This window comes from Malaclemys terrapin, chromosome 13, assembly GCF_027887155.1.
Source record: "Malaclemys terrapin pileata isolate rMalTer1 chromosome 13, rMalTer1.hap1, whole genome shotgun sequence".
NCBI lineage: Eukaryota > Metazoa > Chordata > Testudines > Emydidae > Malaclemys > Malaclemys terrapin.
In genome coordinates, this window is record NC_071517.1 from 32,547,642 (window position 1) to 32,608,063 (window position 60,422).

General features: G+C 50.5%; 2 protein-coding genes across 7 annotated transcripts in view; both read right to left on the reverse strand.

The window, feature by feature from the left end:
- The window catches only part of LOC128848254 (zinc finger protein 2-like), a 9,625-nt gene extending 915 nt beyond the window's left edge, over positions 1-8,710 (reverse strand). The window contains exons 1-7 of one of the 4 annotated variants that reach the window (XM_054048133.1): positions 8,621-8,710; positions 7,718-7,768; positions 6,473-7,156; positions 2,667-2,793; positions 1,929-2,045; positions 1,080-1,193; positions 1-451 (exon numbers count right to left, since the gene is read on the reverse strand). The exon at positions 1-451 is cut by the window's left edge and continues 915 nt beyond it. In XM_054048133.1, coding sequence (XP_053904108.1) covers positions 1-451; positions 1,080-1,193; positions 1,929-2,045; positions 2,667-2,793; positions 6,473-7,156; positions 7,718-7,741 — 1,517 coding nt within the window. In that variant the 5' untranslated portion in view covers positions 7,742-7,768; positions 8,621-8,710. Of the gene's footprint in view, positions 452-1,079; positions 1,194-1,928; positions 2,046-2,666; positions 2,794-6,472; positions 7,160-7,717; positions 7,769-8,620 lie in introns of all 4 variants that reach the window. The other 3 variants (XM_054048136.1, XM_054048134.1, XM_054048132.1) reach the window with 3 other exon arrangements.
- A 4,581-nt stretch (positions 8,711-13,291) lies between these two features.
- On the reverse strand, positions 13,292-46,426 carry LOC128848261 (zinc finger protein 692-like). Of its 3 annotated transcripts, none has more exons than XM_054048150.1 (12): positions 46,336-46,426; positions 45,478-45,528; positions 44,228-44,911; positions 41,882-42,008; positions 40,773-40,824; positions 40,268-40,402; positions 33,634-33,762; positions 18,704-18,766; positions 17,708-17,786; positions 16,848-16,962; positions 15,945-16,044; positions 13,292-14,129 (listed from the first exon to the last, which is right to left on the reverse strand). In XM_054048150.1, the coding sequence occupies exons 2-12, from the start codon at positions 45,499-45,501 to the stop codon at positions 13,748-13,750; spliced, it is 1,890 nt and encodes a 629-aa protein (XP_053904125.1). In that variant the 5' UTR covers positions 45,502-45,528; positions 46,336-46,426; the 3' UTR covers positions 13,292-13,747. The 3 variants fall into 3 exon arrangements, with proteins under 3 accessions (XP_053904125.1, XP_053904124.1, XP_053904126.1); XM_054048149.1 differs by having other exon boundaries at positions 44,228-44,914; XM_054048151.1 differs by lacking the exon at positions 44,228-44,911.
- Positions 46,427-60,422: the final 13,996 nt, after the last annotated feature.

The following is a 60,422-nucleotide window of genomic DNA, read 5'->3' on the forward strand; positions in this document are numbered from 1 at the left end:
GTGTGGGAGCGCCGGTGGACGGACAGGTCGCAGCGCCGCAGGAAGCCCCGCCAGCAGTCGGGGCAGGGGAAGGGTTTCTCCAGAGCGTGCAGCCGCTGGTGACGCAGGAGGTGAGCGTGGTCAACAAAGATCTTCCCGCACTCGGGACAGGGCCGCTGCTGCTGCTGCTCCGGCTGGAGGCTCAGCAGGACCTGGATGTATTTGTGGCCCACGCTGCCTCCCCCGGGGGAAGTGGGCTGGGCTCCCTCCTGCCCTTCCAACCCGCCCCAGCTTGCACAGACGTCCTCCTGCTCATGACTCCCTTCGCATTTTATTGATGACATAAGGTGTGGCTCCCCCTGCGTCGGCATCCAGGACACGTTCCCTTCGGATTTCACGGACAGCGTCCTGCGCAGCTCCACTTGTGTGGGACCCTGGTGCTGAGCATTTTCATGGGCTGGACCCTCCCCTGCTGGGACAGAGAGAGAGAATCCAGACAGGAAACCTCAGAGAAGAGTGTGTGTAGGGGGGAAAACAAACTACAGTAACAGCTGGGGACATGGAAAAAAGAATGAAGATCCTGCCCAAACTCTTCCCCAGAGGACAGAGAGGAGGGGACCAGTTCTGCCTCCACCCCATCTGAAGACTAAAGGGCAAAGGAAGCCAGGTGTCAGGAAGGGGTGAGCACAGAGGCACTGTCTTTCTAATTGGCGGCGGAGGGGGGTGCTCCATCCCAGGCCCCACCCCTTCCCTGAGCTCGCTCCTCCCTCCCAGTGCCTCCTGCCCACCCTGAACAGCTGATCCGTGGTGGGCAGAAGGTGCTGGGGGGAGGGGGGAGGGGAAGGAGCTGATCGGCAGGGCCCACCGGTGGGTGCTGAGCACCCATGGAGTTCAGCACCTATGTGTCGGCACTCGGGCGAAGGAAGCTACTGCCAGGTGTCAGTCAGGAATGGGTGGGAAGCCAGTCTGACGGTTGCCGTGACAGCTGAGGATAACCCTGCTCTGGGAGGGAGGAGGTTGAACTAGGGTGGGGGGCACTCAGCAGGCCAGCTGTTTCCTTTCCTTGCCGATGGTATGTGTCAGTAGAGCGGGTTCCTCACCTGCACAGGCGCCCTGCGGGCTCTCCTTCTCCTCAGAGCCATGCAGATTGGGGACCCATGGCTCGCCCTCCCCTTTCAATGGGGAAATCATATCAGGCTTGGAAACCGGAAATCCTGCGCAAGGGAAAGAAACTGAGTGAGATGAGGGAAAGTCGTGGAATATTTCTTACAAAGAGTGTTCCATGATTTTTAACCCCAGTTCATTTTAAAGCAGTAAAATCCCAGGGCCAGCTCCCCAGCTGCTCAAAATCTCTGCACATTCTGCTACAGGTGGAAACTTCTCTCTGCTGGAAACACAGAGCCAGGCACTCATCAGCAAAGCGGTTCCTGTAGTGTATGGAAACCAACTTCGTGTCCTAGAAAGTGGAAAGTCCACCTTGGATCCACTTCTTACTGACGGAGAGGGGCCCGGTGATAGTCACAGGGACGCTGGGACCAGTGGGATTCAGCGCAGGAAGGGATGGGAAGGAGTTGGGGGTATCACCCAATGCAGCAGTTCAAGGGCGTTATGGGTCAGCAAAGCACATTTTGTGGAATGAAGCCATCAATGAGCTTGTGAAACCAAATCCCCACAATCCCTTCCCCAGAGGACACAGACGAGAAGTCCCATCGTGCCTTCACACCCGTCTGAACGCTCAAGGGCAAGGGAGGACAGTGGGGTGGGAGCTAACGTCAGGGTTGGTTGGAAGCCTGGAGTGATATCTGCCATGAGGGTCTGACTCCTACTGGGGACAATTGTGACCTGTGTGGGATGAGGTAGAACTGGGGGGAGCACACGAGGCATTTGGAGGACTCCCAGCTATTCCTTTCATTGTCTGGTGGGCTGTGTTAGTTTAATCAATTCCTCACCTATGCAGGTACCGCTCAGGCTCCCCCTTTCCTCGGAGCCCTGGGGATCTGAGACCCATGGCTCTTCCCCTCGCTCCAGCCAGGAGATCACATCAGGTTTGGGAATGAGAAATCCTGCTGAGGGGGGAAGAACATGGTGGGATGGGGGTGAATGAATGGTCTGTGGAATGTTTGTTACAAAGAAAGTTCCATGACATAACCCGGCCCCTCCCCTACGCTGTGGGGCATTGCATTGGCAGATGGACATGGGAGACCCTTCAGAAGAGTCGGACATGCTTTGCCCCCTGGAGAAGATGCTAGGATCTGCACACGCCAGGTGACCCAGGCACAGCACTAATATCAAACCACTTAGGCCGGATTCCGGGCTGTAGCGGGGAATGAAACTTTCAACACAAAAGACTTCTCTTCAGAAAATGAGATTTGGTTGAAAATTATTTCATTTGCAAAACAGTTTAGCTTTCAATTCCATTTTTAGAAAATATTTTGTAATGGTAATTCTTTTTTGAGAAGAACAGAAATTAAAAAAATAAATCTTTAGTTTAGAAATTGTGGGGAAGTGCCACCTTCTGCCAGAGTTCTACTTTCTCCTGCCTGTCCTTTTCCACCCGAAAAGAGCAGGAGGAAAGTCGAAGAGCGAGAGAAATTAATAGTGAAGTGTTACTCTGAGGGGTTAAGCACTGAACGTGATATTTGTGGAGAGAAAGCTTCTAATACCCAAGGGAACAAGGAATCCCTTACCCAGCGAGGTCACGCTCTTGTAATTCTCCTGCATGACGTCCCCGTAGAGGGCTCTCTGACTGGGGTCCAGCACAGCCCACTCCTCCTCCGTGAAATACACAGCCACCTCCTCGAAGGTCACCGCCCCCTGAAACAACCACAATCCCCACTCAGGACCTGTTCCCCAGCCACAATCCCACCTGCCCCAGACTGTTCTAGTTTCCTGTGTACTTTCAGTAAGGCTTATAATCCCCAAGTTAGAATCTTGTCCCTACTGCTCCCATGTCCTGCTCAATGGCTCACTCACTCCTATGTCTAACATCTCCCCATGCATCATTCAGGCCTCTGGCCATTCCCTCTGCTCATAGGTGCTGACTTCTATTTTTCCCGGTGAGTGCTCTGCCCAAGGCCCCATCCCCACAAGGCTCCGCCCTCACTCTGCCTCTTCCCACAACTCCCCAACCTGCCCTTTGCTTGCTCCTCTCAGTCCTCTTCCCCAAGGCCCCCTGCCCGCCCGCTGCTGGCTCCTCTCCACCCTCCCCTGAGGCCCGCCAGGGATAGCTCAGTGGTTTGAGCGTTGGCCTGCTAAACTCAGGGTTCTGAGTTCAGTCCTTGAGGGGGCCACTTAGGGATCTGGGGCAAAATCAGTACTTGGTCCTGCTAGTGAAGGCAGGGGGCTGGACTCGATGACTTTTCAAGGTCCCTTCCAGTTCTAGGAGATAGGTGTATCTCCATTAATTTAATTTAATTTAAACAGCTGATCAGCAACCAACCCCAGCCCACCCAACAGCTGTGGCCAGTGGGTGCTGAGCACCCCCTATTTTTTTTCCATGAGTGCTTAAGCCCTGGAGCACCCACGGAGTTGGCGTCTATGCCTCTGCTACCTAATGCACCTTCAGTGTCCCAGGATGAGGGTCACTCATTAGTATGTGAAACTGAGGTGGTTCTCACTGGGTTCACAGGGACTGACCCAGCAAATCTATGGAAGCTCCTTAGCTGGAATTCCTCCAATGCAGGCTCCAACGGGTGCGAGATGGAGCCCTCCTGCTCTTTATTCTTACCCAGCCAAATGAAACCTGAACCTTCAGCATCTGGCTCAGTCCACAAGATTAATTTCTCTCTTTGGTTCTTTCCATTCCCTCAGGGGACCATGCCACCCTGTCGTGCTGTTTTATGCATGTTTTGAGAATCTCGCTGCCCCCAAACCCTCCTCCCCCAAGCTCTGGATTAGAGGTGGCCTGAAATATAACAATGAACAGCCGCGTTCTTTGCTTTACAGCAATGACTCTCAACCTTTCCAGACTACTGTGCCCCTTTCAGGAGTCTGACTTGTCCTGCGTATCCCCAAGTTTCACCTCACTTAAAAAAATCAGACATAAAAGTACAAAAGTGTCACAGCCACTATTACAGATAAATTGCTGACATTCTCATTTTTACCATCTAATTATACAATACATTGATTGGGATATAAATATTGTTATTACATTTCCGTGTATAGTTTATATTGCTCTATACCCAAGTCATTGTCTGTATGAAATTTTAGTTTGCACTGACTTCGCTGGTGCTTTTTATGTAGCCTGATGTAAAACTAGGCAAATATCTAGATGAGTTGATGTACCCCCTGGAAGATCTCTGCCTATCCTCAGGGGTACGCGTACTTCTGGTTGAGAACCACTGCTTTACAGTAACTTGAGACCCGAGCGGCAGAGTTCAGATCTAGATCTGAAGAACTGAACTTGCCCAAAGGGGAACAGATTTAGAAAACCCAGCACGTTTCTTTTTAAAGACAACTGGTTCAGTTAGTATTATACAGAAGGTTTGAAGAGGGTAAGTCTATTTGATAGGGGAAAAAAAATCAAAAGAAATGGAAATGTTTCATTTTGTCTGACATTTTCCTTTTTAACCTTTTTTGGGGGTTTGGGGTATTTTTTTGAAAAAAAAAAATCAAAAAATTCTGTTTCATTTATGTGGGAAAATCCCCACTTTTCTGTCAGTTTTAAAAGCTCCTTCCCCAGCTGGAAAAAAGATCAAGGTAATAAAAAGGTGTGTGGGGGGGGAGGAAGCTTCTCAGTGAAACTAAACCAAAATTTTCTTAAACAAGCAAAAAAAGGACCAAAATGAAAAAATTGTTCACAAATGTTTCTGTCTGTCAAAAAAAGGCATTTCACACTGGAAAAAAATAACCAACTGGACACAAAATCTTCCACCAGCTTTCCCCAGGTTATTTGTTCACACCGCAATAAAACTGGAAATAAGGGAGAAATTGAAGTGTGAGGGCAATAAACCATCACTTGAAACCTTTAAACCTGGCATTGGCTACTGTCAGACAGATCGCGATTGGTGGCGGCAATTGGGAAAAAAAAAAAAAAAAAAAAAAAGCCGCGATCGGCGGCGGCGGCAGTTCAGCGGCAGGTCCTTCACTCCTAGACGGAGTGAGGAACCTGCCGCCCCCGAATTGCCGCAGGTGCCGCCCCTCTCCCTTGGCCGCCCCAAGCACCTGCTTGTTAAGCTGGTGCCTGGAGCCGGCCCTGCTGTCAGAAGACAGGATACTGGGCTAGACCTTTGGTCTGACCCAGAGTGGCCGCTCCTATGTTTCAGAGCAGATGTCTCTTTGTAAAAGATGGGCTCTAGTTGAACCCACAAGTTGCTGGGTTCTATGAAGGCCTCCTGGGGTGGGATTCTCTAGTTTGGGTTACGCAGGGGATAAGACTAGAGGATGATCCTAATGGTTCCTTCTGGCCTTAAAATACAGGAGTCTATCTTTGGCGTGCTGGTCATGCCAACATTCTTCCAGCAAGCACCTTCACTCTGTGCTCCACGCTGCCCCTGACTCAGGGGAGGCGCTGCCTGTGAAACTCCACCAAGCCACGACGCTGCTTATCATGCTAGCCGCCATCACCTCCCCATTACACTGTTCTATGCAGCTGTTGCCTCATCTTAAGACTGAGTATTTTGGGGCAGGTGCTGTCTGTTGGTTCTAGGTTTTCACCCTATCCAGCGCAATACGGCGGGAGTCCCTAGGGACTTCAGCAATTCACAAAGTAAATAATAACTATACCACTGCTGCTGACAACGTGCATGCACTTGCCCACGACCCCTCACGCAGGGTGCACAGCGAGACTTACTGGGCTAGGATTTTGCTGGCTCGGCCAAGGACTCAGATGGGACGTTTCCATACGACGACCCTTCCTCTCATCTGTAGGACCTTGTTCAGGCTGAGGCCCGCACAGCAGGAACAGTTGGGAGAGGAGGGCGGTAGAGGCGGAGCCCTCCATGGCCCCACCTCTTCCCCTAAGTCCCCGTCCCCCAGCCAGGCCAGCAGCTGGAGCCCAGCCGGGGAGCTGCGGACCCTCTACCTGCCCGGAGTGGGGGAGCTCAAGAGCAGCCCCTGGCCTGTGTCCCCGCCCAGGGCAGGTGGAGGGCCCACAGTTCCCCACAGCTGCACACATGGCTCTTACCCCAACCCGGTTTTGACCGGGGCCTCGGAGCCGCAGCCTGGCCATGGTAAGAGCCGTGCGGGCAGTTGTGAGGAGCCGCAGACCCTCCACCTGCACTGGGCTCCAGCTGCTGGCCTGGCTAGGGAGCAGGGCCTCGGGGGGGAAGAGGAAGGGCAGGGGTGGGGCCCATGGCGAAAAGTGGATGGGCCATGGCCCCCTGGCTCACCCTATTCCAGCACCCCTGCCCCACAGCAACATATCGGGAGGGTGTGGGGGGGCGATATTTTATCCTTTGATTTCCCATCAGACCCGTCTCTCCCATTATCCCTCTCAGCCCCCTGCCTGGCTCTGCTCCCTCAGCATTTCCCCACCTCGCGTCGTTTCAGCTACCTGAGCAGGCTGGGTCGACTCCCCTTGCCCCAGGCAGGCTTCAGCCAGCACAGCCGCCTCCTCGCTGCTACGGGGCTCCCTCGCCGTCACCCAGGCCCGCACGTCCGCCCGCAGTGCTCCCAGGAACCGCTCCCGCACGATGACATCCACGATCTGCTCCTTGGTGCGCTCCCCGGGCCGCAGCCACAGCCGAGCAGCCCGGCTGAGCCGGGCTAGCATCTCCCGGGGAGCTTCTCCGAGCTGGGCAGCGCCTGAGCGGAACTGCAAGCGATGGGCTTCCTCGCTGGCCTGCTCTGAAACGGCTGCCTTGCCCTCGGCACAGCCCCTGGTGGGGCCTGTCCCCATGGAGCCGCAGGTTTCAGGTGCCTCCCGGGTGAATGAAGGAACCTCGTCCCCATGAGGCCAGTCACGGGACAGCACCGCCTGCTCAAGGCCAGCAGTGTCTGCCCCTTCTCGAGACCGGGCAGGTGTCTGCGCCATCCTCAATTGAGAATCTTCCCTCTCCGAGCATCCCAGCCAGGACTGGGACGGCGTCCGCGGGGACAAGGGCCAGCCAGGGCTCTGCTCCTCAGCCTCGCTCTCCTCCCTCTTGGGATGCTGGATGGGGATCCCACAATGCCCTTCCCCCAAGGCACGGGGTTCGCCCCACATCCCAGCCATGGCGATCTCCCGTTGCATCTGGTCCTGCTGGGAAAACACTGGGGTTAAAAAACTTGGACCAGCTCCACACCAAGTCTGACACTGCAGCCGAGCTGATGGGGCTATCGCCTTATCCAGTCTGGAGGGCTGGGGGGGCGTGCTCGTGGTAGCCTCCGTAGCAAGACTGATAAGCGTAGGGTGGGGAAAAAAATAGTAGGTGCTCAGCATCCACCAGCTGTTTGGAGGCTAGGGGAGGGGCTTGGGCAAGGGCAGAGAGCAGCAGGCCGGGGCCTTGAGGAGTGGGCAGAGTGAGGGTGGGGCCTCTGGGGAGGGGGCGGAGCCAGGGAGGAGCACTCACTAGGAAAAATAAAAGTTAGCACCTATTCTTGCTCACAAGTGGTGGGGGGGAATAACCACAGCACCTATGCTATAGTTTTCTTCCCAGTGGGTCTGTTCCTATAAACCAGGCTCCAGATCATGCAAGTCCTAGCACTGGTCTGCCAGCCCCTGCTGCCCGCTCACCCCCATCTTCTTCACACACCCCCTGCATTTTCTGCCCCTCTCCCTCCAGGAGGAGACCCCATACGTTCCAGAAAAATCCCCTACCTGAGCTGGTTCCACAGCAGCCATTTCCCAATCCGGACGTTATTCTGCAGCCTGTCAGGGTGAGAAGGGAGGTTTCAATTGGGCCTTGGCACCAATTCATGCCCCGATTCCCTCTTGGCTCCTTCCCTGCAGATGCCCTAGACATGGGGCAGTCAATACGCGGATGGCTGGCCAGACCCGGCCGGCCAGACGCTTTTGAAGGGGACCCCAAAATCTTTATGTATTGATTGTTATTGTTGCTATTTTTTTATATGATTCTCTCTGGAGTCTGGACCTTGATGAAGAAATTTGGACCCGGACAAAAAGTAACTGACTCCCCCTGACTCTGTGCCCCACTTTATTACACCACAGACCCAGCCTCTCCCTCCAGGAGTGAGCGCATTTCCACCCACAGTCTGAACCAAACCCGAGGAAGGAGCAGAACCAAAACAGCCGCTCTGGGGGATCCCCCCTGACACTGTCCCCAGGGCAGCGCATCCCCCCAGCAGCGCGGGGACCAGGCAGAGGCAGGAACTGGCTTTTCCTCTCCCTGCTCCTCCCCAGGAAAGTCAATCTGCCCCGGGGGACTGCAGGGAATGGGGCTGGGCAGGGCTGGGAGCCGGGACCTCCCTCCCCACTGATTGCTCCTGCTGCCCCTGCCAGTCTCTATCCCTGTCTCCCTCCCGCCCCCTCCCCTCGGGCTGGGAGACTCGGTCCCTGGCCCGGCCGGGGGCGTTCGCTCTCCCGGAGCTGGCTCGGCTCCTGCAGGCGCTCAGGGGAGCAGAGCCGGGGGGGATCAGGGAGGGCAGCAGCTCTGGGACTCGCAGACCCCGCCCGGGAGCGGAGCTGGGGCGAGGAGGGGCCGTTGGTGCAGAGTCACTTTCCTGCCCGGCCCCAGCCCTTTCCCCGGGTCTCTCCCCTCACCTGCAGGCTCCGGCTCAGGGGCTGGGGTCGGCAGAGTGGGGTTAATGCGGGTCGCTCAGCTCACAATGGAGCTTGCAGCGGCTGCATCTGACCCAGGAAGCTCAACCCCCGGTCTGCTCAGCAGAGAGAGCAGAGCCCTAGGAGCTTCCCCTCCCTGAGCAATACCCAGAGCCCCCTGGTGGGGAAAAGCGAAGGAAGCCTCCCCCCTCCTCACCCCAGCAGTGCGGACAGAAACCTGGCCGGGGGGGGGATCCGGCCAGACAGGGCCGGCTTTAGGAAGTGAGGGGCCCAATTCGAACATTTTCGGCTGGGCCCCGGCAGGGATGACTAACCAAAAAAAAAACAAAAAAAAAAAACAAAAACACAACCCTGTAAAAAAAACCCTTTCGTTTCTTCCATATATTATTTAATTTCCATAACTATATAAATAATAAAAAGATATATTATGTACATTGCTTCATATATGCTGTTGATCGGTTATTAATGAGCTCCGTTTCACATGTGTGGGTCCCTGCCACTCCCTGAGGGTGTGCACATGTGTGGGTCTGAGCTGCTCCCTGCCCCCCTCATTGAAGCAGGTGTGCAGGTTACTGCCCTGGGAACTGCAGGACACCAGTGGACATGGGGCTGGCTGGAGGCAGGACAGGGGATGACTGGAGGTAGGGTCTGGCTGCAGGCAGGGCAAGGGGTGTGTGGGGCTGGCTAGAGACAGGGGTGTGTGGGGTGGCTGGCTGGCTTCAGGCAGGGCTGCAGGGGGGTGCGGCAGGGGTTGGCAGGGCTGGAGACAGAGGAGTGCGGGACTGGCTGGCTTCAGGCAGGGGGGGGCGGCAGGGGTTGGCTGGAGACAGGGCAGGGGGTGCGGGGCTGGAGATAGGGCAGGGGTGCAGCAGGGGCTGGCTGCAGGCAGGGGGTGCAGGGCTGGCTGGAGACAGGGGCTGGCTGCGGGCAGGGCAGGGGGTGTGGGGCTGGTGCGGGCAGGGGGGGTAGGGCACGGGGTGCAGCAGGGGCTGGCTGCAGGCAGGGGCTGCAGGGCTGGCTAGAGACGGGCTGGCTGCGGGCAGGGCAGAGGGTGCGGGACTGGTGCGGGCACGGGGTGCAGCAGAGGCAGCTGGAGCCCCAGCCCTTTAAATAGCCCCCGAGCCCCCCGCTATCCCAGGGCTCTGGGGGCTATTTAATGGGCCCGGGGCTCCCCTGATTCTACCGCCCCAGCCCTTTAAATAGCCGAGGGAGCCCTGGGCAAGTGGCGGGGCTCCGGTCCCAGACTTTTTAAATAGCCCCCAGAGCCCTGCAGCCCTACCCCAGGGCTCCAGCAGTGGGGCTCTGGGGGCAATTTAAAGGGCCTGGGCCCTTTAAATTGCCCCCTGGGGAAGCTGGGCCACCCCAGAACGGCGCACCGGCTCTTGGGCGCGGGGCTCCCTTAGGTGCGGGGCCCGATTCAGGGGAATTGGTTGAATTGGCCTAAAGCCGGCCCTGCGGTCAGAGACTGCCTCGAGTCCCGTCTTCAGCCACAGATGGTTGAGAAGGAACTGAGCTGGGCATAGGACACGTGCGCTCAGGCAGATTCTAACGAGACTGCGAGACAGCAGCTGAGAGCGTGCATCATGGCCAGGCACTGCTACTGAAGATCTCTGATCAATGGCACTGGGATGCACCGTCATCTGGAGTGGAGCACTCACAGGGACAGCACTCGAAGAAGAATGGTTTCCTCTCCATGAAATGAACAGGCCCTGGGTGCTAATGTATGTCTCTCTCTCGGGGGGAAGTGACTGTCCACAGACAGCCCACCCCAAACTCGTCCTCTCCGAGGACTAGAAGACCATGCGTTGAGGAAACACAAGGCAGAGCCTGCCTGAGATCCCCAAGAGATTTGACTCATACTTGTGTTCTGGGTTCCAAGGGGAGTCGCTACCGGGAGGTGGAGGTCGGTGATTGGGATGGCTGGGCCATAGGGGTGACAGGGAGACAGTGAGGGGGAATGGGGAGTTCAGTGTCAAGCCAGAGGAGGGATCTGGACAGTGGGGCTGTACCGAGGGCAGTACTGGGCTCTCAGCTCCCCGCACACCTCTCTGGCCTTGAATGAGAGCCCAGGGGAGATCGGGGTGCATCTGGCTATGACTGAGGGGAGGTGACATTTTACAACGCAGACACCGAAGTCAGATCTTCAACTTTCAGGCTTCATTTTCTGGGAAAATCTTCCCTTCCCTCTGGCTCACATCTCCAGGGACCGGTATCTTGTTGAGAAGAGGGGTCAGAACTTTCCCTGATTCCACATAACGAAAACCTGCTTACTATGCAAGGCAGTAATCCCATTGGGAGTTAGGCGCCTAAACACCTTGGAGGAGCTGGGCTCCATCACTTGAAATCATCTCCCGTGACATAAGTGAAGATGATCCAGGAAGAAAACAAAAGGGCCTTGTGGTTAACAGAAGGCGAGTGGCAAGATCTGGTTTCAATTCCTGACTCGGTCACAGACTCTCTGTATATAAGAACAGCCAGACTGGGTCAGACCAAAGGTCCATCTATCCCAGTATCCTGTCTTCCAACAGTGGCCAATGCCAGGTGCTTCAGAGAGAATACCTGAATGGGCAATCACCAAGTGATCCATCCCCTGTCACCCATTCCCAGCTTCTGGCAAACACAGGCTAGGGACACCATCCCTGCCCATCCTGGCTAATAGCCATTTGCGGGACTTATCCTCCATTACCTTTGTCATAACTATAAAGGGAAGGGTAACAGCTCTCCGGTGTACAGTACTATAAAATCCCTCCTGGCCAGAGACTCCAAAATCCTTTTACCTGTAAAGGGTTAAGAAGCTCAGGTAACCTGGCTGACACCTGACCCAAAGGACCAATAAGGGGACAAGATACTTTCAAATCTTGGTGGGGGAAGGCTTTTGTTTGTGCTCTTTGTTTGGGAAGTTGTTCACTCTTGGGACTGAGAGGGACCAGACATCAATCCAGGTTCTCCAAATCTTTCTGAACAAATCTCTCATATTTCAAACTTGTAAGTAAACAGCCAGACAAGGCGTGTTAGTTTATCTTTGTTTTCTCAACTTGTAAATGTACCTTTTACTAGAGTATTTATCTCTGTTTGCTGTACTTTGAACCTAAGGCTAGAGGGGGATCCTCTGAGCTCTTTAAGTTTGATTACCCTGTAAAGTTATTTTTCCATCCTGATTTTACAGAGAGGATTTTTACCTTTTTCTTTAATTAAAAGCCTTCTTTTTAAGAACCTGATTGATTTTTCCTTGTTTTTAGATCCAAGGGGGTTGGATCTTGATCCACCAGGAGTTGGTGGGAGAAAGGAGGGGGATGGTTAATTTCTCTTTGTTTTAAGATCCAAGGGGTTTGGATCTGTATTCACCAGGGAATTGGTGGAGAGTCTCTCAAGGCTATCCAGGGAAGGGAATTAGCTTTGGGATGGTGGCAGCGGACCAGATCTAAGCTGGTAGTTAAGCTTAGAAGTTTTCAAGCAGGCCCCCACATTTGTACCCTAAAGTTCAAAGTGGGGAAGCAGCCTTGACAACCTTATCTAGTTCTTTTTTGAGCCCTGTTATAGTCTTGGCCTTTACAACATTCTCTGGCAAAGAGTTCCACAGATTGACTGTGTGTTGTGTGAAGAAATACTTCCTTTTGTTTGGTTTAAACCTGCTGCCTATTAATTTCATTTGGTGACCCCTAGTTCTTGTGTTCGGAGAAGTAAATAACACTCTTATTTACTTTCTCCACACCCATCATGATTTTACAGACCTCTATCACGTCCCCTCTTAGTTGTCTCTTTTCCAAGCTGAAAAGTCCCAGTCTTATTAATCTCTCCTCATACGAAATCGGTTCCATACCCCAATCATTTTTGTTGCCCTTTTCTGTACCTTTTCCAATTCCAATATATCTTTTTTGAGAGGGGGAGACCACATCTGCATGCAGTATTCAAGGTGTGGGTGACCATGGATTTATAGATAGGCAATATGATATTTTCTGTCTTATTATCTATCCCTTTCCTAATGCACAATCTTTGAGCAAGTCCCCTGGGGTAAAGTTTTCAAATATGCCTAAGACTCAGACTTCAGACGTATTTAGGCTCCTAACTCGCATGATTTCAATGGAAGTTAGGAGCCTAAATACCTTTGAGAATCTAGGTCTAAGTGACTTAGGAGACATTGATGTTCAGCGGGACCGAGGCCCAGATCGGCACCTAACTCCCATTGAAATCCACAGACTTTAGGAGTCTAAATACCCTTGAAGATCTGGTCCTTAATCTCTCTCTGATATGATCTCCCATGTAAAAAGAGGGGGTCAGAATCCTTATTGTCTGTTTGGTCTATTTACACTGGGAGCTCTTCAGGGTAGAGACTTTCTCACAGTGCATGCATGCAGCTCTCAGCACTATGGGCTCACAATCTCCGTTAGGACGCCAAGGTTCTGCTCAAATACAAAGACCATGACACTGCCAGGCTTTTCCGCAGCTGGACGGGGGGTGGCTGCTGATCCTGCAGTCACAGGAGCTGCACCAACCTGTGGGGATGGTGGTAATTTCACAGGAAAATGGCGGGGAAACAGCAGCAGGAGCTGTGGCCATTGGGATGAAGGCAGGCTCACCTACCCTCAGCCTGCCCCACCAAGGCTGGCAGAACCAGCACCGCCATGAGAGAAGACGCTCTCCCCGCCCCAGCCATTACACAAAATAATTCTTTACTGAAGAATTGTCCAAAACCCTGAAGCTGAGAGTAGCAAAACCGAGGCCTGTTCCTGGGGAGGGTGAACCTCAGCATCTCTCTTCAGAGTCCCCCTGCCCCAGAGAAGGTGAGGCCCTTTGCCTGGTATCACAGTCCTCTTGGCCCACAGAGGGTCTGCGCTCTACTGACTGTGGGGTGGGGAGGCTGCTCATGGCCGCAGGGGTTTGCCTCCCTGTCTCCATACTCTCAGTGCCTGGGCAGGATTTCAGATCTGCCGCTACAGTCTCCCACCATGGTTCAGTCATTATCCCCGCCCTTCTGCTAAGTGCTTTATGCCCCACTCTCAGCAGAGTCCAGCTGGAAGGCAGGATCCTGCTGGGATCATCTCTGCCGACATCCCCCGTGGCTCAGCCCCCAAGCGCTGGTCAGACCCAGATCCTGCTCGGTGTGGCCCGTTACTCGGCAGAGGCTGCGATGGGGGACACCGGCCCTTCCGCCTTCTCCATCTTGCAATGGTTCAGAGCAGGGATCTCCAGCTGCTCAGTGGCAAGTGGGCACGGCACATCTGGGTGGTCCTCGGTTGATGTCTCCTCAGCGAGGGTGGGGAGCGGGGATGGGGTGTCCTGGTGGCCAGGTTCTGGCATTTCCGGCGTGGGCTGGGCTGGGCCGGCAGCCACCGGATGGCTCTTGCTCTTGTGTGCGGTGACGTTGTCCTTCTTCTCAAACTTCTTGCCGCAGATGTCGCAGGAGAACTGGTAGAAGGAATCAGCGTCATGCTTCTTCATGTGCCAGTTGAGGGAGGCCTTCTGACGGCAGGTGAAGCCGCAGATCACACACCTATGGGTGGGGAAGGGGATCAAGAGGAGAGTGTGGAGAAAGCGGGGCAGGGAATCAGAGCGAGAGAAAACTCAGAGAGGGATGCACAGAGGATAGAGGGACACAGGAATTGCCAGGTTGGATCAGACTCAAGGCCCATCTGGCCCATTATCCTGTCTCTGACAGAGCTCAGCACAAGATGCTTCAGAGAAGGTGTAAGAATCTTGCAGTGGCTAATGTGGGCTAATCTGGCCCACAGGTTAGGTCTGGTCCTGGGCTCTAATGGTTAGAGAACTGGCTTAAAACCTAATCTCCCTTCCAAAATTGCTATTGTTCATTATGGTCATTCTCAATATTCTTGTTTCCACATAAATCATAGAATCATAGAATATCAGGTTGGAAGGGACCTCAGGAGGTCATCTAGTCCAACCCCCCGCTCAAAGCAGGACCAATTCCCAATTAAATCATCCCAGCCAGGGCTTTGTCAAGCCTGACCTTAAAAATCTCTAAGGAAGGAGATTCCACCACCTCCCTAGGTAACCCATTCCAGTGCTTCACCACCCTCCTAGTGAAAAAGTTTTTCCTAATATCCAACCTAAATCTCCCCCGCTGCAACTTGAGACCATTACTCCTTGTTCTGTCATCTGCTACCACTGAGAACAGTCTAGATCCATCCTCTTTGGAACCCCCTTTCAGGTAGTTGAATCAAATCCCCCCTCACTCGTCTCTTCTGCAGACTAAACAATCCCAGTTCCCTCAGCCTCTCCTCATAAGTCATGTGCTCCAGACCCCTAATCATTTTTGTTGCCCTCCGCTGGACTCTTTCCAATTTTTCCACATCCTTCTTGTAGTGTGGGGCCCAAAACTGGAAACAGTACTCCTGATGAGGCCTCACCAATGTCAAATAGAGGGGAATGATCACGTCCCTCGATCTGCTGGCAATGCCCCTACTTATACAGCCCACAAAAGCTTATGCCCAAATAAATCTGTTAGTCTTTAAGGTGCCACCGGTCTAAATCTTTGGCCTCAGCAACTTCCTATGGCAATGAGTTCAACAGGCTAATTCAGTACTCCCCCAAACTTTTGAGGATCATGCTCCCCCTTACCTCTGTCTGCACCACCCCCCTATGTCCTCCACAGAGTCTGGGTTGGAGTGGTGCTGTGGCATGGGGAGGGTGGGAAGTGGCATGGGCAACAGAAGGGGGCCGAGGCTGGGGTTGGGGCTGTGAGCAGGGCTGTGGCCAAGGGTCGAGGTTGGGGACAGGTGCGGGAGCAGACCCGCAGCTGAGCTGCGGTTGGGCCAGCACCCGGGCCCGCAAACAGGTGCAGCTCTGCTCCTGGCTTCACTCCCAGCCTTGGCCCTGGGCTGGGAACAGAGCTGCAGCCAGGGGCTCAGGCTGGGGACTGATGCGGGACGGGGAGCAGCGCTGTGTTGAGGCTGGGGATGGGGCCAGGCACGTGGCCTGGAGCTGGGGACGTGGCTCGAGACGGGACCGAAGCAGAGCTGGGGGCAGGAGTTGGAGCTGGCCTGGGCCCTGCTGTGCCTTCCCAGACATTTCTCCATGCCTCCCTAGGGGGGCACACCCCACACTTTGGGGACCTCTGATCTACAAGTATCTAATGGGTGTATACATCAAGAGGGTGAGGGGGAGAGGCCTCGTCTTGGGTGTAGTTAGGAAGAGGGCCCGGGCAGAGCTAGGGACTGCATCCTTCAGAACTGGATCGATGGCACCTAATCAGCCATTTGCACCTTTGGCTTCTCAGTACTGCGATTCTTAGGGACACAGAGGAAGAGACCCTAAGTCACAGAACGAGCCAGCTGGGTTTGCTACTTACTGTATGGGTTTCTCCCCCGTGTGGATGCGTCTGTGGATGATCAAGTTGCTGCTGGTGCGGAAGGGGCGGGCGCAGTACTCACAGATGTAATCCCGTTTGTCTGCAGGGGGAAGAAGAGCGGGTTACTGGCTGCACTGGCTAGCGGGATGTAGGGCAGGGCATTTTACACAGGCGGAAGCAAAGGTAAGGACGAGAGAAGGGCAGTAGGTCCAGGGGTCGAAAAGCAGGGGGGTGGTAGAGCAGATATTAGTAGTGAGTCCAGGGTTGGAATGACAGTGGGACCTGCAGGTTGGGATTGAGGGGCACTGGCAGAACTGTGTGTGTAGGGGGAGCTCAGGACCAGAACAGCAGAGAATTCTGTGGGTCCAGACTGAGATGCATTAGCAGCACTGTGTGGGGCTCCAGAGGCTAGAATAACAGCGCTGATTGCAGGTCATGACTGAGAGGCACCTGCAGAGCTGGGGTTGGGTGGGAGGGAATCCCAGGGCTAGAAGAGTAGTGGGGGCTGTGGATCAGGACTGAGGGACATCAGCAAAGGTGTAAAGGGGGAGGGGGCCCAACCCAGGGCTGCAATACCAGGGGGCCTGTGGGTTGGGATTGAGATGCATTGGCACACCTGTGTGATTGTGGGGCTGGAATTGAGGGGCATTTGGCAGCTGATTGTGTAGGAGCCCAGAATTGGGACTGAAGGGGAGCTGTGGGGCTGGATTGAGGGGCCCTGGCCGAGGGCTGGCACGTGTGTGTGTGTGTGTGTGTGTGAGTGTTTGGGAGCCATGGGCTGGGACTGCGGATCCGTACTGAGGGGCCCTCAGAGAGCTGTGTGAATGTTGAGTTGAGGGGGAGCCCAGAACTGTAGAAGGCAGGTGCTTTTAGGCTTTAGCCCCTGTGCTCAGGCACACTGACCGCTGTGCAGCTTCTCGTGCTCCTTCAGATGTTTCTTGAAGTTGAAGGACTTGCCGCAGCTGGGCTCGGAGCAGGTGAAGGTCTTCTGGTGCACGTGCTGGTATTTCCTGTGGTACTGCCGTTTGGCGGTGGAGGGGAAGCAGAGGGTAGGGTCAGCTGCCGCCCACAGACCATGCAGTCCGTCCTCCCTGGTTCATACCTAACTGTGCGCCCTCCCATAGAACTGGGAGTCAGAGGGAATGCTTGATTTGGCTTTGGGGCTGGACCAGCAGCTTCAAAACAGGGGGCTCCCTGGTGCCACTCGGCTCTCTCTGTGGGATGGCAGAGGGAAGCCATATCTCTAGGGCCCATTCCGCCCCCAGCCTTTCTGTGGAGGCTGCAGCACAGATGGCCGACTGGATCATGTTCCAAAGTCGACTGCAATCAGTGGGAATCTCACCATGGATGTCGATCGGCTCTGGGTCAGGGCCTTAGCCCTGATATAGAATCTTGTCCTGCTGGGAACTGAGGACACACGGACTCATTTCACTGAACAGCCAGTCAGATGGGAGTGACTGGGGCATATGTGACAGCTCCCATTTGGGCCAGGGATTGAAACGGGGATGTCCAGAATTAAAAGCATGAGTAGCTACAGCTTGAACTATGGTAAAACCATCGCAGACTCATATTCTCTGTGGATCAGGCACAGAGAGGGACCTGTAACATACGTTCACCGGTAGGTCAAACTGAACTGATTGTCAAGCCCATAGCTGGGCTGATACCAGGACCATAATGGTATTGGGCCATGTATCCCAATGCATACCAGGCGATGCCTGGGGGCGGGTCAGGTGCCCCTCCCCACAGGTCACCGTGTCACTCACGTTCAGGTACTGGCGGTTGGAGAAGATCTTGCCGCAGCCCTCGAAGTCGCACAGGAGCATCTCGCGCTTGGTTGCCTTCCTGCAGAGAGGAGGGGGTGAGGATCTCGCAGGTTATTGATGGAGCCAGGATGCAGTTCAGCAGCCCCTCGGTTCTCAAACCCTCCCTTGTGAACCTTCCCTCTGTCCTCTCCTCTTCATCTCCCCGCTGCGGAGCCAAGAGCCGTGTCCTCTGCTCTGCAGCCACCTCCCTGGATCTTTCCCTGCTCACCAGCTGCCTTCGTCACCTCTCCTCTGTGGCTTGTGATGTCTGGATAAAGCCCCCTTCAACTCCCTGCCTCACCGGCTCTCCATCTCCTTTCCAACCTCTTTTCTCTCATCTGTGCCCATCTGCTCTGGTCTCTCAGTTAGCTGTGTAAAGTATTGGGGGTGGGATGGTGGACAGATTGGACAAAGCACATCACTGGCAACGGGGAAGGTGTGCGGGTGGGGGCGCTAAGGGGTGGGGCGCACGCCCTGTGGAAGACGCCAACTGATGGGTGTGGTGGGGATGCAAGAAACGCCAGGGAGTATCACTAGGTTGTGAGCATATGCAGGGACAGAGAGGGGTGGTTGCAAGGGGGAATGGACATGAGACCAAATGGCAAGAGGATTGCCCATCACTGGGGCCATTGAAAAGTACGGTAGGTAACAGGCTGTGGGAAGCAGCCCCTGGTGTGTGGCTCTGGGGCTAATGGGGCTTTTCCTCCCCTCTAAGTCCAACTGGAATGGCACTGCCACCCCCACCAAGAGGCCAATCCAGACAGAGAGGGAGATCCCGCCCCTCCCCAAGTACTCCCCTTTGCAGGAGGCACCACCGGTCGCTCAGTGGAGTGGGGAGTCCAGCCGTGGGGAGCAGGGATACAAGGGACTGGTTTGCAGCCCAGCTCTGCTACCATAAGGGCTCTAGGGTAGGGCAGCCAGCAGAGTCATGGCCAGGGTTCCAGACCAGGTTCCTACCTGATTCTCTTGGGGCCGATCTGGGCCACATCCTTGTTGCTTGGCTGTCCCCGCTTCTTGCGTCTGCAAAGGAAGAAACACACTGATTGGGTGGTCCCGGGGGGAGGGAGGGGAGAGGGGAGTGTCTCTACTCCTCCTTTCTCCCCATGTCGTCTCCCTTTCCCCTGGCCTGTGTTTTCCTTTTCTGTACAACCTTCCCCATCTCCATGACAAACATCTCCCTCATCCCCTCACTGCGAGAAGGCATAGGAGATGAAGGCTGCCTGGCCTTCTCTGGGGCAGGGATCTCCAGCTACCAGCCTCTTACAGGAAGGGCTTCTGGTGCCAGGTCTCATGTAGCTGGCAGAATCCAAGGGTGCCCAATAGCCCCTTCTGAGGACTCATGTGGCCTCATTACAGGAAGACAAGGGGTCCCATAAATACATGAGAACATAAGAACAGCCGTACTGGGTCAGACCAAAGGTCCATCTAGCCCAGTATCCTGTCTACCAACAGTGGCCAATGCCAGGTGCCCCAGAGGAGGTGAACCTAACAGGCAATGATCAAGTGATCTCTCTCCTGCCATCCATCTCCTCCCTCTGACAAACATAGGCTAGGGACACCATTCCTTACCCATCCTGGCTAATAGCCATTAATGGACTTAACCATCATGAATTTATCCAGTTCTCTTTTAAACGCTGTTATAGTCCTAGCCTTCCCATCCTCCTCAGGTAAGGAGTTCCACAAGTTGACTGTGCGCTGTATGAAGAAGAACTTTCTTTTATTTGTTTTAAACCTGCTGCCTATTAATTTCATTTGGTGACCCCTAGTTCTTGTATTATGGGAACAAGTAAATAACTTTTCCTTATCCACTTTCTCCACATCACTCATGATTTTATATACCTCTATCGTATCCCCCCTAAGTCTCCTCTTTTCCAAGCTGAAGAGTCCTAACCTCTTTAATCTCTCCTCATATGGGACCTGTTCCAAACCCCTAATCATTTTAGTTGCCCTTTTCAGAATCTTTTCTAGTGCCAGTATATCTTTTTTGCGATGAGGAGACCACATCTGTACGCAGTATTCGGATGTGGACATACCATTGATTTATATAAGGGCAATAATATAGTCTCAGTCTTATTCTCTATCCCCTTTTTAATGATTCCTAACATCCTGTTTGCTTTTTTGACCACCTCTGCACACTGCATGGACATCTTCAGAGAACTATCCACGATGACGCCAAGATCTTTTTCCTGATTTCTTGTAGCTAAATTAGCCCCCATCATATTATATGTATAGTTGGGGTTATTTTTTCCAATGTGCATTACTTTACATTTATCCACATTAAATTTCATTTGCCATTTTGTTGCCCAATCACTTAATTTCGTGAGATCTTTTTGAAGTTCTTCACAGTCTGCTTTGGTCTTAACTATCTTGAGTAGTTTAGTATTATCTGCAAACTTTGCCACCTCACTGTTTACCCCTTTCTCCAGATCATTTATGAATAAGTTGAATAGGACTGGTCAGAGGACTGACCTTTGGGGAACACCACTAGTTACCCCTCTCCATTCTGAGAATTTACCATTAATTCCTACCCTTTGTTCCCTGTCTTTTAACCAGTTCTCAATCCATGAAAGGACATTCCCTTTTATCCCATGACAGCTTAATTTACGTAAGAGCCTTTGGTGAGGGACCTTGTCAAAGGCTTTCTGGAAATCTAAGTACACTATGTCCACTGGATCCCCCTTGTCCACATGTTTGTTGACCCCTTCAAAGAACTCTAACAGATTAGTAAGACACGAATTCCCTTTACAGAAACCATGTTGACTACTGTTCTACAGTTTATGCTCTTCTATGTATCTGACAATTTTATTCTTTACTATTGTTTCAGCTAATTTGCCCGGTACTGACGTTAGACTTACCGGTCTGTAATTGCCGGGATCACTTCTAGAGCCCTTTTTAAATATTGGCATTACATTAGCTATCTTCCAGTCATTGGGTACAGAAGCCGATTTAAAGGACAGGTTACAGTTAGTTAACAGTTCCGCAACTTCACATTTGAGTTCTTTCAGAACTCTTGGGTGAATGCCATCTGGTCCCGGTGACTTGTTAACGTTAAGTTTATCAATTAATTCCAAAACCTCCTCTAGTGACACTTCAATCTGTGACAGTTCTTCAGATTTGTCACCTACAAAAGCCGGCTCAGGTTTGGGAATCTCCCTAACATCCTCAGCCGTGAAGACTGAAGCAAAGAATTCATTTAGTTTCTCCACAATGACATTATCGTCTTTAAGCACTCCTTTTGTATCTCGATTATCCAGGGGCCCCACTGGTTGTTTAGCAGGCTTCCTGCTTCTGATGTACTTAAAAAACATTTTGTTATTACCTTTGGAGTTTTTGGCTAGCTGTTCTTTAAACTCCTTTTTGGCTTTTCTTATTACATTTTTGCACTTAATTTGGCAGTATTTATGCTCCTTTCTATTTGCCTCACTAGGATTTGACTTTCACTTTTTAAAGGAAGTCTTTTTATCTCTCACTGCTTCTTTAACATGCTGGTTAAGCCATGGTGGCTCTTTTTTAGTTCTTTTACCGTGTTTCTTAATTTGGGGTATACATTTCAGTTGGGCCTCTATTATGGTGTCTTTAAAAAGCGCCCATGCAGCTTGCAGGGATTTCACTTTAGTCACTGTACCTTTTAACTTCTGTTTAACTAACCCCCTCATTTTTGTATAGTTCCCGAGTCCTTTTTCTAGCAAGCACCAGATGAGGGTTGGAAATGGACCCAGAGCATTCGGCCAGCTCAATGCCCTCCAGAGAGACACCAGGAGTCTTTCCCCCTTTGTTCACCTCAGACACCCAAGTCCTCCCTATGAGATCAGACTTCCTGCCAAAGCTCCAAATTGCCCCAAATGAGAGCATCCCTGGGCACCCAGGGAAGTCTGGTCAATCCTGCCAAAAAGCCACTGAGGCTGTGGCACTGAGTGACAGGGTTTCATTCCAAGCACCTCTGAATCCAAGAGGGCAGGATAGCTCTGGTCTGCCCCGGATCTCAAGGACCCAAAGCAAACCCTGGTCAAAGGAGAATTCAGGGTGATCACACTAAAATTGCTCTGATATCTTCCTGGACCTCCAAGCCTCACTGACACCCACATGGACACAATGACGCCTCCCAGGCACCAGGAAGAGCTCAAGTTTGGCCCAGCACTACAAATTTCATGTCTTGAAGGTCAGGACGGTGTAGAGGCCAGTGCTCAGATCCTCAAAGATCTTTAAATGCCTAAGGCCCATTGAAATCAATGGGAGATAGGCACCTAAACATCTTTGAGGATCGGGGCCTGAGTGTTTCCATGGACTGCTAGGCCTTAGTTGTAGGCTGGATACACCCTCCCCATCTTTCCAATAAAGAGTACCCCTGCCGAAAGGATACAGGACTCTCTCCAGCTCACCCCCAGGCTGCTGGAGTCACTAGGGTTCAAAAGTTAAAGCTTTACATAGTAGAACCTGAAAGTTACGAACACCTCGGGAACAGAGGTTGTATGCAACTCTGAAATGTTCGTAACTCTGAACAAAACGTTATGGTTCTTTCAAAAGTTTACAAGTGAACATTGACTTAATGCAGCTTTGAAACTTTACTATGGAGAAGAAAAATGCTGCTTTCCATTTATTTTTTAAACAGTTTATGTTTAACACAGTACTGTACTGTATTTCCTTTTTTTTTTGTTGCCTCTACTGCGGCGTGATTGAGTACTTCCAAATGAGGTGACTGGTCAGTTCATAACTCCAGTGTTCATAACTTTGAGGTTCTACTGTAACTATAAAAACACGTTTCAGAGTAGCAGCCATGTTAGTCTGTATCCGCAAAAAGAACAGGGGTACTTGTGGCATCTTAGAGACTAACAAATTTATTGGAGCATAAGCTTTCGTGGGCTACAGGCCACTTCATCAGATGCATAGAATGGAACATATAGTAAGAAGATATATATACACAGAGAGAATATGAAAAGGTGGAAGTTGCCATACCAACTCTAAGAGGCTAATTAATTAAGATGAGCTATTATCAGCAGGAGAAAAAAAACTTTTGTAGTGATAATCAAGAGGGCCCATTTCAGACAGTTGACAAGAAGGTGTGAGGATACTTATCATGGGGAAATAGACTCAATTTGTGTAATGACCCAGCCACTCCTACTCTCTATGAACTTGAATTAATATACAAACTAGATACCATTAACTTGGGCTTGAATAGAGACTGGGAGTGGTTGGGCAGCATTTTTCGTGGCTTACCTTTCTGTAAATTTTCAATGGATACTTTTTTCATCTGTCTGTGTGTATGTATGATGAAATGGATGTTTATTGACATTGAACAATAAAAATCTAATCTTTCCAAGCCTAAATATACAGCAGGTGTGCTAGATACAGCTGAGCTCAATGCCTTCCTGCCCCGTGAGAGGCTCCAAGACTCACCAGATAGCAAGCTAGCAGAGGACAACTTGTACAATGTTACAGTTGTTGGGTCTCTGTGCTTATGTTTCCATATAAGTAACTTCAGTTTGTCTGGCATACAAAAACTATTACACACCGCAAGATCCTACATGTGTGTGTCTAACATGGCAAGGAAAAATAAATTGTACAACACTATATTTTGAAATAGCATGTGTTCATACAGTTAATAGACTACATTGGAAAATAGTTGCACAAGAGGGCAAAGTTAAGGTTACATGTGCATCCTTTAACATTTGCCTGACTTCTGAGCACTTGTGGTCATGGCTTTCTAGAGGAGAGGAGCACAGTCTGCTCTCCTGAATTTCAACTAGAATCTCAAGTGCTCAGTGCTTCATAAATTTAGGCCTTAGTGGTCAGTTTTTCACGAGGACTCAGCAGCTCCCGAGCCCCTGATAAACATTTTGAACAGTTGGCCATAACCGTGCGACCAATACCATTCTCCTAATCGCTTTTTTGGTGTCAAATTTCCCAATTTTTAATTAAAGTAAAAAGATGGACAAAACAATAAGACCGAAGGAGAAAGCATCACTCTACAATTTCAAAGCTCTGATGGCTTGTAATAAAGATGTAAACAGAAAATTTAAGACCTACAATGCAGTGTGGATGTATTTGGTAAGACACTCCCTTAATGTGGTCATCCTAGGGTTCCAAGGCACTACGATAATACAAATAATAATGAAATGATAATAAAACTTGGCTAGGTCAGTAGAACCAAGCTGCTCTCGAATAAGTCCATCGTTTGCATGATAAAAATAAAGAGCATTAAAAACCTTTAGAAAAATCCACTCTGGTCATTAAATAAGAGAGAAAATGATTTTCTTTCTGTACTGTTTGACAGTTATCTTAAATACCTACTCCTCACCGCGCAAAATAACTACAGGTTGACATAATTTATCGTGTGAATAAATACAATTATCCTATGTTACAAACATGATTACATTTTATTATTTACCAACAATAAAAAATCTTTCAACACACTGTATTGCAAAAAGGTATAATACAGTTAAGAAAAAAGTATACAGTCATAATCACATTAATCTAATATTTTTAAACACAGAGAACGTTTGGTCACATACACTTAAGTTTGATCTAATTTAAAATGTTCTGTCTGCATTATCCACCTTCCAATGTAAATCTTGCAGCCGCTTCACTTTTATTGTTGTTGGTCTGTGATGGAATGTCCTGAAAAGAAAAAGAAGTTAGAAAATAGCAAAATTGTCATTTTGGTGAGGAAATAGATGTTAAAAATCACTGACGAGCTGCCATTTCCATTATGTAAGATGTAGGCTATGCAGTTTACTTTGCAAGTGCAAGTTGAGGCTGCTCAACACTTTGCAATACTGTATATTGCACACATGTATTGTCATCAGATTGGGATGACGGTACTTACAGAAGGAGATGAGAGTCGTCTGCGAAGGAACACACACTCCGGTATGTGATGTGCTCTTAATGCTTTCTCTTGCTCCTTTGATTTTTTTTTTCCCGTCTCCATCTCCCTAGCTGCTGGTATCATAATGGCTACAGCAAAAACCACACATCAATGTGTAACTTATTTGATCAAAACCATTACTTCCTTTAAACCTTAAAGGGACACCATCAACAAGTTCAGTCAATCTTTAAAATGAGTGGAAGGTTCAGGTGCTCTACATTTGATTTCAATGGGAGTCTGATATCTATCCAACTTAGTTAGCCACTTTTGAAAATCACACTACACACTTACACACCTTTGAAAATCTGGCCCTAAATGACTATTAACAGAGTGCTCTCAAATGCATAAAGTAAAGAAACTGAAGGAAAAAAAAAGATTTAGAGGGAAATAATCTTTTTAGTTCCAGTGATTTTAGAGATTACTTGTAGGTAGAAAGTTTTCAGACACAAGCATGATTTTTGAGTAGATGGTGTCCCTCTAATGGTAAAATTAAAATGTAAAATTAAAATTAAAATGCAGGGAGAGGAAGGGGGAGCGCAAATTAAATATATAATTTACCATTATTTTCTGCTGTGCTTTGATTAATGCCTCCAGAACTTGTTCTCCACTGGTAGCAAATTGTTACTTAGTTTCAGCAGCCCCTGTAAAACAGACATTAATAGACTTTCAGTATAGAATTGAAGTCATAAAAACATCTAGAAATGAAAAAGGCAGAAGAGCCGTGACTGTGCATGTTAATACTTACTTGGTATGTGTTTGGGTGTATATTTTGGGGTTTCTTTCTCCCATAACCCTCACAAAAAAATATCATCGTGAAGAGATAGTTGAGGATGAAAGGAAATGCTTTTATACCTCCCTATGTAATAAAAACATGAGAAAGTCTGGAAAGACAGAGTTATGTAAGGCCGCAGTTCAAGAAGAGACTTAAGCATATACATCTTTTTAAGCATATGAGTAAGCTCATTGACTTCTATTGGACTATCCATGTGTTTAAGCACAGGCACCATTGTCAGCCCTTGTGATTTTATTGAGTCTCTCATGATATTTGGTGTTTTTCTTAAAGTCCCAGCTCCTGGAGTCAAGTGATCACAGGACAATTTTAGCTTTTATTTAGATAAAATGTAAGTTTCTAGTTCCATACTTCTCCCACCCACATCCAGCAACCCTACAGATTCACTCCCAGGCTCCTTCCCAGTAATCCAGGGGTCTCAAACACGCGGCCCGCGGGGCTATTTCTTGCGGCCCGTCGAGTGGCCCGTGCCCGCCTCGCCCCCCCCCCCCCGGCCTACCTCCAGGCCAGGGGTGGGCAAACTGCACCCGCGGGATTTCCCCCCTCAAGCCCCGCACCAGATGGTTGGCATCACGTCCCTGCGGCCGGGAGGGTGAAGGGGGGGACAGGGAGAAGCAGAGGGCTCTGTCCGTGTGTTGCCCTGGCTTCCTGGCATGCCCCCCCCACAGCTCCCATTGGCCGGGAATGGGGAACCGTGGCCAATGGGAGTTTCGGGGGAGGTACCTGGAGGAGCAACAAGCAGCGTGCAGAGCCCCGCGGCCCCGTCCCCCAGGGGCCACAGAGACATGGTTCCAGCTACTTCCCGGAGCGGAGCCAGAGCTAGGGCTGGCAGCCTGCCCTGACCCCAGCCCCGGTGTGCACTGCTGCCACCCCAGAGCCCGAAGCTCTCCTGCACCCCGCCCCCCAACTCCCTGCCCTGAGCCCCCTGCTGCACCCCAGACCACTTCTGCACCCCAACCCTCTGCACTGAGCCCCTTGCTGTACCCCACACCCCTTCTACACCCCAACTCCCTGCCCTGAGCCCCCAGCTGCATCCCACACCCCTTCTGCACCCCAATCCCCTGCCCTGAGCCCTCTGCTGCACCCACACCCTAATCCCCTGCCCTGAGCCCCCTGCTGCACCCCACACCCCAACTCCCTGCCCTGAGCCCTCTGCTGCATCCCACACCCCTTCTGCACCCCAATCCCCTGCCCTGAGCCCCCTGCTGCACCCCACACCCCAACTCCCTGCCCTGAGCCCTCTGCTGCATCCCACACCCCTTCTGCACCCCAATCCCCTGCCCTGAGCCCCCTGCCTGCACCCCAACCCCCTGCTACACCCCAACTCCCTGCCGAGCCCCCTGCCTGCACCTCAAGCCCCTGCCCTGAACCCCCTGCCACATCCCACACCCCTCCTGCACCCCAACTCCCTGCCCTGAGCCCCCTGCTGCACCCCACACCCCTGCCCTGAACCTCCTGCTGCATTCCACAACCCTTCTGCACCCTGAGCCCCCTGCCTGCATCCCAACCCACTGCTGCACCCCAACTCCCTGCCCTGAGCCCCAGCCACACTCCTCATGCACCCTATGGGGGCAGGGAGGGGGTGGAGTTGGGGTGGGGACTTCGGGGAAGGGGTTGGAATGGGGTCGGGGAAGGGGTGGGAAGAGGCAGGACCTCATGGAAGAGGTGGAGTGGGGGCAGGGCCGGGGGCAGCGAGGGGGTGTGTGTCAGTGATGCGGCTCTCGGGCCAACGAACTAGCCCTCATGGTCATTTGAGTTTGAGATCCCTGCAGTAATCCCTCTCCCTCAGCTCCTCCATTACCCCTGTCATCCTCAAGCCTTTGCACTGCTCCTCAAGGGTGCAGAAAATACATTTCTGTATAGTAGTTTAAATGAATTATTATCAAAGTTCTGTATTAATATGCCCGGTAAAGAATGTATTTGTCAAAAAACATTTCCTGAATCTTTTTGTTGTTGTCTGTATTGTTACAGACGTTCTTGCTGACAGGTATTCTGAAATAAATTACCAAAATAATTGAAACTAGTGTGATTATACTGTATTATTTTGAAAAATAAAATAGGCAAAATTTTAAAATATTGTGCACAGAATATTTAACATTTTAGTGCAAAATTCCCCCAGAATTAACTACTTACACACTGAAGCCCTATTTAGCCATTCACCTCTTCCCTGGTGAGCAGGATACTGCAGTACACTATAGCCACGTTGTACCACTTGGGCAACACAAAGAGACCATGTTCTGGCCCCACATGCCAGAGGGGAAATCCCTTTGTGCCAGTGGAACTCTCTCCAGGCAGAGATGGCTCCTGTGGAACCCTCCCTGCACTCTCTGGTGCTGTGCAGGGAGCTCTGATATAGCAATCTTTCATTGATGTTAGGAATCTTATGCAAGTGGTCTAAATTAGAGCCGTTGAGGAGCTTCTCTAAGGGTATGTCTACACTACGAAATTAGGTCAAATTTATAGAAGTCGGTTGTTTAGAAATCGTTTTTATAAGGTCGATTGTGTGTGTCCCCACACAAAATGCTCTAAGTGCATTAAGTCGGCGGACTGCGTCCACAGTACCGAGGTTAGCATCGACTTCCGGAGCGTTGCACTGTGGGTAGCTATCCCACAGTCTCTGCCGCCCACTGGAATTCTGGGTTGAGATCCCAATGCCTGATGGGGCAAAAACAGTGTTGCGGGTGATTCTGTGTACATGTTGTCAGGCCCCACCCTTCCTCCCTCCCTGCCGTGAAACCAACGGCAGACAATCGTTTCAAGCCTTTTTTCAGCCCAGATGCCATAGCCCTGGGATCATGGAGCCCGCTCAGATCACCACAGCAATTATGAGCACTTTAAACACCACGCGCATTATCTTGGAGAATATGCAGGACCAAAACCTGCCAAGGCAAAACCAGGCGAGGCGGCGACGGCAGCACGGCGACGAGAGTGATCAGGAAATAGAAATGGACGTAGACCTCTCACAAAGTACGGGCCCCAGCAATGTGCAAATCATGGTGTTAATGGGGCAGGTTCATGCCGTGGAATGCCAATTCTGGGCCAGGGAAACAAGCACAGACTGGTGGGACCGCATCGTGTTGCAGGTGTGGGACGATTCCCAGTGGCTGCGAAACTTTCGCATGCATAAGGGCACTTTCATGGAACTTTGTGACTTGCTTTCCCCTGCCCCAAAGCACAAGAATACCAAGATGAGAGCAGCCCTCACAGTTGAGAAGCGAGTGGCGATAACCCTGAGGAAGCTTGCAACGCCAGACAGCTACCGGCCAGTCGGGAATCAATTTGGAGTGGGTAAATCTACTGTGGGGGCTGCTGTGATCCAAGTAGCCAAAGCAATCAAAGACCTGCTGATATCAAGGGTAGTGACTCTGGGAAATGTGCAGGTCATAGTGGTGGCTTTGCTGCAATGGGATTCCCAAACTGTGGTGGGGCAATAGACGAAACCCATATCCCTATCTTGTCACCGGAGCACCAAGCCACCGAGTACATAAACCGCAAGGGGTACTTTTCAATGCTGCTGCAAACACTGGTGGATCACAAGGAACATGAACGTGGGATGGCCAGGAAACGTGCATGATGCTTGCATCTTCAGGAACTCTGGTCTGTTTCAAAAGCTGCAGGAAGGGACTTTCTTCCCAGACCAGAAAATAACCGTTGGGGATGTTGAAATGCCTATCGTTATCCTTGGGGACCCAGCCTACCCCTTAATGCCATGGCTCATGAAGTCGTACACAGGCAGCCTGGACAGTAGTCAGGACCTGTTCAACTATAGACTGAGCAAGTGCCGAATGGTGGTAGAATGTGCATTTGGACGTTTAAAAGTGCGCTGGCGCAGTTTACTGACTCGGATAGACCTCAGCGAAACCAATATTCCCATTGTTATTACTGCTTGCTGTGCGCTCCACAATATCTGTGAGAGTAAGGGGGAGACATTTATGATGGGGTGGGAGGTTGAGGCAAATCGCCTGGCCGCTGATTACGTGCAGCCAGACACTAGGGCGGTTAGAAGAGCACAGCAGGGCACGGTGCGCATCAGAGAATCTTTGAAAACCAGTTTCATGACTGGCCATGCTACGGTGTGAAAGTTCTGTTTGTTTCTCCTTGATGACCCCCTCCACCACCACCATGGTTCACTCTACTTCCCTGTAACCACCCTTCCCTCTGCCCTTCGATCACCGCTTGCAGAGGCAATAAAGTCATTGTTACTTCACATTCATGCATTCTTTATTAATTCATCACACAACTAGGGGGATAACTGCCAAGGTAGCCCAGGAGGGGTGGAGGAGGAGGGAAATGCCGGGTGGGGTGGAGGAGGTGATAAGGACAAGGACACACTGCACTTTAAAACTTTAAAACTTATTGAAGGCCAGCCTTCTGTTGCTTGGGCAATCCTCTGGGGTGGAGTGGCTGGGTGGCCGGAGGCCCCCCCACCGCGTTCTTGGGCGTCTGGGTGAGGATGCTATGGAACTTGGGGAGGAGGTCTGTTGGTTACACAGGGGCTGTAGCGGCAGTCTGTGCTCCTGCTGCTTTTCCTTCAGCTCAACCATATGCTGGAGCATATCAGTTTGATGCTCCAGCAGCCGGAGCATCGACTCTTGCCTTCTGTCAGCATGCTGACGCCACCTGCTCTCTTCAGCCCGCCACCTGCTCTCTTCAGCCCGCCACCTGCTCTCTTCAGCCCGCCACCGGCTCCTCACATTCATATTGTGCTTTTCTGCACTCTGACATTGTCTGCCTCCACGCATTCTGCTGTGCTCTGTCAGTGTGGGAGGACATCTGGAGCTCCGAGAACATGTCATCCCGAGTGCACCTTTTTCGCCTTCTAATCTTCACTAGCATCTGCAAAGGAGAAACATTTGCAGCTGGTGGAGGAGAAGGGAGAGGTGGTAGTTAAAAAGACACATTTTAGAGAACAATGGGTACACTCTTTCACGTTAAATCTTGCTGTTCACATTACACAGCACATGTGCTTTCGTTACAAGGTCACATTTTTCCTCTTATATTGAGGGCCTGCCGGTTTGGTGTGAGAGATCACACACGCAGTGCCAGGCAACAGAATTCGGCTTGCAGGCACCCATGGTAAGCCACAGTCTTTTGGCTTTTTTACCTTCATAACATGTGGGAACGGTTTAAAACAGCAGCGCCCTCATTTCCCATACAAAGCGGCCGTTGGGTTGGCCATTTAAAATGGGTTTGCAATTTAAAAGGAGGGGCTGCGGTTTCCGGGTTAACGTGCAGCACAAACCCAACTAACCCCTTTCCCCTCCCCCCCACACCCAATTCTCTGGGATGATCACGAACAGCAGGGAACATTTCAGTTCATCAGAGCAGGAACGGGCACCTCTGAACGTCCCCTTAATAATATCACCCTATTTCAACCAGGTGACCATGAATAATATCACTCTCCTGAGGATAACAAAGAGAGATAGGGAATGGATGTTGTCTGCATGCCAGCGAACACCGGGACCATACGCTGCCATACTTTGTTATGCAATGATTCCAGACTACGTGCTACTGGCCTGGCGTGGTAAAGTGTCCTACCATGGAGGACGGGATAAGGCAGCCCTCCCCAGAAACCTTTTGCAAAGGCTTTGGGAGTACATTAAGGAGAGCTTTCTGGAGATGTCCCTGGAGGATTTCCGCTCCATCCCCATACACGTTAACAGACTTTTCCAGTAGCTGTACTGGCCATGAATGTCAGGGCAAATTAATCATTAAACACGCTTGCTTTTAAACCATGTGTAATATTTACAAAGGTACACTCACCAGAGGTCCCTTGTGTGCCCTCAGGGTCTGGGAGCACGCCTTGGGTAGGTTCGGGGGTTACTGGTTCCAGGTCCAGGGTGAAAAATGTCTCCTGGCTGTTGGGGAAAACGGTTTCTCCGCTTCCTTGCTGTGAGCTATCTTCCTCATCCTCAAAACCTGCTTCTGTGCTTCGTGATTCTCCATTGATGGAGTCAAAGCACAGGGTTGGGGTAGTGGTGGCTGCACCCCCTAGCATGGCATGCAGTTCTGCGTAGAAGCGGCATGTCTGTGGCTCTGCCCCGAACCTTCCGTTTGCCTCTCTGGTTTTGTGGTAGGCTTGCCTAAGCTCCTTAATTTTCACGCGGCTCTGCTGTGCGTCCCTGTTATGGCCTCTGTCCTTCATAGCCTTTGAGACTTTTTCTAATGTTTTAGCATTTCGTTTACTGCTACAGAGTTCAGCTAGCACTGATTCATCTCCCCATATGATGAGCAGATCCCGTACCTCCTGTTCGGTCCATGCTGGAGCTCTTTTGTGTTCCTGGGACTCCATCATGGTTACCTGTACTGATGAGCTCTGCGTGTTCACCTGGGCTCTCCACCACACTGGGCAAACATGAAATTCAAAATTTCGCAAGCCTTTTTCTGTCTACCTGGCCAGTGCATCTGAGTTGAGAGTGCTGTCCAGAGCGGTCATAACGGAGCACTCTAGGATAGCTCCCAGAGGCCAATACCGTTGAATTGCGTCCCCACTACCCCAAATCCGACCCAGAAAGGCTGGTTTCAGCACTAATCCCCTTGTCGGAGGTGGATTAAAGAAATCGATTTAAAGAGCCCTATAACAGGGCTGGGATGCACCACCTGGCACCTCCTGCTGGTTGTCTCTGGGAATTAGCTCAGTCCAGTGGAGTGCCCTCTCCTGGTGGTATCCCGTCTGTCGTCTCGTCCTTGGTTGGCGTGTGGACCCGCGTCGCTCACCAGCTCGTGGCATCCTTTTCCGGACCACTGCCCTCCGGCAGTGCCCCTCAGTCCATCCACACCCCCTTCCGAGGGGGGACTGATCAGCAGTCTCTATGCTCCAGCCACCGTGGTCAACCACACACCCCAAAGTCTAATCCCTCCTGTCAGGGATCTGGCATGGTCTATAATGGCCGCTCCCTACGGCCAATGGCTGGGTATACTGCAAGTGGGGGACCCAGGCCTGCCCACTACTCTGGGTCCCAACCCAAGGACCCTCTAGTGGCAGCCATCCTGCCCTCCTTCTCTCCCTCCGTCTGTCCACATCCCTGGGCTGTTTCCCCTTCGGCCCCTCGCACCGGCTAGGCCCTTCCCCTCAGGGCCTGCAGCCTGGCAGACACTGGGCTGGAGTTACCTTGCTGCTCCCCCGGGCCTGCCCAGCACTGCACTGTCCCAGGTGCTAATCTCCTTGCTCTGGAGACAGACCTTCCCCTGTCGAAGGCCTGGGACAGATTGCCTGCTCCCTTCCTGGGCAGCCTTCTTACAGGGCTGAACCTGGCCCTGATTGGCTGCCTCGAATCTGGGCCTCGATTGGCTCCCAATAAGCCCTTCCCTGATTGGCTCCCTGTCTGTGCAGGCCCACTGGCCTGCTGCAGCCTAAATTCACTAGGAGTGGGGCAGCCGCCCCACTACAAGCCCTTTAAGTCGAAAAAAAGGGCTTCGTCGTGTGGACGGGTCAAGGCTTAAATCGAGGTAACGTTGCTAAATTTGACCTAAAATCGTAGTGTAGACCAGGCCTAAGTTATGCAGAGAGCAGATGGTGCAGGATCAGGGAGCTGCTACTGGTTCCCTGACAGCTCCCCCTGTACTGAATGGAGCTATGATGTGGGCAAATTTCAGCCCTACTATATTCTCTCTTTCTACCCAGTTCCATCACTGGCTCCATTGCCATTGAAGTCAATGGAAAGAATCTCTATTAATGTCAATGGGCTTTGCTCAGGTCCTCACATGGCTCCCATCATAGCAGCTAAACATCCTCCGTGAGCAGCACTGGTTATGTATACAGAAGCATTCTTCCATCAGCCTGGCTGCATCTAATCAGGGGCTAGGTCAGCATAGCTATGGCTCTTAGGGGTGAGACATTTTTCACACCCCTGAGTGATATAGCCATGTCGATCTACATTTTAAGTGTGGACCAGGCCTGAGACACCCAGTGTGGTGTGGAAGACAGCTCTGTGCTGGGAATTGGCTGCGGTTTGGTCTGGCTGCTATTGCCGGGGGCTGTAGTTACAGAGCACAGGACAGCCCCACGCACGCCCTCGGGCCTCTAGGTTAGCCAGCATTCGAAAGCTTTGGGGTTGGGAAATGCAGTCACTTCTCAGATGGGCCCAGAGCCACTTGGATGATCGAGCTGAGATAGACAAACTGACCTCAACCCCTTCCTTTTCACTCACCCACTTCTCGCCTTCCTTTCTCCTCTCCCTATGTGCTCAGGCTCCCCCTCCTCACCTAGATTGGCCCTCTGTCTTCCCCTCTCACCTGGATTGCACCGCTTTCTCCTCAGAGGGGCTGCCGTTGGCTGGACTCGTCTCAGTAGACAGCTGCGCACTCTTCAGGGGTCTCTTGCGGTTCTTGGTTTGGCTTTGTTCTCTTTTCAGCTCAGAGTCACTGGATGGACGAGATGGACATAAGAACTGGTTACAACCTGTGAGAGGCTCTCTAATGGCAGGTGAAGCTAGACATGGGAAACAGAGGGAAAGCAACTCAATGCCACCCAGGAAGAGGCATACAGACTAAAAGCATCTCTTCCAAGCCAGCGCTAAAGGAATGAATGTATTATTCCATGTTCACATCAAATTAGAGCTGAGAGTTTAGTCACACAACAGTCAGGGTTAGATATGTCAGAGCAGCTTTCCCTCTGCAGAGTATGTTTAACAAATGGGTCTCCCGTTCCCAGTATCAGGACAAAGTCGCAAGGAAGCTTGGGAGGAAGGATGGGATTGTAGCTAAGGCACAAGACTGGGTGGCAGAAAACCTGGGTTCTGTTCCTAGCTCTGAAACTGAGGCCTGGTCTACACTACGAGTTTAGGTCGAATTTAGCAGCGTTAAATCAAATTAAGCATGGACACGTCCACACAACGAAGCCCTTTTTTTCGACTTAAAGCCCTTTAAACCAGTTTCTTTACTCCACCTCCGACGAGGTGATCAGCGCTGAAATCGGCCTTTGTGGGTCGGATTTGGGGTAGTGTGGATGGAATTGGACGTTATTGGCCTCAGGGAGCTATCCCACAGTGCTTCATTGTGACTGCTCTGGACAGCGCTCTCAACTCAGATGCACTGACCAGGTAGACAGGAAAAGCCCTGCGAACTTTTGAATTTTATTTCCTGTTTGCCCAGTGTGGAGAGCACAGGTGACCACGCAGAGCTCATCAGCACAGGTAACCATGATGGAGTTCCAGGATCGCAAAAGAGCTCCAACATGGACCGAACGGGAGGTACAGGATCTGCTCGCCATATGGGGAGACGAATCAGTGCTAGCTGAACTCCGTAGCAGTAAACGAAATGGCAAAATATTAAAAAAAGTCTCAAAGGCCATGAAGGACAGAGGCCATAACAGGGACGCACAGCAGTGCCGCATGAAAATTAAGGAGCTAAGGCAAGCCTACCACAAAACCAGAGAGGCAAACGGAAGGGCCAGGGCAGAGCCGCAAACATTCCACTTCTACACGGAGTTGCATGCCATGCTAGGGGGTGCAGCCACCACTACCCCAACTGTGTGCTTTGACTCCATCAATGGAGAATCACGCAACAGGGAAGCGGATTCGGGGTACGAGGAAGATGATGATGAAGACAATGAAAATAGCTCACAGCAAGGAAGCGGAGAAACCGTTTTCCCCAACAGCCAGGATATGTTTATCACCCTGGACCTGGAACCAGTAATCCCCGAACTCACCCAAGGCGTGCTCCCAGACCCTGAGGGCACACAAGGGACCTCTGGTGAGTGTACCTTTGTAAATATTACACATGGTTTAAAAGCAAGCATGTTTAATGATTAATGATTAATTTGCCCTGGCAATCGTGGCCAGTACAGCTACTGGAAAAGTCTGTTAACGTGTATGGGGATGGAGCGGAAATCGTCCAGGGACATCTCCAGAAAGCTCTCCTTCATGTACTCCCAAAGCCTTTGCAAAGGGTTTCTGGGGAGGGCTGCCTTATCCCGTCCGCCATGGTAGGACACTTTGCCATGCCAGACCAGTAGCACGTAGTCTGGAATCATTGCATAACAAAGCATGGCAACATATGGTCCCGGTGTTTGCTGGCATGCAGACAACATCCATTCTTTATTGCTCTTTGTTATCCTCAGGAGAGTGATATCATTCATGGTCACCTGGTTGAAATGGGGTGATTTTATTAAGGAGACATTCAGAGGTGTCCGTTCCTGCTCGGCTGAACAGAAATGTTCCCCGCTGTTAGCCACGCGGTGGGGGGGAGGGGTGATCATCCCAGATAATTGTGTGGGGGGGGGGGAGGGGGGGGGGCTAGTTGGGTTTGTGCTGCATGTTAACCCGGAAACAGCAGCCCCTCCTTTTACATTGCAAACCCATTTTAAATGGCCAACCCAGCGGGTGCTTGGTATGGGAAATGAGGGCGCTGCTGTTTGAAACCATTCCCACATGTTATGAAGGTTAAAAAAGCCAAAGGACTGTGGCTTACCATGGCTGCCTGCAAGCCAAATTCTGTTGCCTGGCACTGCGTGAGTGATCTCTCACACCAAACCAGCAGGCCCTCAATATAAGAGGAAAAATGCGACCTTGTAACAAAAGCACATGTGCTGTGTAATGTGAACAGCAAAATTTAACGTGAAAGAGTGTACCCATTGTTCTCTAAAATGTGTCTTTTTTAATCACCTCTCCCTTCTTCTCCACCAGCTGCAAATGTTTCTCCTTCACAGAGGCTAGTGAAGATTAGAAGGAGAAAACGGCGGACTCGGGATGACAGCTCCAGATGTCCTCCCACGCTGACAGAGCACAGCAGAATGTGTGGAGGCAGTCAATGTCAGAGTGCAAAAAAGCACAATATAAACGAGAGGAGAGGTGGCGGGCTGAATCGCGTGCTGAAGAGGATAGGTGGCGTCAGCTTGCAGACAGAAGGCAAGAGTCGATGCTCCGGCTGCTGGAGCATCAAACTGAAATGCTCCAGGGTATGGTTGAGCTGCAAGAAAGGCAGCAGGAGCACAGACCGCCACTACAGCCCCTGTGTAACCAACAGCCCTCCTCCCCAAGTTACATTGCCTCCTCACCCAGACGCCCAAGAACGCGGTGGGGGGCCTCCGGCCACCCAGCCACTCCACCCCAGATGATTGCCCAAGCATCAGAAGGCTGGCCTTCAACAAGTGTTAAAGTTTTAAAGTTTTAAACTGCAGTGTGTCCTTTTCCTTCCCTCCTCCCGCACCCATCCCAGGCTACCTTGGCAGTTATCCCCCTAGTTGTGTGATGAATTAATAAAGAATCCATGAATGTGAAGTAACAATGACTTTATTGCCTCTGCAAGCGGTGATCGAAGGGCAGAGGGAAGGGTGGTTACAGGGAAGTAGAGTGAACCGGGAGGAGCGGGGGGGAGGGTTCATCAAGGAGAAACAAACAGAAGTTTCACACTGTAGCTTTGCCAGTCACAAAACTCATTTTCCAAGCTTCTCTGATGCGCACCGTGCCATGCTGTATTCTTCTAACCGCCCTGGTGTCTGGCTGCGCGTAATCAGCGGCCAGGTGATTTGCCTCAACCTCCCACCCCGCCATAAATGTCTCCCCCTTACTCTCACAGATATTGTGGAGCGCACAGCAAGCAGCAATAACAATGGGGATATTCTTTTCGCTGAGGTCTGAGCGAGTCAGTAAGCTGCGCCAGCGCGCTTTTAAATGTCCAAATGCACATTCCACCACCATTCGGCACTTGCTCAGCCTATAGTTGAACAGGTCCTGACTACTGTCCAAGCTGCCTGTGTATGGCTTCATGAGCCATGGCATTAAGGGGTAGGCTGGGTCCCCAAGGATCACGACAGGCATTTCAACATCCCCAACGATTATTTTCTGGTCCGGGAAGAAAGTCCCTTCCTCCAGCTTTCGAAACAGACCAGTGTGCCTGAAGACGCGAGCCTCATGTACCTTTCCCGGCCATCCCACGTTGATGTTGGTGAAACGTCCCTTGTGATCCACCAGGGCTTGCAGCAGCATTGAAAAGTACCCCTTGCGGTTTATGTACTCGGTGGCTTGGTGCTCCGGTGACAAGATAGGGATATGGGTTCCGTCTATCGCCCCACCACAGTTTGGGAATCCCATTGCAGCAAAGCCAACCACTATGACCTGAACGTTTCCCAGAGTCACTACCCTTGATATCAGCAGGTCTTTGATTGCGTTGGCTACTTGGATCATAGCAGCCCCCACAGTAGATTTGCCCACTCCAAATTGATTCCCGACTGACCGGTAGCTGTCTGGCATTGCAAGCTTCCACAGGGCTATCGCCACTTGCCTCTCAACTGTGAGGGCTGCTCTCATCCTGGTATTCTGGCGCTTCAGGGCAGAGGAAAGCGAGTCACTAAGTTCTTATGCATGCGAAAGTTTCGCAGCCACTGGGAATCATCCCACACCTGCAACACGATGCGGTCCCACCAGTCTGTGCTTGTTTCTCGGGCCCAGAATCGGCATTCCACGGCATGAACCTGCCCCATTAACACCATGATTTGCACATTGCTGGGGTCTGTACTTTGTGAGAGGTCTATGTCCATGTCAATTTCCTCATCACTCTCGTCGCCACGCTGCAATCGCTGCAATTGCCTCCTCGCCTGGTTTTGCCTTGGCATGTTCTGGCTCTGCATATACTCCAGGACAGTGCGCGTGGTGTTCATAGTGCTCATAATTGCCGCGGTGATCTGAGCGGGCTCCAGGATCCCAGGCTATGGCGTCTGGGCTGAAAAAAGGCGCGAAACTATTGTCTGATGGAGGGAGGGAGGGGCGAGTGACGACATGGCTTACAGGGAATTAAAATCAACAAAGGTGGCTGTGCATCAGGGAGAAACACAAACAACGGTCACACAGAGTGGTCCCCCCAAAAATTGAACTCAAAACCCTGGATTTAGCAGGCCGTTGATTTCACCGAGGGAGGGGGAAGCAAATGAATACAGAACAAATCTGGTCCATCTATTTTTTACATCTTAGGCTGGCAGCAGACGGTGCAGCATGACTGATAGCCATCGGCATCTTCTGGGTGCTTGGCAGAAGGTGCTGCATTATGACTGCTAGCCATCATCGTCAAGATGGTTCAATAGGACTGCCGGCAGGACTGAGTCTCCAGGAGACAAAACATGTCTGCCCAGGCGCCTCTGACCGAACTCACTGAGGAGTACGACGACGACGGATACCAGTCGTAATACGCCATCCACTGCCAAAAGGCAAGGAGCTACTGCTGTATAGCAATGCAGCCCCACGTCTGCCAGCACCCAGATTGCCGATGACGGTTACCAGTCATACTGCACCGTCTACTACCAAAAGGCAATTAGCTGCTGCTGTGTAGCAATGCAGTACCACGTCTGCCGGAACCCAGATGACATACGGTGACGCTGAGCTGAGCTGAGCGGGCACCATGCGTGCCGTGGTATGTTGTCTGCACAGGTAACCCAGGTAAAAAGGCGCGAATCGATTGTCTGCCGTTGCTCTGATGGAGGGGGAGGGGCCTGACGGCATGTACCCAGAACCCCCCGCGACACTGTTTTTGCATCATCAGGCATTGGGATCTCAACCCAGAATTCCAATCGGCGGCGGAGACTGCGGGAACTGTGGGATAGCTACCCACAGTGCAACGCTCCGGAAGTCGACGCTAGCCTCGGTACTGTGCATGCAGTCTGCCGACTTAATGCACTTAGAACATTTTATGTGGGGACACACACAATCGACTGTATAAAACTGGTTTCTATAAAACCGGCTTCTATAAATTCGACCTAATTTCGTAGTATAGACATATCCTGACTCTCTGTGTGGGTGAAATAAGGGGCCTTTGTCTATCAGATCCCCCTTGTGGCAAGATGGGGAGCTACACCAACTTGGCTCCAGCCCCTGATGCTATCACACCCAACTCTGTGTTTGTCAAGTCCTTGTTACAACCTGACTTTTCCTGTCCAGATCCTCAGCAGTCTCTAGCTCCTTCAGGGTGATGGGGAGTCAGAAGTTCCATGGCTCTAGTAGGAGTTAGTCAGCCCTCGGTCTCCTGCGTTTAGAACCTTCTTCTCCATACATCCCTGGCTGGAGTACGCAGGGGAGCCCAGGCCAGCCCAACTCACCGGGTTCAGCTCAGGGCCCGTTTGGATCAGCCAGAACCAGTCTTTGTCAGCCCCTTGCTGCTACCTCCTGCCTCGTCCCCTCTGTAGGCTTGCCCCGCTTCTCTCTCGTTGGAGCGTTAGCCATTCACCAGCCTGCTAGAGGGCGGTTCTCTAGCAGCTGCCTTTCTTCTCAGGAATTCCCCTTCTAACTGAGGTCCTTAATTTTTTTATCATGCCCAGGTGCTTCCCTGCCTAATTAACTGCCTCTCAGTACCCTTGGGTGAACCTGAGCTGCTTCATTCCCCATTGTGGAGCCCGTAAGAGGTGGGCTGGGCCCCTGAGCCTTCAAAGGGCCATTTACCTTCTGACAGTACAGTGGGCAAATCCCTTCCCCTCCTCTTACCAGTAATGAAAATAAAGTCCAGACCCTGGGGAATTTACAATTCCAGGGCCGGATTCTGATCTCACTCACACAACTGAGAATTAGGAGCATATGCTCTCAGCAGTTGTGTTTATGAGCATCCCAGGGTACCACAGCTGCATGTGAAATCAGAGTGAGGCTTTAATTATGCCAGCAAAGTGTTGGCAACCACAAAGTAGGGAGGGGGTGGGAAAAGGCAGAGATCCAGGAAAAGCTATGGTGAGAGACACCTTGTTCTGTACATGCCCTGTGGGTTCCTGGGTTAATTGTTAATTAACGGCAGGACCATGGAAGGCAAAGGGACAGAAGAGCAGGACTGTGGCATTACGTCAGAAAGAACATACACAGATTGTTCGTAAAGTGCCAGACTTCGGTCCAGCCTGGCAGCCCTTCAGAGAGCTGTGCAGGCAGCTCCCTCCCAGCCCAGCTCTAGCTTCCCTTACCTGTCCAGCGAGGGGTGGTAATTCTCATCTCGCAGGTCACCAGTGTAAGTGACGTCATCTTCCTCGGTGAAGTCTTCTTCCTCATCCTCTTTGGGCTCAGGCACCTCCTCTGGTTTATCCTCCAATCCTGGTGCACTGCAAGAATCAAATGTCAAGAGAGCGGGTTGGAGCCATGGCTCTGAGGGGAAGTCTCTGAGAGCTCTGTGGCTCCTGATCCCACCATCTCTCCTCACAGCCTGATGGCCATCCTGCCTACCTGTCCCTGTCAGTCACTGGCCTCTTTGCTGAAGCTGTTCACAACAGGGCTGATGCGTAATAATAGGGATGGGGCAAGACTGCCCCACTGGGAACTGGCTTGAGAACTCAGCTGTTATTTTCACACCGGAGGTTGTCAGATGGGAGTGACTCTGGGTCATCGCAGTCCTGGGGATACGGGACAGCTCCTCTCTAGTCCCAGGAGCACACGCGCAGGGGATAGGTAAGCAAAAGAGCCACCGTCACTCACCTCTCCGGCTCTATCCCTTCCATGCCAGCGTCTGCCTCTGTAGGGAGGGGAGCTGTAGGGAGAGAAACTAGGTGAAGTCAGTTGAAGGGTGAGATGGAACCATGAAGCTGAGATCTGCAGAGAAGGGACGGGGAAGGAAGGAGCAACTGCAATGGTGGGAGAGACGGTGCAGGGAAGGTTTGGGAGGAGAGAGGAATGCAGAGTGAGAAGGCCCCGAGGAAGGGAACTAAATCCTCATTCAGGGTATAAACCAACCACTAACAGGCCAGAGGAAGGGGGCTAGGAAGAAACTATAAACAAGTTGTTCCATAATTGTCCAATAGGGGTTTTCTTCCCCTCTTATGAAGCACCTGATACTGGTCATGGAGGGATAAAGGGCTAGATGGACTCCCCCTTTCCTCGGAGCCCTGGGGATCCGAGACCCACGGCTCTTCCCCTCATTACAGCCAGGAGATCATTTTGGGTTTGGGAATGAAAAATCCTGCTAAGGGGGAAAGACCATGGTGGGATGGGAGTGAATGAATGGTTCGTGGAATGTTTGTTACAAAGAAAGTTCCATGACTTAATCCGGCCCCTCCCCTAGGCTGTGGGGTGTGGCACTGGCAGATGGACATGGGAGACCCTTTGGAAGAGTTGGACATGCTTCGCCTCCTGGAGAAGACTTTGAGATCTGCACACGCCAGGTGACCCAGGCACAACACTCATATCAAACCACTTAGGCCAGATACCGGGCTGTAGCAGGGAATGAAACTTTAAACACAAAAGACTTCTCTTCGGAAAATGAGATTTGGTTGAAAATTATTTCATTTGCAAAACAGTTTGGCTTTCAATTCCATTTTTAGAAAATATTTTGAAATGGTAATTCTTTTTTGGGAGGAAGAACAGAATTTTTTAAAAAAAAATCTTTAGTTTAGAAATTGTGTGGAATTGCCACCTTCTGCCAGAGTTCTACTTTCTCCTGCCTGTCCTTCTCCACCCGAAAAGAGCGGGAGGGAAGTCAAAGAGCGAGAGAAATTAATAGTGAAGTATTACTTTGAAGGGTTAAGCACTGAACGTGATATTTGTGGACAGAAAGCTTCTAATACCCAAGGGAACAAGGAATCCCTTACCCAGTGAGGTCACGCTCTCGTAATTCTCCTGCATGACGTCCCTGTAGAGGGCTCTCTGACTGGGGTCCAGCACAGCCCACTCCTCCTCCGTGAAATACACAGCCACCTCCTCGAAGGTCACCGGCCCCTGAAACAACCACAATCCCCACTCAGGACTTGTTCCCCAGCCACAATCCCACCTGCCCCAGACTGTTCTAGTTTCCTGTCTACTTTCAGTAAGGCTTATAATACCCATAATCCCCAAGTTAGAATCTCGTCCCTACTGCACCCATGTGCTGTTAAATGGCTCACTCACTCCTAGGTCTAACATCTCCCCATGCATCATTCAGGCTTCTGGCCATTCCCTCTGCTCATAGGCGCTGACTTCTATTTTTCCCGGTGAGTGCTCCGCCCGAGGCCCCATCCCCACAAGGCTCTGCCCTCACTCTGCCTCTTCCTGCCCCCTCCCACAACTCCCCCACCTGCCCTTTGCTCGCTCCTCTCAGCCACCTTCCCCAAGGCCCCCTGCCCGCCCGCTGCTGGCTCCTCTCCACCCTCCCCTGAGGCCGGCCAGCCCTGGGGCCCCGCTAAACAGCTGATTGGCAACCAACCCCGGCCCACCCAACAGCTGTGGCTGGTGGGTGCTGAGCACCCCCTATTTTTTTTCCGTGGGTGATTAAGCGCTGGAGCACCCATGGAGTTGGCGTCTATGCATCTGCTACCTAATGCACCTTCAGTCTCCCAGGATGAGGGTCACTTGTTAGTATGTGAAACTGAGGTGGTTCTCACTGGGTTCACAGGGACTGACCCAGCAAATCTATGGAAGCTCCTTAGCTGGAATTCCTCCAATACAAGCTCCAACAGGTGTGAGATGGCTCAGTCCACAAGGTTAATTTCTCTCTTTGGTTCCTTCCATTCCCTCGGGGGACCATGCCACCCTGTTGTGCTGTTTTATGCATATGTTGCTGGTTTATTTTTGAGAATCTTGGTGCCCCTAACCCCTCCTCCCCCAAGTTCTGGACAAATTGAAGTGTGAGGGCAACAAACCATCACTTGAAACCTTTAAACTTCTCATGGGCCACTGTCGGAAGACAGGATACTGGGCTAGATGGACCTTTGGTCTGACCCAGAGTGGCCGCTCCTATATTCCAGAGCGGATATCTCTTTGTAAAAGATGGGCTCTAGTTGAACCACAAGTTGCTGGGTTCTATGAAGGCCTCCTGGGGTGGGATTCTCTAGCCTGAGTTACGCAGGGGATAAGACTAGAGGATGACCCTAATGGTTCCTTCTGGTCTTAAAATACAGGAGTTATCTTTGGCGTGCTGGTCATGCCAACATTTTCCCAGCAAGCCCCTGCACCCTGTGCTCCATACTGCCTGACTCAGGGGAGGCGCTGCCTGTGAAACTCCACCAAGCCACGACGCTGCTTATTATGCTAGCTGCCATCACCTCCCCATTACGCTGTTCTATGCAGCTGTTGCCTCATCTTAAGACAGTAAGCATTTTGGGGTAGGTGCTGTCTCTTGGTTCTAAGTTTTCACTCTATCCAGCACAATAGGGCGGGGGTCCCTAGCAATTCACAAAGTAAATAATAACTATACCACTGCTGCTGATGTGTATGCACTTGCCCATGACCCCTCATGCAGGGCACACAGCGAGACTTGCTGGGCTAGGATTTTGCTGGCTCGGCCAAGGTCTCAGATGGGACGTTTCCATACGACGACCCTTCCTCTCATCTGTGGGACCTTGTTCAGGCTGAGGCCCGCACAGCTGGGATGGTTGGGAGAGGGGGGCAGGAGAGGCGGGGCCCTCCATGGCCCGACCTCTTCCCCTAAGGCCCCGTCCCTGAGTCAGGCCAGCAGCTGAAGCCCAGCCGGGGAGCTGCAGACCCTCCACCTGCCCAGGGTGGGGGAACTCAAGAGCAGCCCCTGGCCTGTGTCCCCGCCCAGGGCAGGTGGAGGGCCCACAGTTCCCCACAGCTGCACACATGGCTCTTACCCCAACCCGGTTCCGGCCGGGGCCTCGAAGCCGCAGCCTGGCCATGGTAAGAGCCGTGAGGGCAGTTGTGAGGAGCCGCAGACCCTCCACCTGCACTGGACTCCAGCTGCTGGCCTGGCTAGGGAGCAGGGCCTCGGGGGGGAAGAGGAAGGGCAGGGGTGGGGCCCATGGCGAAAAGTGGATGGGCCATGGCCCCCTGGCTCACCCTATTCCAGCACCCCTGCCCCACAGCAACATATCGGGAGGGTGTGGGGGGGCGATATTTTATCCTTTGATTTCCCATCAGACCCGTCTCTCCCATTATCCCTCTCAGCCCCCTGCCTGGCTCTGCTCCCTCAGCATTTCCCCATCTTGTGTCGTATCAGCTACCTGAACAGGCTGGGTCGACTCCCCTTGCCCCAGGCAGGCTTCAGCCAGCACAGCCGCCTCCTCGCTGTTACGGGGCTCCCTCGCCGTCACCCAGGCCCGCACGTCCGCCTGAAGAGCCCCCAGGAACTGCTCCTGCACGACGACGTCCACGATCTGCTCCTTGGTGCGCTCCCCGGGCCGCAGCCAGAGCCAAGCAGCCCGGCTGAGCCGGGCTAGCATCTCCCGGGGAGCTTCTCCGAGCTGGGCAGCGCCTGAGCGGAACTGCAAGCGATGGGCTTCCTCGCTGGCCTGCTCTGAAACGGCTGCCTTGCCCTCGGCACAGCCCCTGGTGGGGCCTGTCCCCATGGAGCCGCAGGTTTCAAGTGCCTCCCGGGTGAATGAAGGAACCTCGTCCCCATGAGGCCAGTCACGGGACGGCACCACCTGCTCAAGGCCAGCAGTGTCTGCCCCTTCTCGAGACCGGGCAGGTGTCTGCGCCGTCCTCAATGGAGAATCTTCCCCCTCCAAGCATCCCAGCCAGGACTGGGACGGCGTCCGCGGGGACAAGGGCCAGCCAGGGCTCTGCTCCTCAGCCTCGCTCTCCTCCCTCTTGGGATGCTGGATGGGTATCCCACAACGCCCTTCCCCCAAGGCAAGGGGTTTGCCCCACATCCCAGCCATGGCAATCTCCCATTGTGCCTGGTCCTGCTGGGAAAATGCTGGGGTTGAAAAAAATTGACCAGCTCCACACCAAGTCTGTCACTGCAGCCGAGCTGATGGGGCTGTTGCCTTAGCGTGGGTGCTGGAAACTCATCACACTTTTATATCCCGAGGTTCAACCCTCACAACCCACCCAGGCGGGGGGTGGTGGGAGAAGGGTTGTGGTAGTCTCCACAGCAAGACTCAGAAGCATGGGTGCCGACCCACAGTGGGCAGAGTGGGGGTGGGGCTTCAGGGGAGGGGACGGAGCCAGGGTGGAGCACTCCCAGGGAAAAATAAAAGTCAGCACCTATGCTTGCTCACAAGCTGGGGAGGGAGGGAGGGAGGGAGGGGGGGGGGGGAAGGGATGGATGAGAATAACCACGGCACCTATGCTATAGTTTTCTTCCCAGTGGGTCTGTTCCTATAAACCCAGGCTCCAGATCATGCAAGTCCCAGCACAGGTCTTCTACCCCCTGCTGCCCGCTCACCCCCATCTTCTTCACACACCCCCTGCGTTTTCTGCCCCTCTCCCTCCAGGAGACCCCATACGTTCCAGAAAAATCCCCTACCTGAGCTGGTTCCACGGCAGCCATTTCCCAATCCGGACGTTATTCTGCAGCCTGTCAGGGCGAGAAGGGAGGTTTCAAAGGGGCCTTGGCACCAATTCATGCCCCGATTCCCTCCTGGCTCCTTCCCTGCAGATGCCCTAGACATGGGGCAGTCAATACGCGGATGGCTGGCCAGACCCGGCCTGCCAGATGCTTTTGAAGGGGACCCCAAAATCTTTATGTATTGATTGTTATTGTTGCTATTTTTTTTTATACGATTCTCTCTAGAGTCTGGACCTTGATGAAGAAATTTGGACCCGGACAAAAAGTAACTGACTCCCCCTGACTCTGTGCCCCACTTTATTACACCACAGACCCAGCCTCTCCCTCCAGGAGTGAGCGCATTTCCACCCACAGTCTGAACCAAACCCGAGGAAGGAGCAGAACCAAAAGAGCCGCTCTGGGGGATCCCCCCAGCAGCGCGGGGACCAGGCAGAGACAGGAACTGGCTTTTCCTCTCGCTGCTCCTCCCCTTCTCCCCAGGAAAGTCAGTCTGCCCCGGGGGGCTGCAGGGAATGGGGCTGGGCAGGGCTGGGAGCCGGGACCTCCCTCCCCACTGATTGCTCCTGCTGCCCCTGCCAGTCTCTATCCCTGTCTCCCTCCCGCCCCCTCCCCTCGGGCTGGGAGACTCGGTCCCTGGCCCGGCCCGGGGCGTTCGCTCTCCCGGAGCTGGCTCGGCTCCTGCAGGCGCTCAGGGGAGCAGAGCCCGGGGGGTCAGGGAGGGCAGCAGCTCTGGGACTCGCAGACGAGGAGGGGCCGTTGGTGCAGAGTCACTTTCCTGCCCGGCCCCAGCCCTTTCCCCCGGGTCTCTCCCCTCACCTGCAGGCTCCGGCTCAGGGGCTGGGGTCGGCAGAGTGGGGTTAATGCGGGTCGCTCAGCTCACAATGGAGCTTGCAGCGGCTGCATCTGACCCAGGAAGCTCAACCCCCGGTCTGCTGAGCAGAGAGAGCAGAGCCCTAGGAGCTTCCCCTCCCTGAGCAATACCCAGAGCCCCCTGGTGGGGAAAAGCGAAGGAAGCCTCCCCCCTCCTCACCCCAGCAGTGCGGACAGAAACCTGGCGGGGGGGGATCCGGCCAGAGACTCCTTTTCTCTTCCCTGAAAAGAGAAAAAAACCTTCCAAAACAAAGGAACCAGAATCAGAGCCCGAGCCAGCATGTCTGAGACCTTTTCCTAGTGGTCTGTGCTCAGAAAACATTCACCAGCAAACCTGGACTGAAGGCCTGGATTTACTCCAGATCCACTCCAGTATGAATGCCACCATTTGCCCCAGTAGGCACCCAGACACTATGGTGATGGACACTGCATGAGACCCCTATGGAAAAATAAATGAAAAACAGTATTGCAAGATTGAGCAACAATGAACTACAGCCACTTTACTCCTGGAGGACAGTAGCTCACACAGGGGCTTAATGTATTACTTTATGTGAATTTATTACCTGTCACATCTTCAGTCAATTCATAATACAGCTTGTCTACAAAGGGAAATTAATTTGGATTAAAGCAGGGTATGAATTTAAAGTCCAATAGCTAGACCTGATCAATTCTCCGTGTGAATGTTCATATTTCAGAATAAAAGCGTTTTATTCCAAACTACCGTAACCCACTTGTGGGGCCAGAAAGCCACCTTCATTAATACTTCCTCTGTATACCTTTGGATTAAGCTAATTAAGTGAATTAAACTAATTTGGAATAAAGCACTCTTATTCCAGAATCAGAACATCCACACAGGAAGTTAAATTAGGAATAGTTATTCCAGAATAACGCCTCATGTAGACAAGCTCTTAAACTTGAACCCAGGAGTCCTGTGTAGAGGACCCATTTACACAGCAAAACAATTGTTGCTGAACTAGTCACAGGGAAAACAACCCCTTAGCCCTAGGTATCCGGCAGGGGTGATGTGATTAGTTGCCATGATTAATAGCTGAGTATTAACCCCGTTATGTGCGGACACAAAGCACCTTCAGGGCTGACTCGGCTGCCAGCTGATCCCAGACTGTTAGAACCTGTAGGGTAGACGAGGTCCAACAACCTGATTTTCAGAAGTAACTACAGATTTTGGGAGTTCCAGCTTGAGACACCTGCAGCTCCCAGTGACAGAGATTAGTGCTCATGTAACTCTATGTGGTTCTTTGTCCCCATCTAACGGCTAGGACACCCAGAATATTTACTGGAGCAGGACTTTAACCTGAGTCTCCTACATCCTAGGAAAGTGCCCTAAGCACTGGCTATAGAGTCAGTCTCTCTCACTTGCTTTCTCTGGCCCAATGCATATTTCATATGAAATAGAACTGCTCCAGCAGAAGAGATTTGGAAAACCACCCTGGAGTAGCTAGTCGGTAGGGCACACAGCAGGGATGGGGCAAATCTGGGCTCAAATCCCCACTCCAAATCAGGCAGGGCAGTGATTTGCATTGGGATGCCCCACATCGTAGGTGAATGCTTTAATTCCCAAGCTAGTGGCTGTAATGGGGGCTGTCTTCCTGGTTTTTCAAAAGATTAGGCATCTAACTCCAGGGTAGGATTCACGGCTGAGAATCTTGAGTGGGTGGAAGGGCGTGTCTCTGGCCCATTAGTCAGGTGCCTAAGGCCCAGATCAATAGGGTTAGGTGCCTATATACCTCTGAGGATCTGAGCCCTCAGCCATATCCCATTCCTCTGCATCTCATTTCGGGCTAGTTTAGGCAACTTCCTGCTCAGCAAGCTGGCTTCTGAACAGCCCTTTCCTAGGGGCCTAACTCTCCCCACACAAGGCATGGGGAGCCTGGGACCTAACTTGGGGCTGAGAATCCCACTAGGTAGTAGGGCACCTAGGAGTTCGGTATTATAACGCCCAAGTACTCTTACAACACTAGTGCCCGGTCCATTAGCACAGGCAGGAGCTACTCATGATTTCAGTTCGAGGGGTCGAACCTCACAGAGGGTCTGACAAGGGCATTGTTACACTCAGCCCCTTGGAGGATTAGGCCCTTGTGTTTCTTAAGGTGGGCACCCGAAAACTGGAAGTTGCTTGTGGAAAGTGTGGGGATAAGAACCTGGAGAGGAGTGAGGAAGAAAAAGATAGAAATAAAGGCTGATCCAGGGGTTAGAGCAGTAGCCTTGAACATTGGAGATCTGGGTTCACTTTCCTCTCCCACCATGTACTACCTGTGTCACTCTAGGCATGTCAGTTAGGCCCTGTTCAGTGCAAGCTAGGAACTCAGATACTATGGTAACGAGGGCCAGATAACTATGATAGATGGACTTGGGAGATCTGAGTTCAGTTCCTAGCTAGGCAAGTAACTTAATCTCACTGTTATTATGGATGCAATTTTTGTCATGGTGATCATCCCTGTCACAGAACCCATGCATTTTACCACTGATTTCAACTTGACTGTGAAAAGAGGGAAGTTAATTTGTTACTATAAAGTTAAGCAGTGTTTGAAAAAGAAAGTATTGTAGAAATCAATCAATAAAATTCCATAGCTTCCTTTTCCAAAGTAAAGAAAATGTAAGATCAAGCTTGCTGCGGCCAACTGACCCTGTGCACCCTGCTGATATGGATTAGCAGTTTGTTAATGTGCTTTGATCTAGTCCCCTTTGATAATATTGATGTTTATTTATTTATCACAGCACTGTAAAAGTTAAAAGGAGGCTTGGAATGATTCCATTTCTAGCTGTAAATGTTGGCAAACATCTATTTCGCTGTACACACACAAATCCATGAACCAACATTTCTATCTATAATAATCAAAATTTACAGATAGGTAAAGTAAGAAAAATGTGGCTTAAGAACTTATGAGAGTCAAATTCCAGTGAGTTCGACTTTTGAATTAGGTTTGTTATAAATGCACTAGCAAATTAATAGTAAAAATAGGTGTGATTTGTTTATTTAAGGATATTTACTTGGTATATCTTGACATGTGATTGTCAGGCAAGAGTTAAAATTTAGCTAACAGCTAAGACAGAAACCACAGATCAAGCAGGAATGCTTCAGAAGCCCAAGGACACTGACAACTGTAAACACTTGATAAACTTATATGATCAAATGTCTGCCCAGTAACTTGGCTCTTAGAATAGAACAAATCCTCCCTTCACAGTCCTCCAGATATTTGTAAATACTCACCCCTACCCCACCACTTTGCCTTAAGGTATTCATGAATAATTGATGTAATCAAAACAGTTTGATGCATATGTTCTGTTCCTGTCACTGTCATGTTAAATGCATTCTCTGTCTCTGAAACAATGTTTGTCTCTGTAAGAACAAGATAAATGCAAATGAGGTGATAAGAGAAAGGTATATAATTGGTCACTGTAGTACTACACTTTTGAAGCTGTTTATCAGTCTTCCTGGTACTGTGAATAAACCTACTTCAGTATTGTCTGTGCCTGCCTGATTCTTGGGGAAAAGAATCTTTTTGCCTAACATGATGTAGACAATTTGTATTTTAACCACTGATAAAGCATTAACTTTTTGAATCTCATCGTCTGTCATAAATATACACAAGGCAGCTGTACTGAATTGCCTTACCTGTAAGGGGTTAATCAGTTCAATTAACCTAGTTGGCACCTGACCAGAAGGACCAATGGGGAAAGAAGATACTTTCAAATCTGGGGGGGTGGGGCGAAGTTTTGTTTGTGCTCTCTTTGTTTGTTCCCTCTCTGGATGGAGAGACCAGGCAGGAAAAACATCTCCTGAAAGCATACCTGAAATGAGCAAAAATTATAAGTAAGGGAAAGGAAATGCATTAGATTATCTTTTGTTTTAGCTTGTGAATTTTCCCTGTGCTAAGAGGTAATTTCATTCCTGTTTTGTAACTGGGAAGCAGAGTCTGAGGGGAATCCCTCTGTTTTAAATCTTTTTATTTACCGTGTAAAGTTACCTTCCATCCTGATTTTGCAGGTGTGTTTCTTTTTTCTTTTTTTTTCTTTTTTTTTTTTTTAAATAAAATTCTTCTTTTAAGAACCTGATTGATTTTCAGTGTCCTAAAAAACAAGGGGCTTGGTCTGTGCTCACAGTATAACCAATTGGTTAGTATATTATTCTCAAGCCTCCCCAGGAAAGGGGGTGAAGGGACTTGGGGGAATATTTTGGGGAAACAGGGACTCTGTGGCTCTTTTCCTGAATTTTTGTCTAAATCACTTGGTGGTGGCAGCAATACCGTCCAAGGACAAGGAAAAGATTTGCGCTTTTGGGAAGTTTTAACCTAAGCTGGAAGAAATAAGTGTAGGGAGTCTTTCATGCAGGTCCCCACATCTGTACCCCAGAGTTCAGAGTGGGGAGGGAACCCTGACATGGTGGCAGCATGGTGGGATCATTTTGAACCAGAAGCACAGACCTCAGGATTTTAAAATGACACATTTTTTTTCTTTTGGCTACTTGAAAAGCAGGAAGGTTTTTTTTGTTTGTTTGTTTGTTTGTTTTTAAGGACACTTTTTAGCTGAGAGCACCTGGAGGTTTTATTCTTTGCCTGAGGGCAGAGTAGTTAAGTTACAGCAAGGGAATTCACAAGCTGTGTTCCCCCCGCACCCCCCAGCTCTCAGGCTAGGCTGCAGTAAGTGCAGGAAGGTTAGCAAATATGACTACCAGTGAGGCAGCTACTAAACTAGAGCTGGCCAGACTAGAAGCAGAAGAGAAGGCAAAGGACAGGGAGTTTCAATTGAAACTCAAAGAAGCAGAGGCAACTACACACAGAAGGGCTATGGAGGCAGAAACAGCCAGGGAGGAGGCTGTCCACAAAAGAGCTATGGAGGCAGTGGCAGCAAGGGGGAGGCTGCCATAAAAGAGGCCTGGTGTTAAAAGACAGAGAAATACAGGCCCAGACTGAGGTCCAGATTGTGGCCCAGAAGCATAAACTGGCTGTTATGGAGTTGAAAAGACGGAACCCTTCAGCAGCTGGCTCCACTTCCCCAAAAATCCACAAATGGGAGCGACTATGTCCACAGTATGATGAATCCAGTGATATTGCTGAATATCTCATCACCTTTGAGATACTGTGCACCCTCCATGCAATTCCTGAAGATCAAAAGATGACCACATTGTTAGGAAAATTGACTGGAAGAGCTCTAGACATATTCAACAAGATGCCTATTGAGGGTGCTTCTGATGATGGTAAATTTAAGGATTCGGTTTTGAAACAATTTCAAATTACACCTGAAACTTACAGAGTAAAATTTAGAACCCTTAAGAGAGGGGCTGGACTAAGTAATGTGGCTTATGTAAACCAGATGAAGGATCTGTTAGATAAATGGGTCAAAGGAAGGGGTGTAACTAGCTTTGAAGGAATGTGTGATTTGGTTGTACAGGAGCAGTTCCTGGCTATGACCAATAATGACATAAAACAGTGTTTATGGGATAAGAAAATGGACTCAGCAGAAAGTCTTGCTTCTTATGCTGATCAATACGAGCAGTCCCAGACTGTCAGAGAGTGGGGCAAATCGGAACAAAATGGGTGAAGGTAGCAGAGAGGAACAACTCTGGTCACAGTTTGGGCGGATACCAGAAGGAACATCCCCGAGACCACACCATACCACCGGGGGCAGCCCAAGGCCCCACCTACACCCCAAGGAAAACCCCAGACACCTTATTGTCCCACCACATCTTTCTCTAGCAACACACCTTGCCCCACTGACCAGTCAGCTGGGCGATGTTTTATATATAACGAGCTGGGGCATGTGAAGGCCAACTGCCCCAAGAACCCCAACAGATTGCAGTTGATTGCACTGGAATCACATCAAAGGTCCTCAGGCCCAGATGCCTCCCAGATACCCTCAGAGTGAAGTGAAACTGTGAGTGTGGGTGGGAAGAAGGTTATAGCGTGGAGGGACACTGGAGCACAGGTGTCAGCTATCCACCAATTCTTAGTGGACCCCAAATTCATCAACCCAGAGGCCCAAGTGATGATTCAACCCTTCAAGTCAAACTCTTTTGACTTGCCTACAGCCAAGTTGCCTGTCCAGTACAAGGGCTGGTCAGGAATGTGGACTTTTGCAGTCTATGATAATTATCCCATTCCCATGCTGCTGGGGAAAGACTTGGCCAACCATGTGAAGCTAGCTAAGGCTAAGCAAGCCTTCACACCTATCCCTGTTCCTGAGCTTTCTACAAAGGCCCCGTTTGTGTTACCGGAGACCCAGACTGAGGTGGTGGAACTGGACCCCATGCCAACATATGTGACAGCAGTAGTGGATCCAGTCACAGATACCCAGCCAGAACCTGTCCCAGAACTGGAACTGGCAGAGCAACCAACACCAAAACCATTGCCAGCACTGAACCCAGTGCCTGCAACCCCGTGTGCAACTCCAATGCTAGAGGGCACCACCGAGCCTGCACTGGCAGCAGCAGCTAAACCTGCGCAAGAGGCTCAGCCGGAGCCTGAAATACAACCTAATGCACCTGCAAAAAGTGGTTCACAGACAATGGAAACAACCCCATCGCCTACATCGCTTCCAAAGGGGCCAAGCCCAAGTCCACAATCCGGTGAGGAACTGATGTCTCCAGCATCAAGGGAACAGTTCCAGGCAGAGCCAGAAGCAGATGAAAGCCTCCAGGGAGCTTGGACGGCGGCCCGGAGCAACCCACCACTTCTCAGCTCTTCTAATCAATCCCGGTTTGTTGTAGAAAGAGGACTTTTATACAAGGAAATTCTTTCTGGTGAGCACCAGGAGGACTGGCATCCTCAAAGATAGTTGGTAGTTCTAATTAAGTACCGGGTAAAGCTCTTAAGCTTAGCCCACGATCATCCTAGTGACCATGCTGGGCTAAACAGGACCAAAGACCATTTGGGGAGGTCATTCCACTGGGAGGGAATGGGCAAGGACATTTCTACCTATGTCCGGTCTTGTGAGATGCGCAAAAGAGTGGGAAAACCCCAAAACCAGGTCAAAGCCCCTCTCCAGCAACTCCCCATAATTGAGGTTCCATTTCAGCGAGTAGCTGTGGATATTCTGGGTCCTTTCCTGAAAAAGACATCCAGAGGAAAGCAGTACATACTGACTTTCATGGATTTTGCCACCCGATGGCCGGAAGCAGAAGCTCTAAGCAACACCAGGGCTAAAAGTGTGTGCCAGGCATTAACAGACATTTTTGCCAGGGTAGGTTGGCATCTTTACGGATCCTTACCCTAAGATATCCTTATGGATTTGGGAACTAATTTCCTGGCAGGGACCATAAAAAGCCTTTGGGAAGTTCATGGGGTGAACCACTTGATTGCCATCCCTTACCACTATCAAACAAATGGCCCGCTGAAGAAGTTTAATGGAACTTTGGGGGCCATGATATGTAAATTAGTAAATAAGCACTCCAATGATTGGGACCTAGTGTTGCAGCAGTTGCTCTTTGCCTACAGGGCTGTACCACATCCCAGTTTGGGCTTTTCACAATTTGAACTTGTGTATGGCCGCGAGGTTAAGGGGCCTCTACAGTTGGTGAAGCAGCAATGGGAGGGATTTATGCCTTCTCAAGAAACTAACATTCTGGACTTTGTATATAACCTACAAAACACCATTCGAGACTCTTTAGCCCTTGCTAGAGAAAACCTCTTCTGCATCCGAAGAAGTGAGGTTTTTACTCACGAAAGCTTATGCCCAAATAAATCTGTTAGTCTTTAAGGTGCCACCAGACTCCTTGTTGTTTTTGTAGAGAAAACCTAAAAGATGCTGAGGAAGAGCAAAAGGCCTCATATGATAAACATGCCAGAGAGCATTCCTTCAAAGTAGGGGACCAGGTCATGGTCTTGAAGGCGCTCCAGGCCCATAAGATGGAAGTGTCATGAGAAGGGCCATTTATGGACCTAGAGTGCGTGGGAGCTGTTAACTATCTCATAGCATCCCCCACCTCAAACCTAAAGCGTACCATGTTAATTCTCTAAAGCCCTTCTATCCCAGAGAGTTAAAGGTTTGTCAGTTTACAGCCCAGGGAGGAGATGACACTGAGTGGCCTGAAGGTGTCTACTATGAAGGAAAAAGTGACAGTGACGTGGAAGAGGTGAACCTCTCCATGACTCTCTGACGTGTGCAGCAACAGCAGATCAAAGAGCTGTGTACTAGCTTCGCACCAATGTTCTCGGCCACCCCAGAACGGACCGAACAGGCATGCCACTACATTGACATAGGTAATGCTCGCCCAATTAGAGCCCAACCTTACCGTGTGTGTCCTCAAGCCAAAACTGCTATAGAATGGGAGAGCCAGGACATGCTACAAATGGGTGTACTCCGCCCCTCTGAAAGTGCATGGGTATCTCCAGTGGTTCTAGTTCCCAAACCAGATGGGGAAATACGCTTTTGTGTGGACTATCATAAGCTAAATGCTGTAACTCGCCCAACCATCCAATGCCACACACAAATGAGCTATTGGAGAAACTGGGACGTACCCACTTCATCTCTACCTTAGACTTAACCAAGGGGTACTGGCAAGTACAGCTAGATGAATCCACCAAGGAAAGGTCAGCCTTCATCACCCATAAGGGGCTGTATAAATTTAATGTGCTCCCTTTTGGGCTGCGAAATGCATCCGCCACCTTCCAGAAATTTGTAGATAGTCTCCTAGTGGGATTGGGAGAATCTGCAGTCGCCTATCTTGATGATATGGCCATATTTTCTGATTCATGGGCAGAACACCTGAAGCATTTCTGAAAAGTCTTTGAGCACATAAGGGAGGCAAGACTAACTGTTAAGGCTAAAAAGTGTCAAATAGGCCTAAACAGAATGGCATGCCTTAGACACCAGGTGGATCAAGGAACTATTAACCCTCTACAGGCCAAAGTAAATGCTATCCAAAAGTGGCCTGTCCCAAAGTCAAAGAAACAGGTCCAATCCTTCTTAGGCTTGGCTGGATATTGCAGGCAATTTGTACCGCACTACAGCCAAATCGCTGCCCCACTGACAGACCTGACCAAAACGAAACAGCCAAATGCAGTTCAGTGGACTGAGGAATGTCAGAAAGCCTTTAACTGGCTTAAGGCAGCCCTTATGTCTGACCCTTTACTGAGGGCCCCAGACTTCAACCAACCTTTCATCGTAACCACAGAAGCACCCGAGTGTGGTGTGGGAGCAGTCTTAATGCAGAAAGGACCAGATCAAAAATTCCATCCTGTCATGTTTCTCAGGAAAAAATTGTCTGAGAGGGAAAGCCACTGGTCAATCACCAAAAAGAAATGTTACGCCATTGTGTACACTCTGAAAAAGCTACGCTCATATGTTTAGGGATGCCGTTTCCACCTGCAAACCCACCATGCTGCACTGAAGTGGCTTCATACCGTCAAGGAAAATAACAAAAAACTTCTTCGGTGAAGTTTAGCTCTCCAAATTTTTGATTTTGAAATACAACACATTTCAGGGGCTTCTAACAAAGTGGCTGATGCACTGTTCCATGAAAGTTTCCCAGAATCAGCTGATTAAAATCATCCTTGAAATGTGAAAAATATTGTTAGTTTTTATATAATCAGTAGTATGTCTAGAGGTGCATGTGTTTTATTAACTCTGTTTTCTCCTAGAGCTCCAGGAAGAAATCACAGCCAGGGTGGAACAGGCTGTCCAGCACCGACTGTGATTTGGGGGGCGTGTCATAAATATACACAGGGCAGCTGTACTGAATTGCCTTACCTGTAAGGGGTTAATCAGTTCAATTAACTTAGTTGGCATCTGACCAGAAGGACCAATGGGGAAAGAAGATACTTTCAAATCTGGGGGTGGGGAGGAGGTTTTGTTTGTGTTTTCTTTGTTTGCTCCCTCTATGGACAGAGAGAGAGACCCGGCAGGAAAAACATCTCCTGAAAACATACCTGAAATGTAAGGGCAAGGAAATGCGTTAGATTATCTTTTGTTTTAGCTTGTGAATTTTCCCTATGCTAAGAGGTAATTTCATTCCTGTTTTGTAACTGGGAAGCAGAGTCAGAAGGGAATCCTCTGTTTTTTAAATCTTTTTATTTACCCTGTAAAGTTACCTTCCATCCTGATTTTGCAGGTGTGTTTCTTTTACTTTTTTTTTTTAAATAAAATTCTTCTTTTAAGAACCTGATTGATTTTCAGTGTCCTAAAAAACAAGGGGTTTGGTCTGTGCTCACATTGTAACCAATTGATTAGTATATTATTCTCAACCTTCCCCAGGAAAGGGGGTGAAGGGGCTTGGGGGAATATTTTGGGGAAATAGGGACTCTGTGGCCCTTTTCCTGAATTTTTGTCTAAATCACTTGGTGGTGGCAGGAATACCGTCCAAGGATAAAGAAAGGATTTGTGCCGTGGGGAGGTTTTAACCTAAGCTGGTAGAAATAAGCTTAGGTGGTCTTTCAAGTGGGTCCCCACATCTGTACCCCAGAGTTCAGAGTGGGGAGAGAACCCTGGCAATTTTTATGTCATTAAATAATTCTCTGCCCACCCCCGCATTTTCCGCAACTGTGAAAATTTAAATCAGACTGGGGGAGGGGCGCCACTAGGACCCAAAGTGTAGAAAATTATGTCTGCTGTTGGTGCATATGTATTCTCTCTGCTCTAGATGCACAGAGATGGTGGAGTGCTGTGCTGGAGGAAGGAGGGCACAAGAGACATAACAGGCAGGAGAAAAGGTGAGAGGGAATAACAGAAAGCAGCAGGAGCTGCAGGGAGAGAGAGGAGGAGGAGCCTCGTATGTACCGCTCTAGCACCCCCAAGAACCTGGACTGATTAACACCAGCTTCTTGGGTAGCTTCCTGTTTCCTGCTGCTACCCTGAACCCACTTGAGGAGAACAGGCAGTCAACTGAAGTAGTAGGAGCCAGTTAGGCCCTTAAGACGCTGATATCTTCCCTCACTCAGGCCCTGCTACCAGCCTGCTTATTTGTCCCCTTCAATTGAGTGTTGAGAGCCACTGTAGCTGGCCCAGAACAGCAGTCATGAGTGAAAGAAGAAAACGCCCCTCTGGGGCAGCATTCAGAAAAAGAAAGAAAGCAAAGGAAGCTTTTCTATCTAAGCAGGAAGGAGCTCTCCTCAAGGCTGCCCCGGGGGGGGGGAGGGGCAAGTGGGGCAATTTGCCCCAGGCCCCGGGCTCCACAGGGGCCCCCACAAGAATATAATATTCTATAGTATTGCACCTTTTTTTTATGGAAGGGGCCCCTGAAATTGCTTTGCCCCAGGCCCCCTGAATCCTCTGGGCGGCCCGGGCTCTCCTGAGATACATAGACACAAATGTTCACGGTGAGCCTTCTGGCCCCAGTGTGGATGTGAGTGGTGCGGAGATGCCTGATCTTCCTGTTAGTCAGAGTGCAGGTGACCTGGCAGCTACTGCAGCATCCATATCTCCATCTCAAATGGGTGTAACCATGCACATTGCTGAAGAAAAATGTAGATCAGAGAAGAGTGTGGTGGAGGCACAAGAAACAGCTGCTGCTGAGTTTAGATGATCCAGAACTGTGGACCCACTTGAGCAGTAGCCTGATGGACTTCCTTGTACTGCATGAGCCACAGCAAGTGAAAAAATTCATGTTCCCCAAAGACAATGAAAATAGAAGTTTCCATCCAACACATTACTGGTGTGAAATCCCCAACGTTGACAAAGTGGAGAGGCCATGGCTTATCTACTCAAAAACCCAGAATGCTGCATACTGTTTTTGTTGCAAACTCTTCCAGTTTAATGTTCCAGTCACATTGGGTTCTACAGGAACAAAGGACTGGAAAAATCTGGCTAGAAATCTGGCATGCCATGAGAAGGCAGCAAATCACCAGAGAGCATTCCATAGGTGGAAAGAGCTTGAGATGAGACTAAGGTTAAGGCCACCATAGATGATCAGCATCAAGATAAGATTGCATCAGAGTCTCTTTACTGGCAAAATGTTCTGAAAAGGCTCATTGCCATTGTGAAAATGCTTGCTACCCAAAACCTAGCACTGCGTGGCACTTCAGATCAGCTGTATGTGCCAAACAATGGAAACTTCCTTCAAATTGTGGAGCTGATGGCTGAGTTTGATGCTGTACTCCAGGAGCATCTAAGAAGAGTCACCACCCAAGAAATGTACACACACCACTACCTTGGAAAAACAATTCAAAATGGGATCATACAGTTACTGGCAACAAAAGTCAAACAGAAGATTGTGGTAGATCTGAAGTCAGCAAGATATCACTCTGTTATTCTGGACTGCATACCTGACATCAGCCATATGGAACAAATGACTTTAATGGTGTGTTTTGTAACAACAACAGAACCTAGTGAAAATATTCCTGCAATGGTGACTGTCAGAGAGCATTTTCTAGAATTTATTGACATTGATGATACTACAGGGCTGGTATGACAAATGTGCTTCTTAAAAAGCTGGAAGATACGGGAATTGCGATAACTGACGAGAGGTCAGGGCTACGATAATGGTGCCAACATGATAGGAAAGAACAGAGGAGTGCAGACACAGATCCAAGAGTTAAACCCTCAAGTTTTTTTTGTCCCATGCAGTTCTCATTCATTGAACTTGGTGGTCAGTGATGCAGCATCAGCTTCTAGTGAGGCTGCTGAATTTTGTAATGTAACTCAAAGCATCTGTGTATTTTTCTCTGCATCAACTCATTGATGGCCAATTTTGAAGCCACATCTGGGAAGATCCTCTCTGACACTGAAACCACTGAGTGCCACACGATGGGAAAGTCAAGTGGAGGTGATAAAGCCTATCAAACACCAAATTGGGAAGATAGAGGATGCCATAGTTGCCATTATGGAGGATAATGCTATGACAGGAACGGTTCGTGGGAGAACTGTGGTAGAGGGAAATGGAATCACCAGAAACATATATAACGTGAAATTCCTGTGTGGCTTAGTGTTGTGGCATGACATACTGTTTGAAATAAATGTTGTAAGCAAGAGACTCTAAGGTGTTGACCTTGATATATCTGGAGCAATGGAACAACTGGACAAAGCAAAGTCATACCTACAGTCTTACAGTCAGATGAGGGATTTCAAAACGTTCTGAAGAGTGCACAGAACTTGGCAGATGAATTTCACACTGAAGCTATTTTCCTCACCCATTCAACAATACAAGAGTCACCGAAGAATATATTTTGATTATGAGGCACGAGATAATCCCAAAGTTGAATTCTTTAACCAGGTGCTAGATTGTGCAATACAGTCAGTTGAAGAACGTTTCATGCAGCTCAAGGAACACAGCAGTATATTTGGGATGTTGTATGATATTCCAAAACTCCTCACTATACCTGAAGACCTACACCAGCAATGCAGGATACTAGAGAGTGTTGATACATGATGACGTGTAATATTGACGCGAGTGATTTAGGTGATGAACTGAAAGCCCTTTCAAGATACATTTCAGCAGGATCAATCCAAAGGCTGTTCTGGAATATATGTGCACAAATAAGATGACCACCCTCTTTCCAAATGTTTTTTTTTGATCTGCGCATACTTGTAACACTTCCTGTAACAGTTGCCAGTGGTGAATGCAGCTTCTCCAAGCTGAAGTTGTTAAAAACACATCTTCGCTCCACAATGACACAGGAGAGGCTGGTCGGCCTTGCAACCAACTCAGTAGAGCATGAGCTGGCCCAGACTGTAGACCTTCAGCAGGAAGGAGTTCAAATCTTTGCAACCAAGAAGGCACAGAAAGCACCACTTTGATTATTCAAATAGATAAAAAAGCCAGTGTTTACTATGCAGACAAGAAAAGTTACATTTGCTGTTCAGGCATTTGAAAGTTAAGTGTTACTTAAAATTTTTGAACAAAGCATTTTAAGTTGTTAGTTCTCCTTTACTGGAGTAGGTAGCAGAGCAGTACCATGAGAGGAGTAGAACAGGAAGAAGGCAGAATTGAGACCTTTCAAAGTTTTGGCCCAAGCAAGGGGTTATGGGGGTGTCATTTGAGCTCCCCGCCTCCAGTGTCAAAGAAAACTAGATCAAAGTGCACTAACGGACTCTTAATGAGATGCAGCAAGGCCTACAGCAGGCACATGTAAATGTTTCCATAG

Excerpts from the sequence above, each read along its gene's own strand:
- LOC128848261 (XM_054048149.1), bottom strand. The coding sequence starts at position 45,501 with ATGGCTGCCGTGGAACCAGCTCAG. Across the intron at positions 18,767-33,633 it reads GAGAAAGCGGTGCAATCCAG|ACGCAAGAAGCGGGGACAGC; the intron begins GTGAGAGGGGAA and ends CTTCCTTTGCAG. Across the intron at positions 17,787-18,703 it reads ATCGGCCCCAAGAGAATCAG|GAAGGCAACCAAGCGCGAGA; the intron begins GTAGGAACCTGG and ends TCCTCTCTGCAG.